Source organism: Salmo salar, unplaced genomic scaffold (genome assembly GCF_965601325.2).
Source record: "Salmo salar unplaced genomic scaffold, fSalSal1 ptg000117l, whole genome shotgun sequence".
NCBI lineage: Eukaryota > Metazoa > Chordata > Actinopteri > Salmoniformes > Salmonidae > Salmo > Salmo salar.
In genome coordinates this window covers 1,218,290-1,290,378 of record NW_027675317.1, presented here as the reverse complement: position 1 = coordinate 1,290,378, position 72,089 = coordinate 1,218,290, and the positions used below count along the sequence as shown (strand labels likewise).

Below are 72,089 nucleotides of genomic sequence, written 5' to 3'. Positions count from 1 at the left end.
TAATAATAAAAAATTAAAAAATTAAAAAAACCCTCTCTCCCTAGTTTCTGTCCACCATCTTTGATCCAGTTCAGTTCTGTGTAGGGATACCCCTCTCTCCTAGTATTTCTGTCCTCCATCTTTGATCCAGTTCAGTTCTGTGTAGGGATACCCCTCTCTCCTAGTATTTCTGTCCTCCATCTTTGATCCAGTTCAGTTCTGTGTAGGGATACCCCTCTCTCCTAGTATTTCTGTCCACCATCTTTGATCCAGTTCAGTTCTGTGTAGGGGTACCCCTCTCTCCTAGTATTTCTGTCCACCATCTTTGATCCAGTTCAGTTCTGTGTAGGGGTACCCCTCTCTCCTAGTATTTCTGTCCTCCATCTTTGATCCAGTTCAGTTCTGTGTAGGGATACCCCTCTCTCCTAGTATTTCTGTCCTCCATCTTTGATCCAGTTCAGTTCTGTGTAGGGATACCCCTCTCTCCTAGTATTTCTGTCCACCATCTTTGATCCAGTTCAGTTCTGTGTAGGGGTACCCCTCTCTCCTAGTATTTCTGTCCACCATCTTTGATCCAGTTCAGTTCTGTGTAGGGGTACCCCTCTCTCCTAGTATTTCTGTCCACCATCTTTGATCCAGTTCAGTTCTGTGTAGGGGTACCCCTCTCTCCTAGTATTTCTGTCCACCATCTTTGATCCAGTTCAGTTCTGTGTAGGGGTACCCCTCTCTCCTAGTATTTCTGTCCGCCATCTTTGATCCAGTTCATTTCTGTGTACATTTTACATTTTAGTCATTTAGCAGACGCTCTTATCCAGAGCGACTTACAGTAGTGAATGCATACATTTCATACATTTTTTATTAATTTTTTCTGTGCTGGCCCCCCGTGGGAATCAACCCACAACCCTGGTGTTGCAAACACCATGCTCTACCAACTGAGATACAGGGAAGGCCAAGTCAGGGGGGTACCCCTCTCTCCTAGTATTTCTGTCCTCCATCTTAGATCCAGTTCAGTTCTGTGTAGGGGTACCCCTCTCTCCTAGTATTTCTGTCCGCCATCTTAGATCCAGTTCAGTTCTGTGTAGGGGTACCCCTCTCTCCTAGTATTTCTGTCCGCCATCTTTGATCCAGTTCAGTTCTGTGTAGGGGTACCCCTCTCTCCTAGTATTGCTGAAGAAAGTCTAACAGTCACTAGTGCAGCAGCAGCCTCCCCTGGTCCTAGTGTCGACCCGGTAAGATGTTTAAGATGCGATGGAACGGTTGACGACAAAATATAAATCACAGAAAAAATATATTGACTGATATTGATTTATTTAGGGGGGGGGGGGGCTAATGAATATTTTAGGACCAGCAATGTTCCTTATTCCTACCCTTTAACTTTTTGTCTGACAAAATTAACATTTTACTCAACTGCGTTACCCACTCCAGTCAGCAGATGGCGGTCTGGGAATTTCAGGCGATGCTGTTGGTGTGACGTATAATGTAGTGGACGGAACGCTTCTTTCAACAGCAACAACAGTTAGTCAGACACCACGGTAGCTTGCTAGACAAAATAGCCGAACCGATAAAGCTCTTTAGACGCGTTAGTGTATATTAGCCACTGTGTTTTAAACCCACTTCTGTCGTCTAGTTACTTATCCGGTTTAATTTCATATTTACGGTGTTGTTGTTATTATTCAGCTAGCGGGCTGGTTAAGTTAGCATTAGCCTAGCTAGCTAACATCTCCGACCATGCGGTCACTGAGCTACTCTCCTGCTAATGAAGAGGACATCACAGTAAAACAAGAAGTAGAGGGTGAGGCCGTTACTGTGAAAGAAGAAAAAGACGCGTTCAGAGTGAAAGAGGAGGAGGATGTTACAGTAAAAGAAGAGGAGGATGCAGTTTATGGAGTGAAAGAGGAAGAGGGGGAGATGACTGTTACATCGATAGAGGAGGAAACTGGACATCTGGGCCCGGTTTCCCAAACGCATCTTAAGGCGTCCAATGGTTCTAACGGTGAACTTAGCCATAAGATGGTTTTGAGAAACCGTTCCCTGATTAACACTAGTAAGTACTGTCTTAAATACAGAGGCACAAACTCTGCAGTTGTTGAACTTATGTGTGGTGTTAAAGCGGAAATATTCAACAGCTACATCCATATTTAGACTTTTTAAAATTATTTATTTATAACCATTGATTCTTGAAGAATATAACACATGCCTCATGAGCTTAGTTCAACTGTTGTACCCCATCAGAACCCCCAAAGAAACTTTTTTTACTCCAATGTTTAGAAACAATGTAATCAAACACTGTATAGCCTCAACATGGTTAAAACTATAATGTTGACATCATGGATGGTCAGTCCTTGCATCCATAGGTCTGTCTATGAATTTGAGAGTAGTTACATTTCTCCAACCCCATAATCATCTTATAACCAAAACAGTGGTGGAATTACAGCTTTGTTATTGTATGAACTGCAGATTGGTTGATTGATTGTGTGGCTTTTTTAAAGGGGCAACCTAGTTTTAAAACAGAAACAAAATGGCTGCCCAGAGGCTTGGTTTGGTAAACAGCTGAGGGATGGGGAAAGGAGAAATGTAACCACTCTCAAATTCATAGGGACCTCGTCAAGAAGTTCAGACATCTTGGCGTAACAGTTATAAGGTGTTGGCTTGACAGTCACTGGACCCAGGTTTGAGTTCAGCTCAGGGCCTCCCCCTGAATTCACTACACTATGAATACAAGGACTGGCCATCCATGAGGTCATAATGATAGTTTAACCAGGTTTCTAGGCTATATAGTATATTCTAGAATTCATCCATGATGTTATAATGATAGTTTACCCTGTTTGGGATAGGGGGCAGTATTTTCACGTCCGGATAAAAAACGTACCCGATTTAATCTGGTTACTACTCCTGCCCAGAAACTAGAATATGCATATAATTAGTAGATTTGGATAGAAAACACTCTAAAGTTTCTAAAACTGTTTGAATGGTGTCTGTGAGTATAACAGAACTCATATGGCAGGCAAAAACCTGAGAAGATTCCATACAGGAAGGCCCTGTCTGATAATTTGTTGTCCTTCTGCATCTCTATCGACATTACAGCATCTGTGCTGTAACGTGACACTTTCTAAGGCTTCCATTTGCTCTCTAAAGCCACCAGAAAGTGGAATGGGGTGTCTGCTGTCTCTGGGCAAAGTACAGCAGCTCTGTTTGTGATCAGTCAGCCTGGGGACAGTGAGACTGAGATGCGCGTTCACGAGAATTCAATTTTTTTTTCTTTCAGCCTTTGAATGAATACAACGTTGCCCGGTTGTAATATTATCGCTATTTTACGAGAAAAGTAGCATAAAAATAGATTTTAAACAGCGTTTGATATGTCACAAAAACCAAAACCACAGCTAAATGCAGTACTAACCTTTGATAATCTTCATCAGATGACACTCCTAGGACATTATGTTATACAATACATGCATGTTTTGTTCAATCAAGTTCATATTTATATCAAAAACCAGCTTTTTACATTAGCATGTAAAAAGCCCATAGAGGTTAACCTCTATGGGCTAGGTGGGACGCTTGCGTCCCACCTACGTAACAGCCACTGGCAGCCTGTGGCGCGATTTTCAAAACGTTAAAAATCCTATTACTTCAATTTCTCAAACATATGACTATTTTACAGCTATTTAAAGACAAGACTCTCGTTAATCTAACCACACTGTCCGATTTCAAAAAGGCTTTACAATGAAAGCAAAACATTAGATTATGTCAGCAGAGTACCAAGCCAGAAATAATCAGACACCCATTTTTCAAGCCAGCATATAATGTCACCAAAACCCAGAAGACAGCTAAATGCAGCACTCACCTTTGATGATCTTCATCAGATGACAACCCTAGGACAATATGTTATACAATACATGCATGTTTTGTTCAATCAAGTTAATATTTATATCAAAAACCAGCTTTTTACATTAGCATGTGACGTTCAGAACTAGCATACCCCCCGCAAACTTCCGGGGAATTCGCTAACATTTTACTAAATTACTCACGATAAACGTTCACAAAAAGCATAACAATTATTTTAAGAATTATAGATACAGACCTCCTCTATGCACTCGATATGTCCGATTTTAAAATAGCTTTTTGGTGAAAGCACATTTTGCAATATTCTAAGTACATAGCCCAGGCATCACGGGCTCGCTATTTAGACACCCGGCAAGTTTAGCACTCACCATAATCATATTTACTATTATAAAAGTTTGATTACCTTTTGTTGTCTTCGTCAGAATGCACACCCAGGACTGCTACTTCAATAACAAATGTTGGTTTGGTCCAAAATAATCCATCGTTATATCCGAATAGCGGCGTTTTGTTCGTGCGTTCCAGACACTATCCGAAATAGTAAAGAAGTGTCGCGCGCATGGCGCAATTCGTGACAATAAAATTCTAAATATTCCATTACCGTACTTCGAAGCATGTCAACCGCTGTTTAAAATCAATTTTTACGACATTTTTCTCGTAGAAAAGCGATAATATTCCGACAGGGAATCTCCTTTTCGGCAAACAGAGGAAAAAATCCCAAAGGCGGGGGCGGTCGGGTCACGCGCCTAAGCCCAGTGTCCCTTGATCGGCCACTTGAGAAAGGCGATAATGTGTTTCAGCCTGGGGCTGGAATGACGACATTCTGTTTTTTCCCGGGCTCTGAGCGCCTATGGACGACGTGGGAAGTGTCACGTTAGAGCAGAGATCCTTAGTAAATGATAGAGATGGAAAAGAAGTTCAAGAAATGGTCAGACAGGCCACTTCCTGTAAAGGAATCTCTCAGGTTTTGACCTGAAGCTAGTGAGTTTTAGGAAGACGAGTGTTCTAGAAGCTAGTGAGTTTTAGGAAGACGAGTGTTCTAGAAGCTAGTGAGTTTTAGGAAGACGAGTGTTCTAGAAGCTAGTGAGTTTTAGGATTCTATAGACAGAAAAAGGAGAAAAAAATAGTACGATTGTATATTCTTATTTTTAATTGTTGAAAGCCAGTAGACACCATGTTTATATTGGTGAAGGTGAAGCATTGTAGTTGATTATGTGAAATGGAAGTTGTTTTCTTTTGGTGGTGAGCAAACTTTTCTCAGATACTGTTGCCCTCTTACATTCTGCATAGAAATTATCCCCAGCATCCTATCTGAATGTTTGGCTGTTCCTTTTCAGTTGAAAGATGGTGCAACAACAATAGAAACCAGAAAACGTATGTTTGTTTCCTTGTATTTTCTTCTACCAGATCTATTGTGTTATATTCTCCTACATTCAATTCACATTTCCACAAACTTCAGAGTGTTTCCTTTCAAATGAAACCAAGAAAATGCATATCCTTGCTACTGGGCCTGAGCTACAGACAGTTAGATTTGGGTATGTCTTCAGGCGGAAATTAAGAGAAGTGGGGGGGTAGCCCTAACAGGTTTAAGACTCATTTCCACAGTCACACAACTCTCATATCACAGTCACACAATGCTATTCCCAAACCTACCTAATCAATTAGTTGTTTTTCAACAATATTTTAACCTGCAGGAATATTTTCACATTTCTATCTAATGGTTTGTTCCTAGGATAATGCAACTCATACATTTACATCTTTCAATACTTCTAAAATGGTGTCCAGGTTTAAAAAAATTACAGGTGCACCGTACTATCTTATACTATACCATAAATGGTCTTAACTAGTAAACACAGATTCTAGTTTTCATCCAGTTCATAGATAGCTGACAGCCTCAGAGCCTACTGACTGGGCCCTGTTTACACCTCCACACAGGAATACACACTCAGAGCCTACTGACTGGGCCCTGTTTACACCTCCACACAGGAATACACACTCAGAGCCTCCTGACTGGGCCCTGTTTACACCTCCACACAGGAATACACACTCAGAGCCTCCTGACTGGGCCCTGTTTACACCTCCACACAGGAATACACACTCAGAGCCTACTGACTGGGCCCTGTTTACACCTCCACACAGGAATACACACTCAGAGCCTCCTGACTGGGCCCTGTTTACACCTCCACACAGGAATACACACTCAGAGCCTACTGACTGGGCCCTGTTTACACCTCCACACAGGAATACACACTCAGAGCCTTCTGACTGGGCCCTGTTTACACCTCCACACAGGAACACACACTCAGAGCCTCCTGACTGGGCCCTGTTTACACCTCCACACAGGAATACACACTCAGAGCCTACGAGGACTTTCTAAAAACTCCTCTTTGCGTGTTTCACTCACCTCTTTCTTTTTAAACTACGTTCAAGATGTGGTATATAAATATACTATACTGATGGTATCCACTATATATACTATACTGATGGTATCCACTATATATACTATACTGATGGTATCCACTATATATACTATACTGATGGTATCCACTATATATACTATACTGATGGTATCCACTATATATACTATACTGATGGTATCTGCTATATATACTATACTGATGGTATCCGCTATATATACTATACTGATGGTATCCACTATATATACTATACTGATGGTATCCACTATATATACTATACTGATGGTATCCACTATATATACTATACTGATGGTATCCACTATATATACTATACTGATGGTATCCACTATATATACTATACTGATGGTATCCACTATATATACTATACTGATGGTATCCACTATATATACTATACTGATGGTATCCACTATATATACTATACTGATGGTATCCACTATATATACTATACTGATGGTATCCACTATATATACTATACTGATGGTATCCACTATATATACTATACTGATGGTATCCACTATATATACTATACTGATGGTATCCACTATATATACTATACTGATGGTATCCACTATATATACTATACTGATGGTATCCACTCGGTTCGCTGCCTCTCAGATCAAAGGTGGGTCCATTTGCTCCGTTCCCGAAGTTTGGTCTCCCTGAGATCTCAAGTTAGAGGGATCCCTGGTGCACCATTTACCCAGGTCATCAGGAGCCAGGTCATTTACCCAGGTCGTCAGGTCATTTACCCAGGTCATCAGGAGCCAGGTCATTTACCCAGGTCATCAGGAGCCAGGTCATTTACCCAGGTCGTCAGGAGTCAGGTCATTTATCCAGGTCATCAGGAGCGGTCACCAAGTCTAGATTCACATCCCCGTCGTCAACTGTTGTTAATTTCTTTAATATCAAATGAGGAGACAAACTTATCATAGAAGTCAGAGTTAATCTTAAACTAAATCTTTATTCACTTATTAATAAGGGAGCAGGTCAATACAACACGCAAATATAGGGTGAATCAATTGAGTGTTCTACGATAATGATGGCTGGTCGACGAATCACCACCAGATGATTCGTTGAGAGATGAATCACCCCCAGATGATTCGTTGAGAGATGAATCACCACCAGATGATTCATTGAGAGATGAATCACCCCCAGATGATTCGTTGAGAGATGAACCACCCCCAGATGATTCGTTGAGAGATGAATCACCCCCAGATGATTCGTTGAGAGATGAATCACCACCAGATGATTCATTGAGAGATGAATCAACCCCAGATGATTCGTTGAGAGATGAATCACCCCCAGATGATTCGTTGAGAGCCATGAGACAAAAGTACAAAGGTCTTTTACAGCCAAGATGCACCCCTTTTAACCTACATGACCAACAACAGATGTATAGAACGGGTCACAAGGTTAAGATCTGTATGAAAGATACTTATAATTCTCAGCAGAGAGTATCTGCTGTAAAAACAGTACTCTTTGTGTAGAGACCAGGGTCTGGCCCTGGGGTCATCTCTCCCTGGTACCATATAGAACAGAAACATTAACTCATGTTCTGGAATGCAGTCTCTTTAGGTTTTATCACCCAAAAGACATTGTAAATCTCCTGTCAGTGTTTTCTCCCAGAGGCCCATCCTCAGTAGAACACACAGACACAATAGTTCTAAGAACCCTCTATTCTGTTGCATAAAACAACCATTTGATGCAATAAAAGTATTATAAACATAATCTTGCAGTTTTGCTCTCAGTGTCCACTGAAAGTTGACTAGTAACAACAACTGGGACCTAAAAGACACCCACCATGAGACCCACTAAATCTGCCCAAGAAGAGGAAAACGAAAGAAAAACCCACACCAAACTTAAAGACAGGAAGTAAACCAAAAAGGTGGAGCAACTAAAGGTGTTGACTCTCCACATGTATCAAGACAACTGGAGCACTGGGCCAGACACTCTTAAATAGAACCTGGACCAGCTCAGGTGAAACACCTTCCCACTAACGAGATGGACAAGCCAGCACAGGTGTAACACATACTGACTAACGAGGTGACACCAATCAGTGCGTCCTACGTGCTAACGAGCTAGACGGGCTAACGAGCTAGACGTGCTAACGAGCTAGACGTGCTAACGAGCTAGACGGGCTAACGAGCTAGACGTGCTAACGAGCTAGACGGGCTAAAGTCCAACCTTAAAACATAAATGGAAAAACCAAAGACTAACACCTTAATAGAATGCTCACCACCAACAGAAAACAACTTCCATTTCACATTATAATCAACTACAATGCTTCACCTTCACCAATATAAACATGGTGTCTACTGGCTGTCAACAATTAAAAAATAGAAAAAAATATAAATGTATAAAATTAGCTTCTGACTGTCGTCCTAAAACTCACTAGCTTCTAGAACTCTAGTCTTTCTAAAACTCACTAGCTTCTAGAACTCTCGTCCACTTGGAGCCCAAACAAAACTCATCTCCAAATCGGAAAAACATGCAGTCAAAATAAGATCCATAGCAACTCACTGGCTAAATGCAAAACACAATTTTCTTTGACTGCCCACCTTGAGACAATCAGAAACCAAGTTGTCCTCGCCATGGACACAAGCACCAAAAACACTGTTGTTTTGACAAGTAGCAATAAACTACTGATATTGATTAGGGGGGAAATCAGGTTGTACGTGCTGTTGAAACTTGACAACAAAATACAAACACATGGAAATGGGAGATATCTTTCACCTCACTGGTTAAAGGACAACCTGCAGAAGACAGTCAGCTACATTTTGGAGTGATTAATTTAAATTTAGGGGTCACTGAACAAAGGAACACAACACTTATTTTTCATAACTCATCGGTATCATGTTGAAATCATTTGGGTGAGAGGAGGGAGAGAGGAGGTTGCACATTCTGTTAAAACTAACACCTCAAAAACCACACGGAATCTGGGAATAATGTGTACATCAGTGGTTAGAAGACAATTTGTAGAAAACAGCTAGCTACATTTTGAAGTGTTGCATTTTGATTCCAGTGGGTCACCAATGTGGTAAGTGTAACACAGCTCTTTTTTTGTTAGTCACTTTTTGTTAAATCACATAAATAGTAACTCTTCCATTTCAGAGCCTGGATTTTCCCCCTGAGGCTAATATCCATATCATGTTGAAATCAATAGAACAGGGGACAAACGTTTAGGGTTCTACATTGTGACATCATTAAAATACTCCTACTACAATGTTTAAACATTCTACATTGTGACATTATTTCATTGATATCATGAAACAACTCCATGTATTTTCTGATGTTTGATCAGAGATCTTTTATCAGAGTATCTCTTGTCACATTGACCACAGCTATAAGGTTTCTCTCCTGTGTGTGTTCTCTTGTGTTGAGTCAGATGTCCAGATTGACCAAAACTCTTCCCACATTTACCACACCTATAAGGTTTCTCTCCTGTGTGTGTTCTCTGGTGCAATGTCAGATGTCCAGATTGACCAAAACTCTTCCAACATTTACCACAGCTATAAGGTTTCTCTACTGTGTGTATTCTCTGGTGTACTGTCAGATTATCAGATGTAGTAAAACTCTTCCCACATTGATCACAGCTATAAGGTTTCTCTCCTGTGTGTCTTCTCTGGTGTACAGTCAGAATGCTTGATGTAGTGAAACTCTTCCCACATTGATCACAGCTATAAGATTTCTCTCCTGTGTGTATTCTCTGGTGTACTGTCAGATGATCAGATGTAGTAAAACTCTTCCCACATTGATCACAGCTAAAAGGTTTCTCTCCAGTGTGTGTTCTCTGGTGTAAAGTCAGTTCTCCAGATTGACCAAAACTCTTCCCACATTGACCACATATATAAGGTTTCTCTCCTGTGTGTATTCTCTGGTGTAAAGTCAGTTCTCCAGATTGACCAAAACTCTTCCCACATTGATCACAGCTATAAGATTTCTCTCCTGTGTGTCTTCTCTGGTGTACAGTCAGAATGCTTGATGTAGTGAAACTCTTCCCACATTGATCACAGCTAAAAGGTTTCTCTCCTGTGTGTATTCTCTGGTGTAAAGTCAGTTCTCCAGATTGACCAAAACTCTTCCCACATTGACCACATATATAAGGTTTCTCTCCTGTGTGTCTTCTCTGGTGTACAGTCAAAATGCTTGATGTAGTGAAACTCTTCCCACATTGATCACAGCTATAAGGTTTCTCTCCTGTGTGTATTCTCTGGTGTACTGTCAGATGATTAGATGAAGTCAAACTCTTCCCACATTGATCACAGCTAAAAGGTTTCTCTCCAGTGTGTGTTCTCTGGTGTAAAATCAGCTTTCCAGACTGACCAAAACTCTTCCCACATTGATTACAGCTATAAGATTTCTCTCCTGTGTGGATTCTCTGATGCATTTTAATGCCTGATGGGGAGGTGAATCTCTTCCCACAGTCAGAGCAGCAGTGAGTTCTCTTCCCTGTGGATCTCTGCGGGTGTTTATTGAGGTGTTCTGATCTGGAGAGACTCTTCTCTGCCTCGTCAGCATCATGAGGTTGTTGAGGCTCCCCAGAGGATCCACGATAGTTAAGTATCTCTCCTGTGTGAACAACAAAGTCAGACAGATGATTAAAAGGCCCACAACAGCGGTAATCCACTGTAAAAGGTGATGCCAACAGCGGAGCCATGATGTTATACAACAATTGACATCTGTAATGAATGTTAAAATTATTTAACAATTGTCTTAAAATGAGCAAGAAGAGTCATATTTTGTCTTGTTTTCACATTCGTAGTGACATTGATGATTGTAGGCTAGAAATAAGATATTCATGTTGTTGAAACTCTAAGCAGTGTGCCAGACAACTTTTGTTTTCCAATATAGGCCCCTTTCTGTGTTTGCTAAAATTGCGGCACGAGGGCAATTTGATTGCGGAAACTCCTCCCTGCTAATGAGGAAACCGGTAGTTATGGATGTACTATATCTACCTGGAGCAAAAATAGTGAGCAAAGATTTTAGTTTTTCACAATGTATTCTGAATGTGAATGGTGGAAAACTCAGGGGATTAAGGAGTAGTGTATCTATAATTCTTTAAATAATTGTTATATATTTTGTCAAGGTTTATGATGAGTATTTCTGTAATATGTATGCTCATTGTGCTCATTTACCGGAAGTTTTGGAGGCAAAATATTTCTGAACATTACGCGCCAATGTAAAATGGGGTTTTTGGATATAAATATGAACTTGATCGAACAAAACATACATGTATTGTGTAACATGATGTCCTAGGAGTGTCATCTGATGAAGATCGTCAAAGGTTAGTGCTTCATTTTAGCTGTATTTCTGGTTTTTGTGACGCCTCTCCTTGCTAGGAAAATGGCTGTGTAGCTTTTCTTGTTAAGGTGGTGTCCTAACACAATCTAATGTTTTGCTTTCGCCGTAAAGCCTTTTTGAAATCGGACACTGTGGTTGGATTAAGGAGAATCTTATCTTTACAATGGTGTATAATACTTGTATGTGTGAGAAATTTTAATTATGAGATTTTTGTAGTTTTGAATTTGGCACCCTGGCTGTTGTCAAATCGAATCCCGGTAACGGGATCCGAGCGGGAAGGGGTCCTCAAGAGGTTAATTAACCTGTTAGGGCTAGGGGGCACTATTTTCACGACCGGGTGAAAATAATGTACCCGATTTAATCTGGTTACTACTCTTGCCCAGAAACTAGAATATGCATAGTATATTTGGATAGAAAACACTCTAGTTTCTAAAACTGTTTGAATGGTGTCTGTGAGTATAACATAACTCATATGGCAGGCCAAAACCTGAGAAGATTCCATACAGGAAGTGGCCTGTCTGACAATTTCTGGTGCTTCTTTTGCCTATCTATCGAAAATACTGTATCTCTGCTGTAACGTGACAATTTCTAAGGTTCCCATAGGCTCTCTGAAGACGCCAGAAAGTGGAATGGGATCTCTGCTGTCTCTGGGCAGGGTCCAGCAGCTCTGTTTGTGAGTGGTCAGCCTAGTGGCTCAGAGCCTGGAGATGCGCAGCCACGAGAGTACTCCATGTTTTTCTTCACCAGTTTGAATGAATACAATATCGTCCGGTTGGAATATTATCGCTATTTTACGAGGAAAATTGCATAAAAATTGATTTTAAATAGCGTTAGACATGCTTCTAAGTACGGTAAAGGAACATTTCAATTTTTTTTGTCGCGAAATGCTCCCGCGCGTCACCCTTCGGATAGTTACCTGAACGCACGAACAAAACAGAGCTATTTGAATATAACTATGGATTATTTGGGACCAAAACAACATTTGTTGTTGAAGTAGAAGTCCTGGGAGTGCATTCTGACGAAGAACAGCAAAGGTAATCCAATTTTTCTAATAGTAATTCTGAGTTTAGCCGTGATGGCCGAGCTATGTACTCAGAATATTGCAAAATGTGCTTTTGCCGAAAAGCTATTATAAAATCTGACACCGCGATTGCATAAAGGAGTTCTGTATCTATAATTCTTAAAATAATTGTTATGTATTTTGTCAAGGTTTATGAGTAATTTAGTAAATTCACCGGAAGTTTTCGGTGTGTATGCTAGTTCTGAACATCACATGCTAATGTAAAAAGCTGTTTTTTGATATAAATATGAACTTGATTGAACAAAACATGCATGTATTGTATAACAATGTCCTAGGAGTGTCATCTGATGAAGATCATCAAAGGTTAGTGCTGCATTTAGCTGTGGTTTTGTTTTTTTGTGATATATATGCTTGCTTTGAAAATGGCCGTGTGATTATTTCTGGCTGGGTACTCTCCTAACATAAGCAAAACATTAGATTTCTCTGTAAAGCCTTTTTGAAATCGAACAATGTGGTTGGATTAACGAGAGTCTTATCTTTCAAATGGTGTAAAATAGCCATATGTTTGAGAAAATTGAATTGTGGTATTGTAGTTGGTTTTGTATTTCGCGCGGTGCGATGCCATTGGCAGTCGGCTAGGGGTTCTGCAGGCGGAACGGGGTTCCGCTAGTGGAATGTCTGTCCATAAGAGGTTAATGAATAAATAAAAAATAAAATGAATAATGTTAATGAATAAATAAAAAAGTGTTTTATGACAAACCGTATTTTACAAATCCGTCAAGGCACCAACTTTGAGAAGGGTTTAAACAAAGGTTTCAAAACAATTCATGAATGTAACTGAATCTAGGTATGTTTCACCAACACTTTATAAGTGTTAAGCCAAGATGTCTTAACTTCTTGACGAGGTTGCTAGGTGTTGGGTTACGGTTGCTACAATAGCTTTCTCTATGAATTTAAGAGTGGTTACATTTCTCCTTCCCCCATCCATCAACTGTTTACCAAACCAAGTCACTGGGCAGCCATTTTGTTTCTGTTTTAAAACTAGGTCCCCCTTTAAAAAAGCCACACAATCAATCAACCAATCTGCAGTCCAAACAATAACAAAGCTGTAATTCCACCACTGTTTTGGTAATAAGATGATGATGGGTCTGGAGAAATGTAACTACTTTCAAATTCATAGACAGACCTATGGATGCAAGGACTGACCATCCATAATATCAACATTAAAGTTTTAACCATGTTGAGGCTATACAGTGTTGATTTACATTTCTAAACATTGGAGTAAAAAAAAGCTTATTTGGGGTTCTGATGGGGTACAACAGTTGAACTAAGCTCATGAGGCATGAGTTATATTCTTCAAGAATCAATGGCTATAAATAAATCATTTAAAAGTCCAAATATAGATGTAGCTATTGCAGATTTCCGCTTTAACACCACACATCAGTTCAACAACTGCAGAGTTTGTGCCTCTGTATTTAAGACAGTACTTACTAGTGTTAATCAGGGAACGGTTTCTCAAAACCATCTTATGGCTAAATTCATCATTAGAACCATTGGACGCCTTAAGATGCGTTTGGGAAACCGGGCCCAGATGTCCAGTTTCCTCCTCTATCGATGTAACAGTCATCTCCCCCTCTTCCTCTTTCACTCCATAAACTGCATCCTCCTCTTCTTTTACTGTAACATCCTCCTCCTCTTTCACTCTGAACGCGTCTTTTTCTTCTTTCACCCTCTACTTCTTGTTTTACTGTGATGTCATCTTCTTTAGCAGGAGGAGAGTAGCTCAGTGACCGCATGGTTGGGAATGTTAGCTAGCTAGGCTAATGCTAACTTAACCAGCCTGCTAGCTGAATAATAACAACAACACCGTAAATATGAAATTAAATCGGATAACTAACTAGACGACAGAAGAGGGTTTAAAACACAGTGGCTAATATACACTAACGCATCTAAAGAGCTTTATTGTTCGGCTATTTTGTCTAGCAAGCTAACGTGGTGTCTGACTAACTGTTGCTGCTGTTGAAAGAAGAGTTCCGTCCACTACATTATACGTCACACCAACAGCATCGCGTTAAATTCCCAGACCGCCATCTGCTGACTGGAGTGGGTAACGCAGTTGAGTAAAATGTATATTTTGTCAGACAAAAAGTTAAAGGGTAGGAATAAGGGACATCGCTGGTCCTAAAATATTCATTAGCCCCCCCTAAATAAATCAATATCAATCAATATATTTTTTCTGTGATTTTTTTTTTTCGTCAACCGTTCCATCGCATCTTAAACTCCTAGGACAGGGGGAGGCTGCTGCTGCACCAGTGACTGTTAGACTTTCTTCAGAAATACTAGGAGAGAGGGGTACCCCTACACAGAACTCAACTGGATCAAAGATGGAGGACAGAAATACTAGGAGAGAGGCGTAACCCTACACAGAACTGAACTGGATCAAAGATGGAGGACAGAAATACTAGGAGAGAGGGGTACCCCTACACAGAACTGAACTGGATCAAAGATGGAGGACAGAAATACTAGGAGAGAGGGGTACCCCTACACAGAACTGAACTGGATCAAAGATGGCGGACAGAAATACTAGGAGAGAGGGGTACCCCTACACAGAACTGAACTGGATCAAAGATGGCGGACAGAAATACTAGGAGAGAGGGGTACCCCTACACAGAACTGAACTGGATCAAAGATGGCGGACAGAAATACTAGGAGAGAGGGGTACCCCTACACAGAACTGAACTGGATCAAAGATGGCGGACAGAAATACTAGGAGAGAGGGGTACCCCTACACAGAACTGAACTGGATCAAAGATGGCGGACAGAAACACTAGGAGAGAGGGGTACCCCTACACAGAACTGAACTGGATCAAAGATGGCGGACACAAATACTAGGATGGAAGCAAATGTAAGGGATTATAACGTCATAACGAATCATGCAAAAACATGTACATTTGACAGAAATGTTAGTTAATGTAGAGACAAACGATTATGCTTTTTCTTATCTTAAAGTTTATTTACGAAAATCGCGATTTAGCAAGCTAGCTGACTAGCTAACATTAGCCAGCTAGCTGAATAGCTAACATTAGCCAGCTAGCTGACTAGCTAACATTAGCCAGCTAGCTGACTAGCTAACATTAGCCAGCTAACGGACTAGCTAACATTAACCAGCTAGCTGACTAGCTAACATTAGCCAGCTAGCTGACTGGCTAACATTAACAAGCTAGCTGACTAGCTAACAATAACCAGCTAGCTGACTAGCTAACATTAGCCAGCTAACGGACTAGCTAACATTAAACAGCTAGCTGACTAGCTAACATTAACCAGCTAGCTGACTAGCTAACATTAACCAGCTAGCTGACTAGCTAACATTAGCCAGCTAGCTGACTAGCTAACATTAACCAGCTAGCTGACTAGCTAACAATAACCAGCTAGCTGACTAGCTAACATTAACCAACTAGCTGACTAGCTAACATTAGCCAGCTAGCTGACTAGCTAACATTAACCAACTAGCTGACTAGCTAACATTAACCAACTAGCTGACTAGCTAACATTAGCCAACTAGCTGACTAGCTAACATTACCCAGCTAGCTAACATCAGCCAGCTAGCTGACTAGCTAACATTAGCCAGCTAGCTGACTAGCATTATGGGTGTTGTGACATGAGTATGTAATTGTCATTCTGGTTGTTTTTGGGACTCCTGAAACAACCTGCAATCCAGGCTGTCGTTTTGTGAAACAGTGAATGTATAGAATCTAGTTAGCTGAAGAATTTACTGAAAATTGAATGTACAATTGTGTTAGCTTGCCTTGCTGATATTTGCCATGCAGATAGATGAAATAACGTAGCTAGCTATGTTCTTGCTTATTGTGCAGTGGATGATTAAAATACCTGTATGCCTATGGATGTGTAGCTAGCTATCTAGCCGATCTGTGTATGGACCCAAACGTTTGGTATACATATTAGTTCAGAACCTATGAACCTCAGCTATCATAGCCAGTTGTATCAACTTCAAAACAGCCTGAATGACATTAATGAAGCCTATGGATTGAGTAGAATATAATATAACTTTGTGCCAAGGATGCAAGTCGTATATACATGTAGTTATTACCATGCATGAGATCCCCACATTGTAGCCTGTACATTTAATATATTCACTGATCATGTACTCTACCTTGGCAAATAAAGGTGCAGTTTAGGTATGAATGTCTTTGAGATTATTTTTCAGTCATATCCAATACCAGGAGTATCAAATTCCAGTCTTTGAATGACGCTGTGTCTGCATGTATGGATTACAATTATACACTTCAACAGTGTTTACCAATCTTGGTCCTGGGACATCAATGGTTACACATTGTAACTAATAGACTAGAAACAGGATTTAACTAGTTAATTCAAATATACAGAAATATAATGTTAAAAAACAGTACACTACACTTCCTATGCATCATGTAAATACTCTAACACTGGTTCATCTCAACATCTAATGCTCTTCATCTGCATTGATCTGATAAACACAGGATAGGTGGAGTATTTCATCACATTACACTTCATTTCAACCAGTAGAGAATGTGAAACACTTTATTGAATAAGCTCATTATCCAAGTCTTATGAATACAAGTTCAATCTGTACTTCAATGCACATCTGTTGTGCATTATAAAAACAGAGGAAGAAAGAGGAGGTGGTGAGAGAGGTGTAAAAGACAGAAAGGGAAAGAGGTAAGCACATAGGAGCAGGGAAGGCAGCACATGATTAATGAATCACAGTGCTACATAAATATTCTCTCAGTTCATCACAATTACATAATAGTATCTCTCGTCGACCCAAAGGTTCTTAAAAGCAGGTGAGGTGGCGATGATGGGACTGGGGGTTGGCCTCCTCTCACATCAAAACATATCTGCAGACGAGAGACAGATGGAGAGAGAGAGCATGTTTAAACCTTGTGTTTATATTTTTTATTCTAACATTGTTAGTCATCAATCAGGAGGTGAAATAAAAAACTGACCTGGGATCATTAACTCTGTGACTACTGCATCTCTATCTGTATTTCAATGTAAAGCATCTCTTTAATAATACTTCCTGTTGACCTGACCAAGTGACCTCTCACCTCTGATCATGCTGTGCCCTCTATGTAGCCAGTTCAGATGCAGGAGGGGTTCACCGACACAGCTGATATAACCTAGAGGATTTAGGGAGAAGAGGAGAGAGGGATGAAGTGAAGGAGAGAGACTGTTATTGAGAAAATAAGGTAGTTAAAGCGACAGTGTTCAACAGGAATCTGTGTGTGGCCTCACCTGGTGTCCACACCACACTAAGTGGCTGCGGAGTACTTTATGCTGAAAAACATGAACGGACACATGAGGACAAACAATATAGTGTTTGTTATAGAAATAATGAAGTGTCTTACTATTCTCCATGGTTGGCCCTCTTGCCTATTCTTTGAAGGTGGAAGGAGCCACAGTTATACACCTGAACCTGCTTACTGCACAACACAATCCATCAATCAGATTGATACATGTGTGTGTAGGTGTGGGTTATAGGGTGTCTAATTGTTCTACATTTTTTCAATATGGGTGATTTAAAATAGCCTGTTTTGTTTTTGCACAGACATCACACCCTTACCTAAACAGCACCCTCACCTGAGAAGTAGAAATCAAAGGGAGAGAAACTGAATTGAATAACTGCAGTTGACATAGCTCAGTAAATGGAAGAATACTCTTATTGCAATGTGAATGGCTCTTAAAAGAGCCTTTGGTTGTGCATAGTGACGTCTATGGTGTTGCCAGGGAACAGCACCCTCTTTGAAGAAGTAGGAGGTGAAGATCTCCTGCACACGGATTGCCTCTCTTGCTGCGTTGTTGGACCCCATCCTTGAAACATCCTGCAGAGCAGCAGACTCCTCCTCTGGCACACGGCGGCGAGCTGCAGATCCCCTCCTGGTCCTCGTGTCCATCCTCATGAAGTTACGCAGGACACAGGTAGCCTTCACACACCTGAATTCCTCCAGGAGGCAGTCCCAGATGACCCTGGTCACCCAACCTTGCAGTGCCCTACACGGTAACTGTAGGCAATCGTTTTGAAGGAATCTCCAGTTACAAGGTATCTGTAGGAATATGGAAGACAATGTAATTATTAGACTGTTACATCACCAGGTCATTGTGGATTACTAAAGTATAATATCCCTGATAACAAATCATGATAACATTGGATTGATAGATGCATGGGCACACATATGTACATGTGTAGCATGTGACAATAACAGGATCATATCAAGGATGGCATCACAAATGAATACATAAATACCACTTGAAGCTTGATAATGAGTTTGAATCATTTGAATCAGCTGTGCAGTGTGAAGGCAAAAACAAAAATGTGCCCCTCTTTGAGTCCCCAGGACTGAGAACCACTGCTCTTCATTGGGACCTCTTCATATGTAGACTGGCTTTCATAGAGCTCTTTATCTGAGGACAGAAAACCTCACAAGAAACAGACTTCATTATAGTCAAATTACACCACACGGAATATTATGTTACTATTATCTCCGTCCTCACTTCTAGGGACAGGAACTACACAAAAGTACCTGCCCTATCCAGAATAGCCTCCTCTCTCACTGACAGTTGGGGCTGCTATCCTTTCACCCTCCTCCATGGCTGTTAGCTAGCTACCTACAAATGCATGTGGAGTTTGTTTTTTACAGTGATAAATAGATAGCTGGTCAGATGTGAAGGAGGAGGTTGATCATCAGGAGTCAGATGTGAAGGAGGAGGTTGATCATCAGGAGTCAGATGTGAAGGAGGAGGTTGATCATCAGCAGTCAGATGTGAAGGAGGAGGTTGATCGTCAGGAGTCAGATGTGAAGGAGGAGGTTGATCATCAGGAGTCAGATGTGAAGGAGGAGGTTGATCATCAGTGAACCTCTAGGATTGTGGCTGAGCTGGCGTTTACACTTCCAGCTTGGTCATATATTTTGATACATTGAATGTTGATATTGTGAACCTATGTTATATATTTGTACCTCCTGTTTCAGGAAGTGATGTCACTAAGTACTGCCCCTATATATACAGTGCAGTCGGAAAGTATTCAGACCCCTTCACTTTTTCCACATTTTGCTCCGTTATTCGAAAATGAATTAAATCAATATTTTACCCTCAATCTACACACAATACCCCATAATGACATCACAATAGCCCATAATGACATCACAATAGCCCATAATGACATCACAATACCCCAGAATGACATCACAATACCCCATAATGACAAAGCAAAAACAGGTTTTTATAAATGTTTCAAATGTAACAAAAACATCAACTGAAATATCACATTTACATACAGTACCAGTCAAAAGTTTATACACATCTACTCATTCAATGGTTTTTCTTTATTTTTACTATTCTGTACATTGTAGAGTATTAGTGAAGACATCAAAACTATGAAATAACACATATGGAATCATGTAGTAAGCAAAAAAGGATTAAACAAATCAAAATGTATTTTATATTTGAGATATTTTAAAGCAGTCACCCTTTGCCTTGATGACAGCTTTGCACACTCTTGGCATTCTCTCAACCAGCTTCATGAGGTGGTCACCTGGAATTCATTTCAATTAACAGGTGTTAAATGTTAATTTGTGGAATTTCTTTCCATCTTAATGCATTTGAGCCAATCAGTTGTGTTGTGACAAGGTATGGGTTGCTCTCATGAGGACCGCCACAGGAAAGGAAGACCCAGAGTTCCCTCTGCTGCAGAAGATACGTTCATTAGAGTTAACTGCACCTCAGATTGCAGCCCAAATAAATGCTTCACAGAGTTCAAGTAACAGACACATCTCAACATCAACTGTTCAGAGGAGACTGTGTGTTCAGAGACTTCATGAATCAGGCCTTCATGGTTGAATTGCTGCATGCAACAAACACTGTTTACAAAAGCTTTGTTAAAGAACAAGAAGGCCCGCACACTGTTTACAAATGTATTGTTACACCATGTAGGAGCAGTATAGACCTAGTCTGTTCATTATATACATCTACATGATGTATTGTTACACCATGTAGCAGCAGTATAGACCTAGTCTGTTCATTATATACATCTACATGATGTATTGTTCCACCATGTAGGAGCAGTATAGACCTAGTCTGTTCATTATATACATCTACATGATGTATTGTTAGTCCATGTAGGAGCAGTATAGACCTAGTCTGTTCATTATATACATCTACATGATGTATTGTTACACCATGTAGGAGCAGTATAGACCTAGTCTGTTCATTATATACATCTACATGATGTATTGTTACACCATGTAGCAGCAGTATAGACCTAGTCTGTTCATTATATACATCTACATGATGTATTGTTACACCATGTAGGAGCAGTATAGACCTAGTCTGTTCATTATATACATCTACATGATGTATTGTTACACCATGTAGGAGCAGTATAGACCTAGTCTGTTCATTATATACATCTACATGATGTATTGTTACACCATGTAGGAGCAGTATAGACCTAGTCTGTTCATTATATACATCTACATGATGTATTGTTACACCATGTAGGAGCAGTATAGACCTAGTCTGTTCATTATATACATCTACATGATGTATTGTTACACCATGTAGGAGCAGTATAGACCTAGTCTGTTCATTATATACATCTACATGATGTATTGTTACACCATGTAGGAGCAGTATAGACCTAGGTCTGTTCATTATATATATCTACATGATGTATTGTTACACCACGTAGGAGCAGTATAGACCTAGTCTGTTCATTATATATATCTACATGATGTATTGTTACACCATGTAGGAGCAGTATAGACCTAGTCTGTTCATTATATACATCTGCATGATGTATTGTTACACCTTGTAGGAGCAGTATAGACCTAGAATGTTAATTATATACATCTACATGATGTATTGTTACACCAAAAAATAAAGGGAAATTATATTATTTTATACTAATACAATTGCTCAGAGAAAGAGATTTAGTTTAACATGTAATTCTCAAAATGTAGGGGTCTGAATTATTGCCACCCATGTTTTCAATACTCCAGCACCCTCCCCTTGGGAGGATAACGACACTGAAATGTTTTATGAGATTAGAGAACACATTGGGTGGGACCTTAGACCATTCCTCCATACAGAATCTCTCCAGGTCTTTGTTTAATTTAGTCTGTCTTATGGACTGCCCTGTTCAATTCAAACCACAGGTTTTCAATGGAGTTCAAGTCCGAAGACTGAGATGGCCATTGAAAATGTTGATTTTGTGCCCAATTGACCATTTCTTTGTGGATGTTGATGTGTCTTGCTGTAAGTTCCACTTATGGCCAAGTTTCAGCCTCCTAGCAGAGAGGTAACCAGGTTTTGGGCTAAAATATCCTGGTAGTGGGTAAAGTTAATTTATTTATTTCATACAGTAATTTTAGCTCATCTTTATCAAGGGTATCAATAACTAGGTGCTTATTTTGATATCTAGTTATTTGACCGAATCAGAAATACAGATGTGGAGTAGATGTAGAGTTTGTTTTAAATTCTCAGAAAAAATCTGAACTAATCAAACAACACTTGTTGCTCTTTATACGTGTTGATATAATATTCATATTTAATGGAGAGGAAAAAAACGTTTCCCTAAACTGCTTTATAATATTATAATTCAATGAAGAATAAAAATAGTTTTCCCTCCTCAACTGCGTTTCCTCCATCCAGACAGCAGATGGCGATATGTGTCTTTCAGGCGATGTTTCTAGTGTGACGTATAATCTAGTGGACGGAACGCTTCTTCAACAACTGCAGCCACCTCGGTAGCTCGCTAGGCGACAAAGTCTGAACATTCAAGCTGTTTGGACAATTTCGTGGTTTAATTGCCACTGTGATTTAAACATACTTATGTGGAAACAACTAGCTACCCCATTTCATTTAATATTTACGTTGTAAGTCAACTAGCTGGCTGGTTAAGTTAGCACTAGCCTAGCTAGCTAACATCCCCGACCATGCGCTCACTAAGTTACTCTCCTCCTGCTAAAGAAGAGGTCTGTTGGACGGAGAAAGAAGCTCTCGTGAAAGAGGAGGAGGAGGCTGTTACAATACAAAAACAAGTAGAGGGTGAGGCTGTTACCGTGAAAGAAGAAGAAGAGAAAGACGTTTCAGTGAAAGAAGAGGAGGATATTACTGTGAAAGAAGAGGAGGAAGATGCAGTTTTTGGAGTGGAGGATGAAGTGAAAGAAGATGAAGACGTTTTTGGAATGAAGGATGAAGAGGGGGAGATTACTGTCACATTAGAGGAGGACGAAGAAGAGAAGACTGGAGAACTGATTAACACCAGTAAATACAGTGAGTACTATCTAATAAAACAGGGACATTGATCTGATTAACACCAGTAAAAACAGTGAGTAATATCTAATAAAACAGGGACATTGATCTGATTAACACCAGTAAATACAGTGAGTACTATCTTATAAAACAGGGACATTGATCTGATTAACACCAGTAAATACAGTGAGTACTATCTAATAAAACAGGGACATTGATCTGATTAACACCAGTAAATACAGTGAGTACTATCTAATAAAACAGGGACATTGATCTTTTATTTTATTTATTTTTTATTTCACCTTTATTTAACCAGTCTGTTGGGTCCATACTGTGTTGATTAACATTTGGTTCTGGTCCCTGAGTAGAGGGTCAGGAAACCCTGTTCTGATGGGTCTGTTGGGTCCATACTGTGTTGATTAACGTTGGGTTCTGGTCCCTGAGTAGAGGGTCAGGAAACCCTGTTCTGATGGGTCTGTTGGGTCCATACTGTGTTGATTAACGTTGGGTTCTGGTCCCTGAGTAGAGGGTCAGGAAACCCTGTTCTGATGGGTCTGTTGGGTCCATACTGTGTTGATTAACGTTGGGTTCTGGTCCCTGAGTAGAGGGTCAGGAAACCCTGTTCTGATGGGTCTGTTGGGTCCATACTGTGTTGATTAACATTGGGTTCGTTCGACATGGCGGCCGACTTTTTTATTTTTTAAAGTTGAGTCAACTGACTGATCACCTTGCATCGTGTGTATAACTGCTCGATATTATTTGTACATCAGTCAGTCGCAATTTACCCATGGTACATCAGTTTTGATGCTCTCAAACACGGCCATTCATCCAGACATAAATCTATTGTTGTAGAACATCTGACATGTAGAAGAAGGAATCCCATCCGAAGGCTGTATTTATCAAGCGTCTCAGTAGGAAGGCTGGTCTCAGATCAGTTTTAGATGGACAGGTGGGATCTGTTCCTAGGTCAGAGCTCCTACTCTTATCAACCGTCTCAGTAGGAAGGCTGGTCTCAGATCAGTTTTAGATGGACAGGTGGGATCTGTTCCTAGGTCAGAGCTCCTACTCTTATCAAGCGTCTCAGTAGGAAGGCTGGTCTCAGATCAGTTTTAGATGGACAGGTGGGATCTGTTCCTAGGTCAGAGCTCCTACTCTTATCAAGCGTCTCAGTAGGAAGGCTGGTCTCAGATCAGTTTTAGATGGACAGGTGGGATCTGTTCCTAGGTCAGAGCTCCTACTCTGATGAGACATTATATTTATTTCACCTTTATTTAACCAGGTAGGCTAGTTGAGAACAAGTCCTTTATTAAACCAGGTAGGCTAGTTGAGAACAAGTCCTTTAATTAACCAGGTTGGCTAGTTGAGAACAAGTCCTTTAATTAGCCAGGTAGGCTAGTTGAAAACAAGTCCTTTAATTAACCAGGTAGGCTAGTTGAGAACAAGTCATTTATTTAACCAGGTAGACTAGTTGAGAACAAGTTCTCATTTACAATTGCGACCTGGCCAAGATAAAGCAAAGCAGTTCGACAACATACAACAACACAGAGTTACACATGGAGTAAAACAAACATACAGTAGAAAAATAAGTCTATATACAATGTGAGCAAATGAGGTGAGATAAGGGAGGTAAGGCAACAAATGCCATGGTGGTGAAGTAAATACAATATAGCAAGTAAAACACTGGAATGGTAGATTTGTAGTGGAAGAAAGTGCAAAGTAGAAATAGAAATAATGGGGTGCAAAGGAGCAAAATAAATAAATTAATACAGTAGGGGAAGCGGTAGTTGTTTGGGCTAAATTATAGATGGGCTATGTACAGGTGCAGTGATCTGTGAGCTGCTCTAACAGCTGGTGCTTAACCTGTTGGGGATAGGGGGCAGTATTTGCACGGCCGGATAAAAAACGTACCCGATTTAATCTGGTTACTACTCCTGCCTAGTAACTAGAATATGCATATAATTGTTTGATTTGGATAGAAAACACCCTAAAGTTTCTAAAACTGTTTGAATGGTGTCTGTGAGTATAACAGAACTCATTTGGCAGGCCAAAACCTGAGAAGATTCTGTACAGGAAGTACCCTGTCTGATCATTTCTTGGCCTTCTTGATCATCTCTATCCAAAACAGGGGATCTCTGCTGTTACGTGACACTTCCTACGGCTCCCATAGGCACTCAGAAGGCGGCAAAAAGCTGAATGGTGGCATTGCAGGCCCTGGCTGAAAAACATTAGCGCATTTTGATAGTGGTCGATCAGAGAACAGAGACTGGAGGCGCGTGCACGAGGCGACCCCATGTTTTTATTATTTCGTCTTTGAACGAAAACAACGACTCCCGGTCGGAATATTATCGCTTTTTTACGAGAAAAATAGCATAAAAATTGATTTTAAACAGCGGTTGACATGCTTCGAAGTACGGTAATGGAATATTTAGAATTTTTTTGTCACGAAACGCGTCGGGCGTGTAACCCTTCGTCACCCTTGGATAGTGTCTTGAACGCACGAACAAAACGCCGCTATTTGGATATAACTATGGATTATTTTGAACCAAACCAACATTTGTTATTGAAGTAGAAGTCCTGGGAGTGCATTCTGACGAAGAACAGCAAAGGTAATCACATTTTTCTAATAGTAAATCTGAGTTTGGTGAGGGCCAAACTTGGTGGGTGTCAAAATAGCTAGCCCGTGACGGCGAGCTATCTACTCAGAATATTGCAAAATGTGCATTTGCCGAAAAGCTATTTTAAAATCGGACATAGCGATTGCATAAAGGAGTTTTGTATCTATAATTCTTAAAATAATTGTTATGTTTTTTGTGAACGTTTATCGTGAGTAATTTAGTAAATTCACCGGAAGTTTGCGGTGGGTATGCTAGTTCTGAACGTCACATGCTAATATAAAAAGCTGGTTTTTGATATAAATATGAACTTGATTGAACAAAACATGCATGTATTGTATAACATAATGTCCTAGGAGTGTCACCTGATGAAGATCATCAAAGGTTAGTGCTGCATTTAGCTGTGGTTTGGGTTCATGTGACATTATATGCTAGCTTGAAAAATGGGTGTCTAATTATTTCTGGCTGGGTACTCTGCTGACATAATCTAATGTTTTGCTTTCTTTGTAAAGCCTTTTTGAAATCGGACAGTGTGGTTAGATTAACGAGAGTCTTGTCTTTAAATTGGTGTAAAATAGTCATATGTTTGAGAAATTGAAGTAATAGCATTTCTAAGGTATTTGAATAACGCGCCACGGGATTCCACTGGCTGTTGAGTAGGTGGGATGATTTCGTCCCACATACCCTAGAGAGGTTAACGGGATTGGTTGGACAACAACCAGTGAGATAGCACGGCGCGAAATTCCCCCCAAAAATTTCTCAAAATTTAAATTCAAGTATTATACGGCATTTTAAAGATACTCTACTCGTTAATCCAACCACATTGTCCGATTTCAAAAAGGCTTTACGGTGAAAGCAAAACATTAGATTATTGTAGGATAGCACCTTAGCAACAAAAAAAGCCATTTTCCAAAGACGGATAGCCATCACAAAACCAGATATACAGCTAAAATTAAGCACTAACCTTTGACAATCTTCATCAGATGACACTCCTAGGACATCATGTTACACAATACATGCATTTTTTGTTCGATCAAGTTCATATTTATATCCAAAAACCCAATTTTTACATTGGTGCATGACGTTCAGAAAATGTTTTCTCCCCATAACTATCGGTGAATGGGCACATTAATTTACAGAAGAACTCATAAACGTTGACAAAATGTATAACAATTTTGTGGTAGTGCTTTGCTGCAGGAGGGACTGGTGCACTTCACAAAATAGATGGCATCATGAGGGAGGAAAATCATGTGGATATATTGAAGCAACATCTCAAGACATCAGTCAGGAAGTTAAATCTTGGTCACAAATGGGTCTTCCAAATGGACAATGACCCCAAGCATACTTCCAAAGTTGAGGCAAAATGGCTTAAGGACAACAAAGTCAAGGTATTGGAGTGACCATCACAAAGTCCTGACCTCAACCCTATAGAAAATTTGTGGGCAGAACTGAAAAAGTGTGTGCGAGCTATAAGGCCTACATCCTGACTCAGTTACACCAGCTCTGTCAGGAGGAATGGGCCAAAATTCACCCAACTTATTGTGGGAAGCTTGTGGAAGGCTACCCAAAACGTTTGACCCAAGTTAAACAATTTAAAGGCAATGCTACCAAATACTAATTGAATGTATTTCCTACTTCTCACCCACTGGGAATGTGATGAAAGAAATAAAACCTGAAATAAATAATTCTCTACTATTATTCTGACATTACACATTCTTAAAATAAAGTGGTGAACCTAACTGAGCTAAGACAGGGAATATTTACTAGGATTAAATGTCAGGAATTGTGAAAGATGTAGTTTAAATGTATTTGGCTAAGGTTTATGAAAACTTCCGACTTCAAATGTATATTGCAATATATTTCAATCTCTTTTTCCATTTTTAAATTAAATATTACTTCTGGCAACCCGCCTCACCCAATGTGATACGGATCTGCTATTTTTTTAGACCTTATAGCTAGAACCTCCATCAGAAGCTAGCCATCAGAAGCTAACCAGCTAATTAGCTACTAGCTATTTAGTCCTTGTTAGCCACTGCTAGCGGACCATTACACCGGATAATCGCAGCTAGCTAGCTGCTACCGAGTGGCCCAGCCCATCTCCCGGCCTGCTCAGTGGACTCTATGATCACTCGGCTACACAGCTGATGCCTCCTGGACTCTTCACTAACACAACTAGAAGCCACTACATCACCGGATTCCTGCCGTAAGCTCTGGACCTTTGCACCGGAGTGGCTATAGTGGCTAACACCCTTGTCCCGAAGCTAGCACCAGTTAGCCTTGAGCCAGGTGCATCTCCCGGCTAGCAAACAAAATTTCTCCAGCTACAATTCCTCTTTTGCCAATTGGCCTGGACCCTTTGTTGACATGGAGCCCCGACGATCCATCACGACTGGTCTGCCGACGTAATTCCGTCCGATGTGCCCTCAACTGGCCTTTGCCAGACGTCGGTGACGCCCTTGTCCCGAAGCTAGCACCAGTTAGCCTCAAGCCAGGCGCGTCTCCCGGCTAGCATAGTAACGACTACCTAACGGCTTCCCTGGTTCATATATTGCTGTTCACTGGACCCTATGATCACTTGGCTACATAGCTGATCCCTGCTGGACTGTTCATTAATCACGGTACTCTGTTTTGTTTATCTGTCGGCCCCAGCCTCGAACTCAGGCCCTGTGTGTAGTTAACTGACCCTCTCTGCCCATTCATCGACACTTTACCTGTTGTTGTTGTCTTAGCTGATTAACTGTTGTCTTACCCGTTGTTGTCTTAGCTAGCTATCCCAATCAACACCTGTGATTGCTTTATGCCTCGCTTTGTCTCTCTAATGTCAATATGCCTTGTATACTGTTGTTTAGGGTAGTTATCATTGTTTTATTTTACTGCGGAGCCCCTAGTCCCACTCAACATGCCTCAGAGAGCTCTTTTGTCCGACCTCCCACACATGCGGTGACCTCACCTAGCATAACTGGTGCCTCCAGAGATGCAACCTCTCTTATCATCACTCAACGCCTAGGTTTACCTCCACTGTACCCGCACCCTACCATACCCCTGTCTGTACATTATGCCTTGAATCTATCCTACCACACCCAGAATTCTGCTCCTTTTATTCTCTGTTCACAACGCATTAGACGACCAGTTCAGATAGCCTTTAGCCGTACCCTCATCCTACTCCTCTGTTCCTCGGGTGATGTAGAGGTTAACCCAGGCCCTGTGTGTCCCCAGGCGCTCTCATTTGTTGACTTCTGTAACCGTAGAAGCCTTGTTTTCATGCATGTTAACATCAGAAGCCTCCTCCCTAAGTTTGTTTTACTCACTGCTTTAGCACACTCCACCAACCTTGATGTCTTTGCCGTGTCTGAATCCTGGCTTTGGAAGGCCACCAAAAATTCTGAAATTTCCATCCCCAGCTACAACATTTTCCGTCAAGATAGAACTGCCAAAGGGGGAGGAGTTGCAATCTACTGCAGAGATGGCCTGCAGAGTTCTATCATACTTTCCAGGTCTATGCCCAAACAGTTCGAGCTTCTAATTAAAAAAATTAGCTCCCAGCTGTACCCAGCTGTACCCTGGACACCATATGTGAATTGATTGCCCCCCATCTATCTTCAGCATTCGTTCTGTTAGGTGACCTAAACTGGCATATCCTTAACACCCCTGGCCATCCTACAATCCAAGCTAGATGCCCTCAATCTCACACAGATAATCAAAGAACCTACCAGGTACAACCCTAAATCCATAAACATGGGCACCCTCATAGATATTATCCTGACGAACTTGCCCTCCAAATACACCTCTGCTGTTTTCAGTCAGGATCTCAGCGATTACTGCCTCATTGGCTGCATCCGTTATGGGTTTGCAGTCAAACGACCACCCCTCATCACTGTCAAACGCTCCCTAAAACACTTCTGCAAGCAGGCCTTCCTAATCAACCTGGCCCTGGTCTCCTGGAAGGATATTGACCTCATCCCGTCAGTAGAGGATGCCTGCTTGTTCTTTAATTATAATTTCCTCACCACCTTAAATAAGCATGCCCCTTTCAAAAAATGTAGAACTAAGAACAGATATAGCCCTTGGTTCACTCCAGACCTGACTGCCACTCGACCAGCACAAAAACATCCTGTGGCGTACTGCACTAACAGCTCCCCACCCCCCGCAGCTACTTCCCCAAGCTTCTCCTTCACCGAAATTCAGATAGCTGATGTTCTGAAAGAGTTGCAAAACTTGGACCCGTACAAATCAGCTGGGCTTGATAATCTGGACCCTCTCTTTCTAAAATTATCCGCCGCCATTGTGGCAACCCCTATTACTAGTCTTTTCAACCTCTCTTTCGTATCGTCCGAGATTCCTAAAGATTGGAACGCTTCCGCGGTCATCCCCCTCTTCAAAGGGGGTGACACTCTAGACCCAAACTGTTACTGACCTATATCCATCCTGCCCTGCCTTTCTAAAGTCTTCGAAAGTCAAGTTAACCTCTTACATCTAGACGTTCCGCTAGCGGAACACCTGCTCTAATATCCAATGATGGGCGTGGCGCGAAATACAAATTCCTCTAAAATCCGAAAACTTCCATTTTTCAAACATATGACTATTTTACACCTTTTTAAAGACAAGACTCTCGTTAATCTAACCACACTGTCCGATTTCAAAAAGGCTTTACAGCGAAAGCAAAACATTAGATTATGTCAGCAGAGTACCCAGCCAGAAATAATCAGACACCCATTTTTCAAGCTAGCATATAATGTCACAAAAACCCAGAAGACAGCTAAATGCAGCACTAACCTTTGATGATCTTCATCAGATGACACACCTAGGACATTATGTTATACAATACATGCATGTTTTGTTCAATCAAGTTCATATTTATATCAAAAAACAGCTTTTTACATTAGCATGTGACGTTCAGAACTAGCAAACTAGCAAACTTCCGGGGAATTTACTAACAATTTACTAAATTACTCACAATAAACGTTCACAAAAAGCATTACAATTATTTTAAGAATTATAGATACAGAACTCCTCTATGCACTCGATATGTCCGATTTTAAAATAGCTTTTTGGTGAAAGCACATTTTGCAATATTCTAAGTACATAGCCCGGCCATCACAGGGCTAGCTATTTAGACACCCGGCAAGTTTAGCCTTCACCAAAATCAGATTTACTATAATAAAAATGGTCTTACCTTTCCTGTTCTTCGTCAGAATGCACTCCCAGGACTTCTACTTCAATAACAAATGTTGGTTTGGTCCCAAATAATCCATCGTTATGTCCAACAGCGGTGTTTTGTTCTTGCGTTCTAGACACTATCCGAATGGTAAATCAGGGTCGTGCGCATGGCGCATTTCGTGACAAAAAAATTCTAAATATTCCATTACCGTACTTCGAAGCATGTCAACCGCTGTTTAAAATCAATTTTTATGCAATTTATCTCATAGAAAAGCGATAATATTCCGACCGGGAATCTGCGTGTCTGTAAACGGAGGGAAAAACAGAAAGGCGGGGGCGGCCAGTGCTCGAGCCTAAGCCCTTTGTCCTCTGATAGACCACTTAGCAAAAGCGCTCGTGTGTTTCAGCCAGGGTTTTGAATTACGTCATTCAGCTTTTTGCCGCCTTCTGAGAGACCATGTGAGCCGTAGGAAGTGTCACGTTAGAGCAGAGATCATTTGTAATGGATAGAGATGGCAAACAAGTTCAAGAAATGGTCAGACAGGGTACTTCCTGTACAGAATCTTCTCACGTTTTGGCCTGCCAAATGAGTTCTGTTATACTCACAGACACCATTCAAACAGTTTTAGAAACTTTGGAGTGTTTTCTATCCAAAGCTAATAATTATACGCATATTCTAGTTTCTGGGCAGGACTAATAATCAGATTAAATCGGGTACGTTTTTTATCCAGCCGTGAAAATACTGCCCCCTAGCCATAAGAGGTTAACAAACAGATCACTGACCATTTTGAATCCCATCGTACCTTCTCCGCTGTGCAATCCAGTTTCCGAGCTAGTCACAGGTGCACCTCAGCCACGCTCAAGGTACTAAATGATATCATAACCGCCATCGATAAAAGACAGTACTGTGCAGCCGTCTTCATCAACCTGGCCAAGGCTTTCGACTCTGTCAATCACCGTATTCTTATCGGCAGACTCAATAGCCTTGGTTTCTCAAATGACTGACTCCCCTGGTTCACCAGCTACTTCTCAGACAGAGTTCAGTGTGTCAAATCGGAGGGCCTGTTGTCCGGACCTCTGGCAGTCTCTATGGGAGTACCACAGGGTTCAATTCTCGGACCGACTCTTTTCTCTGTATATACCAATGATGTTGCTCTTGCTGCGGGTGATTCTTTGATCAACCTCTACGCAGAAGACACCATTCTGTTTACATCTGGCCCATTCTGTTTACACTGTGTTTGCAAACCTCCAAACGAGCTTCAATGCCATACAACACTCCTTCCATGGCCTCCAACTGCTCTTAAACGCTAGTAGAACTAAATGTATGCTCTTCAACCGATCGCTGCCTGCACCCGCCCATCCAGCATCACTACTCTGGACGTTTCTGACTTAGAATATGTGGACAACTATAAATACCTAGGTGTCTTGCTAGACTGTAAACTCTCCTTCCAGGCTAATATTAAGCATTTCCAATCCAAAATGTAATCTAGAATCGGCTTCCTATTTCGCAACAAAGCCTCTTTCACTCACGCTGCCAAACATACCCTCGTAAAACTGACTATCCTACCGATCCTTGACTTTGGCGATGTCATTTTCAAAATAGCCTCCAACACTCTACTCAGCAAACTGGATGCAGTCTATCACAGTGCCATCCGTTTTGTCACCAAAGCCCCATATACCACCCACCACTGGGACCTGTATGCTCTCGTCGGCTGGCCCTCGCTACATATTCGTCGCCAAACCCACTGGCTCCAGGTCATCTATAAGTCTTTGCTAGGCCGCCTTAACTCAGCTCACTGGTCACCATAGCAACACCCACCCATAGCACGCGCTCCAGCAGGTATATCTCACTGGTCATCCCCAAAGCCAACACCTACTTTGGACACATTTCTTTCCAGTTCTCTGCTGCCAATCACTGGAACGAATTGCAAAAATGTCTGAAGTTGGAGACTTATATCTCCCTCACTAACTTTAAGCATCAGCTATCTGAGCAGCTTACCGATCGCTGCAGCTGTACACAGCCCATCTGTAAATAGCCCATCCAACTGCCTACCTCATCCCCATGTTTTTATTTACTTTCTCTGCTCTTTTCCACCCCAGTATTTCTACTTGCACATCATCATCTGCACATCCATCACTTCAGTGTTAAATTGTAATTACTTCGCTACTATGGCCTATTTATTGCTTTTCCTCCGTACTCCAGATTTTTCTATTGTGTTATTGACTGTTCGTTTGTTTATCCCATGTGTAACTCTGTTGTGTTTTTGTCGCACTGCTTTGCTTTATCTTGGCCAGGTCGCAGTTGGAAATGAGAACTTGTTCTCGACTGGCCTACCTGGTTAAATAAAGGTGAAATAAAAAATAAAATCTTAACTTTATTGACAACACCCAAATGGATACTGTCATTAACACGGTTCTTCAATAATTACACACAATTCATAATACTGTAGCAAATATTATATTAAACAGGACATTCAAATGAGCCTTACAATTATAATCCAAAGTAGTGTGAAATGAACTCATCATCAACCTGGTAATGGAGGTTACTCCCCTGAATTTCCCCCATTCACATTCAGAATACATCGTGAAAAACTAAAATCTTTGCTCACCATTTTTGCTCCTGGCAGATATACTACATCCATAACTATCGGTTTCTTCATTAGCAGGGAGGAGTTTCTGCAATCAAATTGCCCTCGTGCTGCAATTTTAGCAAACACAGAAAGGGGCCTATATTGGAGACCAATTAGTCGTCTGGCACACTGCTTAGAGTTTCAACAACATGAATAACTTATTTCTAGCCTACAATCATCGATGTCACTACTAATGTGAAAAGAAGACAAAATATGACTATTCCTACTCATTTTAAGACAATTGTCAAATAATTTTAACATTCATTACAGACGTCAATTGTTGTACAACATCATGGCTCCACTGTTGGCATCACCTTTTACAGTGGATTACCGCTGTTGTGGGCCTTTAATCATCTGTCTGACTTTGTTGTTCACACAGGAGAGATACGGGACTATCGTGGATCCTCTGGGGAGCCTCAACAACATCATGATGCTGACAAGGCAGAGAAGAGTCTCTCCACATTAGAACACCTCAATAAACACCTGCAGACATCCACAGGGAAGATAACTCACTGCTGCTGTGGGAAGAGATTCACCTCATCAGGCATTAAAATTCATCAGAGAATCCACACAGGAGAGAAATCTTATAGCTGTGATCAATGTGGGAAGAGTTTTACTCAGTCAATCAGCCTGATATCACACCAGAGAACACACACAGGAGAGAAACCTTTTATCTGTGATCAATGTGGGAAGAGTTTTATTACATCTGGCTCAATGACTTTAAACCAGAGAACACACACAGGAGATAAATCTTATAGCTGTGATCAATGTGGGAAGAGTTATGTTTCATCTAGAGGTCTGACTGTACACCAGAGAACACACACAGGAGATAAACCTTATAGCTGTGGTCAATGTGGGAAGAGTTTTGGTCAATCTAGCTATCTGCCAGTGCACCAGAGAACACACACAGGAGATAAACCTTATTGCTGTGGTCAATGTGGGAAGAGTTTTGGTCAATCTAGCTATCTGCCAGTGCACCAGAGAACACACACAGGAGAGAAACCTTATAGCTGTGGTCAATGTGGGAAGAGTTTTACTACATCATTTACTACATACAGAAAATACATGAATGAATTGATGGAGTTGTTTCATGATATCAATGAATTACACCAACTCTTTTTGTGTTAGTCACTTTTTGTTAAATCTCATAAATAGTAACTCTTCCAATTCAGAGCCTGGATTCTCCCCCTGAGGCTAATATCCATATCATGTTGAAATCAATAGAACAGGGGACAAACGTTTAGGGTTCTACATTGTGACATCATTAAAATACTCCTTCTACAATGTTAAAACATTCTACATTGTGACATTAATTCATTGATATCATGAAACAACTCCTTCATGTATGTATTTTCTGATGTTTGATCAGAGGTCTTTTATCTGTGAATCTCTTGTCACACTGATCACAGCTATAAGATTTCTCTCCTGTGTGTGTTCTCTGGTGTTGAGTCAGAGTGCTAGATGTAGTAAAACTCTTCCCACAATGACCACAGCTATAAGGTTTCTCTCCTGTGTGTGTTCTCTGGTGTTGAGTCAGAGTGCTAGATGTAGTAAAACTCTTCCCACATTGACCACAGCTATAAGGTTTCTCTCCTGTGTGTGTTCTCTGGTGTAAAGTCAGATATCTAGATGTAGTAAAACTCTTCCCACATTGACCACAGCTATAAAGTTTCTCTCCTGTGTGTGTTCTCTGGTGTTGAGTCAGAGTGCTAGATGTAGTAAAACTCTTCCCACATTGACCACAGCTATAAGATTTCTATCCTGTGTGTGTTCTCTGGTGTAAAGTCAGATATCTAGATGTAGTAAAACTCTTCCCACATTGACCACAGCTATAAGGTTTCTCTCCTGTGTGTGTTCTCTGGTGTAGAGTCAGAGAGCCAGATCGACCAAAACTCTTCCCACATTGATCACACCTATAAGGTTTCTCTCCTGTGTGTATTCTCTGGTGTAGAGTCAGAGAACCAGATTGACTAAAACGCTTCCCACATTGATCACAGCTATAAGATTTCTCTCCTGTGTGTATTCTCTGGTGTAGAGTCAGACTGCGAGATGCAGCAAAACTCTTCCCACATTGATCACAGCTATAAGGCTTCTCTCCTGTGTGTATTCTCTGGTGTAGAGTCAGACTGCGAGATGCAGCAAAACTCTTCCCACATTGACCACAGCTATAAGGTTTCTCTCCTGTGTGTATTCTCTGGTGTGATACCAGATGGCCAGATTGACCAAAACACTTCCCACATTGATCACAGCTGTATGGTTTCTCTCCTGTGTGTATTCTCTGGTGTAGAGTCAGAGTGCCAAATGTAGTAAAACTCTTCCCACATTGATCACAGCTATAAGGTTTCTCTCCTGTGTGTATTCTCTGGTGTAGAGTCAGAGAGTCAGATCGACCAAAACTCTTCCCACATTGATCACACCTATAAGGTTTCTCTCCTGTGTGTATTCTCTGGTGTAGAGTCAGAGTGCCAAATGTAGTAAAACACTTCCCACATTGATCACAGCTATAAGGTTTCTCTCCTGTGTGTATTCTCTGGTGTAGAGTCAGAGAGTCAGATCGACCAAAACTCTTCCCACATTGACCACAGCTATAAGGTCTCTCTCCTGTGTGTGTTCTCTGATGAATTTTAATGCCTGATGAGGTGAATCTCTTCCCACAGTCAGAGCAGCAGTGAGTTCTCTTCCCTGTGGATGTCTGCAGGTGTTTCTTGAGGTGTTCTGATCTGGAGAGACTCTTCTCTGCCTCTTCAGCATCATGAGGTTGTTGAGGCTCCCCAGAGGATCCACAATAGTCCCGTATCTCTCCTGTGTGAACAACAAAGTCAGACAGATGGTTAAAGGCCCACAACAGCAGAAATCCACTGTAAAAGGTGATGCCAACAGCGGAGCCATGATGTTGGACAACAATTGACGTCTGTAATGAATGTTAAAATTATTTGATATTTGCCTTAAAATGAGCAAGAATAGTCATATTTTGTCTTGTTTTCACATTCGTAGTAACATCAATGATTGTAGGCTAGAAATAAGTTATTCATGTTGTTGAAACTCTAAGCAGTGTGCCAGACGACTTTTGGTCTCCAATATAGGCCCCTTTCTGTGTTTGCTAAAATTGCGGCACGAGGGCAATTTGATTGCAGAAACTCCTCCCTGCTAATGAGGAAACCACTAGTTATGGATGTACTATATCTGCCTGGAGCAAAAATGGTGAGCAAAGATTTTAGTTTTTCACAATGTATTCTGAATGTGAATGGGGGAAACTCAGGGGAGTAACCTCCATTTCCAGGTTGCTTATGAATGCATTTCACACTACCTTGGATTAAAATTGTAAGGATATTTGAATGTCCTGTTTAATATAATGCTTGCTAAAGCATTAAGAATTATGTGTAATTATTGAAGAACCGCGTTAATGACAGTATCCATTTGGGTGTTGTCAATAAAGTTAAGATTTTATTTATTTATTTAACCAGGTAGGCCAGTTGAGAACAAGTTCTCATTTACAACTGTGACCTGGCCAAGATAAAGCAAAGCAGTGCGACAAAAAAACAACAGAGTTACACGTTGGATAAACAAACGTACAGTCAATAACACAATAGAAAAATCTACATACAATGTGTGCAAATGGAGTACGGAGGCAAGGCAATAAATAGACCATAGTAGTGAAGTAATTACAATTTAGCAAATTAACACTGGAGAGATAGATGTGCAGATGATGATGTGCAAGTAGAAATACTGGTGTGCAAAAGAGCAGAAAAAGTAAATAAAAACATGGGGATGAGGTAGGCAGTTGGATGGGCTATTTACAGATGGGCTGTGTACAGCTGCAGCGATCGGTAAGCTGCTCAGATAGCTGATGCTTGAAGTTAGTGAGGGGGATATAAGTCTCCAACTTCAGCGATTTTTGCAATTCGTTCCAGTCACTGGCAGCAGAGAACTGGAAGGAAATGCAGCCAAAGTAGGTGTTGGCTTTGGGGATGACCAGTGAGATATACCTCCTGGAGCGCATGCTATGGGTGGGTGTTGCTATGGTGACCAGTGAGCTGAGTGAAGTCGGCCTAGCAAAGACTTATAGATGACCTGGAGCCAGTGGGTTTGGTGACGAATATGTATACCAGGTCGATTAGAAAGGCCTGCTCGCAGAAGTGTTCTAGGGAGCATTTGACAGTGATGAGGGGTGGCCGTTTGACCGCAAACCCATAACGGATGCAAGCGATGAGGCAGTAATCGCTGAGATCCTGATTGAAAACAGCAGAGGTGTATTTGGAGGGCAAGTTGGTCAGGATAATATCTATGAGGGTACCCATGTTTACAGATTTAGGGGTTGTACCTGGTGGGTTCCTTGATAATTTGTGTGAGATTGAGGGCATCTAGCTTGAATTGTAGGACGGCCGGGGTGTTAACCTCACTAGGGTAGGGGGCACTATTTTCACCTCTGGATGAAAAGCGTGCCAAAGTAAACTTGGTAGATTTGGATAGAAAACACTCTAAAGTTTCCAAAACTGTTAAAATAATGTCTGTGAGTATAACAGAACTGATATGACAGGCGAAAACCTGAGAAAAATACATCCAGGAAGTGGGATTTGTTGTTGTTGTAGTTTTCCATTGACTGCCTATACAGATTCCATTGACTTAGGTCTCAAATTGCACTTCCTATGGCTTCCACTAGATGTCAACAGTCTTTAGAAATAGTTTCAGGCTTGCATCCTGAAAAATGAGAGTGTAAGACCACTCTGAATGAGTGGACCATTCAGTATCTCAGAGATTTTTCATGCGCGAGACCGAGAGCGCACCTTTCTTGTTTACCTTTTATATTGACGACGTTATTGTCCGGTTGAAATGTTATATATTATTTAGGCTAAAAACAACCTGAGGATTGATTATAAACATCGTTTGACATGTTTCTACGAACTTTACTGATACTTTTCGGATTTTTCGTCTGGCTGTTGTGATTGCCTTTGAGCCTGTGGATTACTGAACAAAACGCATGAACAAAACGGAGGTTTTTGGATATAAAGAGAGACTTTATCGAACAAAACAAACATTTATTGAGTAAATGGGAGTCTTGTGAGTTGCAACGATATGAAGATCATCAAAAGTAAGTGATTCATTTTATCGCTATTTCTGACTTGTGTAACTCCTCTACTTGGCTGGTAACTGTTTGTAATGATTTGTCTGCTGGGCGCTGTTCTCAGATAATCGCATGGTATGCTTTCACGGTAAAGCCTTTTTGAAAATCTGACACCGTGGTTTGATTAACAAGAAGTGAATCTTTAAACCGATGTATAACACTTGTATGTTTTATGAATTCTTATAATGAGTATTTCTGTTTTTGAATTTGGTGCTCTGCAATTTCACTGGATGTTGGCCATGTGGGACGGTAGCGTCCCACACCCCCTAGAGAGGTTAAGCATATCCCAGTTTAGGTCACCTAACAGAACAAACTCTGAAGATAGATGGGGGCCAATCAATTCACATATGGTGTCCAGGGCACAGCTGGGGGCTGAGGGGGGTCTGTAACAGGCGGCAACAGTGAGAGACTTATTTCTGGAGAGATTCATTTTTTTAATTAAAAGCTCGAACTGTTTGGGCTTAGACCTGGAAAGTATGATAGAACTTTGCAGGCCATCTCTGCAGTAGATTGCAACTCCTCCCCCTTTGGCAGTTCTATCTTGACGGAAAATGTTGTAGTTGGGGATGGAAATTTTTGGTGACCTTCCAAAGCCAGGATTCAGACACGGCAAGGACATCAAGGTTGGCGGAGTGTGCTAAAGCAGTGAGTAAAACAAACTTAGGGAGGAGGCTTCTGATGTTAACATGCATGAAACCAAGGCTTTTACGGTTACAGAAGTCAACAAATGAGAGCGCCTGGGGACACACAGGGCCTGGGATAACCTCTACATCACCAGAGGAGTAGGGTGAGGGTACGGCAAAAGGCTTTCAGAACTGGTCGGCTCCCTCTAGTCAGGTTATAGTGATGACTGGCTCCCTCTAGTCAGGTTATAGTGATGACTGGCTCCCTCCCTCTAGTCAGGTTATAGTGATGACTGGCTCCCTCCAGTCAGGTTATAGTGATGACTGGCTCCCTCCAGTCAGGTTATAGTGATGACTGGCTCCCTCCCTCTAGTCAGGTTATAGTGATGACTGGCTCCCTCCAGTCAGGTTATAGTGATGACTGGCTCCCTCCAGTCAGGTTATAGTGATTTTGGGGCTCCCGAGTGGCGCAGCGGACACTGCATCTCAGTGCTTGAGGCTTCACTACAGACACCCTGGTTCAAATCCAGGCTGTATCACAACCGGCCGTGATTGGGAGTTCCATAGGGCGGCGCACAATTGGCCCAGCGTTGTCCGGGGTAGGCAGTCATTGTAAATAAGAATTTGTTCTTAACTGACTTGTCTAGTTAAATAAAGGTTACATTTAAATACATTTAAAAAATAGAGTTTCATGACAAACCATTTTTTACAAATCCGGCAAGGCACCAATTTTGAGAAGGGTTTAAAACAAAGGTTTCAAACCAATTCATGAATGTAATTGAATCTAGGTATGTCTTGCCTTTAATGTAATGGCATGAAAAACAATTGTCTGAATATTATACAATGACTTATCAACAGCTCTAATAATTTGCCTCCACAGGAAATCTACACTGGCAGTTATAGAATATACTATATATCCTAGAAACCTGGTTAAACTATCATTATGACATCATGGATGAATTCTAGAATATACTATATATCCTAGAAACCTGGTTAAACTATCATTATGACATCATGGATGAATTCTAGAATATACTATATAGCCTAGAAACCTGGTTAAACTATCATTATGACATCATGGATGAATTCTAGAATATACTATATATCCTAGAAACCTGGTTAAACTATAATTATGACATCCTGGATAAATAAATTTGAGTGGTTACACTCCTCCTTCCCCCATCCCTCAGCTGTTTACCAAACCAAGCCTCTGGGCAGCCATTTTGTTACTGTTGAAAAAACCCACACAACCCAGCAATCTGCCGTTCATACAACAACAAAACTGTAATTCCACCACTGTTGGTTATAAGATGATTATGGGGTTGGAGAAATGTAACTACTTTCAAATTCATAGACAGACCTATGGATGCAAGGACTGACCATCCATGATATCAACATTATAGTTTTAACTATGTTGAGGCTATACAGTGTTGGTTTACATTTCTAAACATTGGAGTAAAAAAAAGCTTATTTGGGGTTCTGATGGGGTACAACAGTTGAACTAAGCTCATGAGGCATGTGTTATATTCTTCAAGAATCAATGGTTATACATAAATAATTTTAAACGTCTAAATATGGATGTAGCTGTTGAATATTTCCGCTTTAACACCACACATCAGTTCAACAACTGCAGAGTTTGTGCCTCTGTATTGAAGACAGTACTTACTAGTGTTAATCAGGGAACGGTTTCTCAAAACCATCTTATGGCTAAGTTCACCGTTAGAACCATTGGACGTCTTAAGATGCGTTTGGGAAACCGGGCCCAGATGTCCAGTTTCCTCCTTTATCGATGTAACAGTCATCTCCCCCTCTTCCTCTTTCACTCCATAAACTGCATCCTCCTCTTCTTTTACTGTAACATCCTCCTCCTCTTTCACTCTGAACGCGTATTTTTCTTCTTTCACAGTAACGGCCTCACCCTCTACTTCTTGTTTTACTGTGATGTCCTCATCTTCTTTAGCAGCAGGAGAGTAGCTCAGTGACCGCATGGTCGGAGATGTTAGCTAGCTAGGCTAATGCTAACTTAACCAGCCCGCTAGCTGAATAATAACAACAACACCGTAAATATGAAATTAAATCGGATAACTAACTAGACGACAGAAGTGGGTTTAAAACACAGTGGCTAATATACACTAAAGCGTCTAATGAGCTTTATTGGTTCGGCTATTTTGTCTAGCGAGCTACCGAGGTGGCTGATTATCTGTTGCTACTGTTGAAAGAAGCGTTCCGTCCACTACATTATACGTCACACCAACAGCATTACCTTAAATTCCCACACCGCCATCTGCTGACTGGAGTGGGTAACGCAGTTGAGTAAAATGTTTATTTAATTTTCAGACAAAAGTTAAAGGGTAGGAATCCGGGACGTCGATAGGCCTAAATATTCATTAGCCTAAATATTCATTAGGGACATCGCTGGTACTAAAATATTAATTAGCCCCCCTTAAATAAATCAATATCAGTCAATATATTTTTTCTGTGATTTATTTTTTTCGTCAACCGTTCCATCGCATCTTAAACTTTTTAAGGGGCCGCACTAGGACCGGGGGAGGCTGCTGCTGCACTAGTGACTGTTAGACTTTCTTCAGTAAAGATGGTGGACAGAAACACTAGGAGAGAGGGGTACCCCTACACAGAACTGAACTGGATCAAAGATGGCGGACAGAAATACTAGGAGAGAGGGGTACCCCTACACAGAACTGAACTGGATCAAAGATGGCGGACAGAAATACTAGGAGAGAGGGGTACCCCTACACAGAACTGAACTGGATCAAAGATGGCGGACAGAAATACTAGGAGAGAGGGGTACCCCTACACAGAACTGAACTGGATCAAAGATGGCGGACAGAAATACTAGGAGAGAGGGGTACCCCTACACAGAACTGAACTGGATCAAAGATGGCGGACAGAAATACTAGGAGAGAGGGGTACCCCTACACAGAACTGAACTGGGTCAAAGATGGCAGACAGAAATACTAGGATGGAAGCAAATGTAAGGGATTATAACGTCATAACGAATCATGCAGAAACATGTACAGTTGACAGAAATGTTAGTTAATGTAGAGACAAACGATTATGCTTTTTTTTTATCATAAAGTTCATTTACGAAAATCGCGATTTAGCAAGCTAGCTGACTAGCTAACATTAGCCAACTAGCTGACTAGCTAACATTAGCCAGCTTGCTGACTAGCTAACATTAGCTAACATTAGCCAGCTAGCTGACTAGCTAACATTAGCCAGCTAGCTGACTAGCTAACATTAACCAGCTAGCTGACTAGCTAACAATAGCTAGCTAGCTAACATTAGCCAGCTAGCTGACTAGCTAACTTTAGCCAGCTAGCTGACTAGCTAACATTAGCCAGCTAGCTGACTAGCTAACATTAGCCAGCTAGCTGGCTAGCTTTATGGGTGTTGTGACATGAGTATGAAATTGTCATTCTGGTTGATTTAGGGACTCCTGAAACAACCAGCAAACCAGGCTGTCGTTTTGTGAAACAGTGGATGTATATAATCTAGCTAGCTGAAGAATTTACTGAAAATTGAATGTACAATTGTGTTAACTTGCCTTGCTGATATTTGCCATGCAGATAGATGAAATAACGTAGCTAGCTATGTTCTTGCTTATTGTGCAGTGGATGATTAAAATACCTGTATGCCTATGGATGTGTAGCTAGCTATCTAGCCGATCTGTGTATGGACCCAAACGTTTGGTATACATATTAGTTCAGAACCTATGAACCTCAGCTATCATAGCCAGTTGTATCAACTTCAAAACAGCCTGAATGACATTAATGAAGCCTATGGATTGAGTAGAATATAATATCATGTTGTACCAAGGATGCAAGTCGTATATACTTGTAGTTATTACCATGCATGAGATCCCCACATTGTAGCCTGTACATTTAACATATTCACTGATGATGTACTCTACCTTGGCAAATAAAGGTGCAGTTTAGGTATGAATGTCTTTGAGATTATTTTTCAGTCATATCCAATACCAGGAGTATCAAATTCCAGTCTTTGAATGACGCTGTGTCTGCATGTATGTATTACAATTATACACTTCAACAGTGTTTACCAATCTTGGTCCTGGGACATCAATGGTTACACTTTGTAACTAATAGACTAGAAACAGGATTTAACTAGTTAATTCATATATACAGAAATATAATGTTAAAAAACAGAACACTACACTTCCTATGCATCATGTAAATACTCTAACACTGGTTCATCTCAACATCTAATGCTCTTCATCTGCATTGATCTGATAAACACAGGATAGGTGGAGTATTTCATCACATTACACTTCATTTCAACCAGTAGAGAATGTGAAATGCTTTATTGAAAAGCTCATTATCCAAGTGTTATAAATACAAGTTTAATCTGTACTTCAATGCACATCTGTTGTGCATTATAAAAACAGAGGAAGAAAGAGGAGGTGGTGAGAGAGGTGTAAAAGACAGAAAGGGAAAGAGGTAAGCACATAGGAGCAGGGAAGGCAGCACATGATTAATGAATCACAGTGCTACATAAATATTCTCTCAGTTCATCACAATTACATAGTGTCTCTCGTCGGCCCAAAGGTTCTTAAAAGCAGGTGAGGTGGTGATGATGGGACTGGGGGTTGGCATCCTCTCACATCAAAACATACCTGCAGACGAGAGACAGATGGAGAGAGAGAGCATGTTTAAACCTTGTGTTTTTATTTTTTATTCTAACATTGTTAGTCATCAATCAGGAGGTGAAATGTAAAACTGACCTTGGATCATTAACTCTGGGACTACTGCATCTCTATCTGTATTTCAATGTAAAGCATCTCTTTAATAATACTTCCTGTATAATATAAACTGACCTGGGATCATTAACTCTGGGACTACTGCATCTCTGTCTGTATTTCAATGTAAAGCATCTCTTTAATAATACTTCCTGTATAATATAAACTGACCTGGGATCATTCACTCTGGGACTACTGCATCTCTGTCTGTATTTCAATGTAAAGCATCTCTTTAATAATACTTCCTGTTGACCTGACCAAGTGACCTCTCACCTCTGATCATGCTGTGCCCTCTATGTAGCCAGTTCAGATGCAGGAGGGGTTCGTCGACACAGCTGATATAACCTAGAGGATTTAGGGAGAAGAGGAGAGAGGGATGAAGTGAAGGAGAGAGACTGTTATTGAGAAAATAAGGTAGTTAAAGCGACAGTGTTCAACAGGAATCTGTGTGTGGCCTCACCTGGTGTCCACACCACACTAAGTGGCTGCAGAGTACTTTATGCTGAAAAACATGAATGGACACATGAGGACAAACAATATAGCGTAGTTATAGAAATAATGAAGTGTCTTACTATTCTCCATGGTTGGCCCTCTTGCCTATTCTTTGAAGGTGGAAGGAGCCACAGTTATACACCTGAGCCTGTTTACTGCACAACACAATCCATCAATCAGATTGATTCATGAGTGTGTAGGTGTGGGTTATAGGGTGTCTAATTGTTCTACATTTTTTCAATATGGGTGATTTAAAATAGCCTGTTTTGTTTTTGCACAGACATCACACCCTTACCTAAACAGCACCCTCACCTGAGAAGTAGAAATCAAAGGGAGAGAAACTGTGAATTGAATAACTGCAGTTGACATAGCTAAGTAAATGGAAGAATACTCTTATTGCAATGTGAATGGCTCTTAAAAGAGCTTTTGGTTGTGCATAGTGACGTCTATGGTGTTGTCAGGGAACAGCACCCTCTTTGAAGAAGTAGGAGGTGAAGATCTCCTGCACACGGATTGCCTCTCTTGCTGCGTTGTTGGACCCCATCCTTGAAACATCCTGCAGAGCAGCAGACTCCTCCTCTGGCACACGGTGGCGAGCTGCAGATCCCCTCCTTGTCCTCGTGTCCATCCTCATGAAGTTACGCAGGACACAGGTAGCCTTCACACACCTGAATTCCTCCAGGAGGCAGTCCCAGATGACCCTGGTCACCCAACCTTGCAGTGCCCTACACGGTAACTGTAGGCAATCGTTTTGAAGGAATCTCCAGTTACAAGGTATCTGTAGGAATATGGAAGACAATGTAATTTCTAGACTGTTACATCACCAGGTCATTGTGGATTACTGAAGTATAATATCCCTGATAACAAATCATGATAACATTGGATTGATAGATGCATGGGCACACATATGTACATGTGTAGCATGTGACAATAACAGGATCATATCAAGGATGGCATCACAAATGAATACATAAATATCACTTGAAGCTTGATGATGAGTTGATCATTTGAATCAGCTGTGCAGTGTGAAGGCAAAAACAAAAATGTGCCCCCCTTTGAGTCCCCAGGACTGAGAACCACTGCTCTTCATTGGGACCTCTTCATATGTAGACTGGCTTTCATAGAGCTCTTTATCTGAGGACAGAAAACCTCACAAGAAACAGACTTCATTATAGTCAAATTACACCACACTGAATATTATGTTACTATTATCTCCGTCCTCACTTCTAGGGACAGGAACTACACAAAAGTACCTGCCCTATCCAGAATAGCCTCCTCTCTCACTGACAGCTGGGGCTGCTATCCTTTCACCCTCCTCCATGGCTGTTAGCTAGCTACCTACAAATGCATGTGGAGTTTGTTTTTTACAGTGATAAATAGATAGCTAGCTAATATGAAGTTAGGTAGCTGGTGATATTTAATTATATCTATACAGAATGTGATATTTAATTATATCTAGCTATCTATCTATACAGTATGTGTAGTTGTCTAGATAGATAGCTAGCTCATTTAGCAGCTCATCTGAGTTAGCCTGCACTGTAGCTAGTTAGCTAATAATACATTGTTGTTTTTTTTACATTTTCATAATCTATTTACTTACTTACTTGAATAGGTTCTCCCAGCCATGTGGACAATTGGAAACAGGGCAGCAAAGTTTGTTTGTCATCAGATAGTTTTAGAGGATATTACTATTGAACTACAGAAAAACAACTGTCTTTTGTGGCTCTCTCCAGGTAACCAGGACAATAAATCAGAGGAGTGACTGGGGGAGAGGTCTCCACACTCACACAATCCCCCACAGGTCTACTGTGAAACCTCACACCTTCACAATAGTGTTTGAGTCTATTACTCCAGAAAGTACACATGATTGGTCGCCCCCAGGTCCAGACAGTACCACCTGGAAAACTATCCATGTCCAATTTGAATACATGTGAGGCAGCTCCCAATGGGACCAATCAGATTATACTCAGTCCTATAGCGTGTATCCACCTATAACCTACACTGATAAACTACAATTGCATAGCTGTTACTGTGTAACTGCAATGTTGTTTTGACAGCTAAGCTAAAGTTATGTAATAACATAGTAACAAATGTACACTAAATGTAAAATGTTAACATTATGACTTTATATTCTCAAAATAAATATATTACATTTTGTAAAAGGAGGAATGTAATCGTAAAGCCACATAGCACTATTGGAGTGTACTCCACCTCCTGTTTTATAGATGTCATGCTGGCCTGACGAGGTACACATTGTGACACCTGATTGAAGGAGGAAAAATATTAGTTTTCAGAAGTGTTTCAATAGTTCTCAATAGCAAATTGCCAACTATTAAAACAAACACAAAAACATTTGCATATTTTTTTCACAAGAAGTATCAGAATAGAATAGCCAGTTTAATTTAGATAAGAGGACGTTAGATTTATAATTACCCATTTGTCTATGTCAGCGGACATCCCTGGCCAATAAAATATTTTTGAGATTGCATCTCTAGTTTTTTGCTTGCATGAAACTCAACAAAGATGTTGTTGGCCTCCTCAGCAGCACAGACGACCTTTGTCCAGAAGGCACGGGAGGTGTCTTTGTACCTGCTGTACTATAGCTGTAATGGGTCCTATGTGTAGCTGGTGTAGAGAGTCAGGCGCAGGACAGCAGATATGAGTAATCAATGTACTTTTACTCAAAATGTCAAAAATACAAAGTAAAAAATACACGCACACCATGACAGACCGAAAAAACAATAAACAATCACTCACAAAAACCCCATGGGGAAACAGAGGGTTAAATAATGAACCAGTAATTGTGGGAGAGAAATCAGGTGTGTAAAATAAAGACAAAACAAATGGAAAATGAAAAGTGGATCGACGGTGGCTAGACGGCCGGTGACGTCTGTATATATTTTGATAAAGGTTAGATTCTATGAAACTATGACATTTAGATAAATCTCTCAGCCGTTTGGATTTGATAGTCAGCTATTTAGTCATATGCACAGGTGAGCGTAAACGATGCGTTATTAATCCCAATGTTAAATTAAATGATGTTTTAGGTTGAACACTAGTAGATCTGACGTCACAAAAACGTTTTGCCAACTACAAATTAACACAACAACATCGAATTGACACGAGATTTGCTATTAAAAGGCTGATCTCTGAGGAAGATTGGGTGTAAACGACTCAACTCGGCCTTGTGTCATAACAGTTTCAAATTGCTATAAGACGATATAATAAATATTATAGTCATGGCGGTAGATAAGACAACGGGTTGATAGTTTTAGACCAATTAATAACGGAACAATCCACAGATAAAGTGGACTTGTAAATCTCGCCTTCAACAACAAAATCAATGGCCTTTTTCAGAAAAAAATGTTTTTTTCCCCTCCTTGGTCAAGCCCACGGGACAGCCACCATTGCTTTTGTAATTGACAAAGTTACTATCGGTTGCAGGATCCATTCTTCTGAAAACATCCGTTTTCCAAATGAAATCAATCAACTGTGTTGTAATAATCTGCGACGTTGTGACATTTCTGCCAGTTGTGTAATTTGGATAACCTTGCCTAATGTCAGTCATCAATGAAGCTTCTTGTTGTTGCTTTACTGAAAGGTCAAATGAGAAGTATGGCGTAGTGTAGGTAGGCCTGACGTCTTCCATGATATGTTGTGACACTTCAAAAAATAAAAATACTCTACAGTATAAACGCCATTAACAGTAAAACGAAGCACTCTTTCACAAAAAAGAGGCTTCAGCAACCCACAGAAAGACGCCCACGTTTATATATTGTTTTGGAAAACACATGGTGACGTGTAAATACAAACTTATCATTACAATCTTTATCATCTGTGATGCTGATAATATACAGTGTGTTTTCCATAGCAGTGGAGCCATATCACCTTATAGTCAGAAGAACAATGAGTGTGTCTGGATGTGGAATACGTTGGATCTTGGACTAGCCACAGTGATGGAAAATAAATCACTTCATTCTGTCTTTATTGTATATCATGATATCTGTGAGGCAAGACAATACCATATGTTATGATTAAAAAGACAAACCAAACCTGTTGTGTCATTTGAGGTTAACTAAATGTAGAAATAAGGACAGGGGAGAATAAAGAGGATCAGGGGAGAATAAAGAGGATCAGGGGAGAATAAAGAGGACAGGGGAGAATAATGAGGACCAGGGGAGAATAAAGAGGATCAGGGGAGAATAAAGAGGATCAGGGGAGAATAAAGAGGATCAGGGGAGAATAAAGAGGACAGGGGAGAATAAAGAGGATCAGGGGAGAATAAAGAGGATCAGGGGAGAATAAAGAGGATCAGGGGAGAATAAAGAGGATCAGGGGAGAATAAAGAGGATCAGGGGAGAATAAAGAGGATCAGGGGAGAATAAAGAGGATCAGGGGAGAATAAAGAGGATCAGGGGAGAATAAAGAGGATCAGGGGAGAATAAAGAGGATCAGGGGAGAATAAAGAGGACCAGGGGAGAATAAAGAGGACCAGGGGAGAATAAAGAGGATCAGGGGAGAATAAAGAGGATCAGGGGAGAATAAAGAGGATCAGGGGAGAATAAAGAGGATCAGGGGAGAATAGAGGATCAGGGGAGAATAAAGAGGACAGGGGAGAATAAAGAGGATCAGGGGAGAATAAAGAGGACAGGGGAGAATAAAGAGGATCAGGGGAGAATAAAGAGGATCAGGGGAGAATAAAGAGGATCAGGGGAGAATAAAGAGGATCAGGGGAGAATAAAGAGGACAGTGATTATGGATATGCACTCATGTTGACTTATATATTTGAACGTTCTTTTTCGCCCAGAGTACACATTTTAGATTTATTATTGTTATTATTATTGTTATTATTACTACTGTACCTACATTCTTAAAAACTAAGACAGAAAAAGTGTACTTTTTGTTGTCGTAGGAAGAGCCATAAGAGGGAAAAGCAGGATGGGATGGGGGTTTGGGGGATGGGTAGAGAGAACAATAGAGGGCTCTGAAACTATTATTTCTGAAATAACCACTTCCTAATGTGACTAGAGTCTAATACTTCCTGTGGCAGATCAGAGGGCATGATAGCTCACCAAAAATGATTCTGAAGTGTGCCAGGCCTTGCAGTCCCAAGATAGAATTCCAACAGGCCCTTCCCTGTGGCTCAGTTGGTAGAGCATGGTGTTTGCTACGCCAGCATGGTGTGTGCAACGCCAGGGTTGTGGGTTCGATTCCCACGGGGGGCCAGTACGAAAAAAATAAAATTACAATTTTTTTTGGAAATGTATGCATTCACTACTGTAAGTCGCTCTGGATAAGAGTGTCTGCTAAATGACTAAAATGTAAAATAGCCTTGCTGAAATCCCCCCCCCCCCCCCTTTTAATTTTGTGGCTAGAGTCAAATACTTTCTATAGCACAAACTTCACATCAGGATAGGCAACCGAAATGAATCATTAATAGACTAATACACTTGAAACACATAGCCAAACCGAAAACTGCAGACATTACTAGTGCCTCCCCACGATCAAACCGTCATGAAAAATAAAATGAAACGCAGCCTGATGTGATCAGAAACTTCAACTAGCAAGTCGCAGCAATGAAGAATTCGGCACAACACCGAAGCCAAAATAAAAAATACATTTTACTCAACTGCGTTACCCACTCCAGTCAGCAGATGGCGGAAGAAGAATTGAGTGCGTGCGCGTTCACGCGAAGGGGGGCCAAAAAGGCTTCTCAACAGCTTTTACCCCCAAGCCATAAGTCTCCCGAACAGGTAATCAAATGGCTACCCGGAGTATTTGCATTGTGCCGCCCCCCCCCCCAACCCCTCTTTTACGCTGCTGCTACTCTCTGTTTATCATATATGTATGTCACTTTAACTACACATTCATGTATATACTACCTCAATTAGCCCGACTAACCGGTGCCTGTATATAGCCTCCCTACTGTTATAGCCTCGCTACTGTTATAGCCTCTCTACTGTTTATAGCCTCTCTACTGTTTATAGCCTCTCTACTGTTATAGCCTCTCTACTGTTATAGCCTCTCTACTGTTATAGTCTCTCTACTGTATACAGCCTCTCTACTGTATACAACCTCTCTACTGTTATAGCCTCTCTACTGTTATAGCCTCTCTACTGTATATAGCCTCTCTACTGTATATAGCCTCTCTACTGTATATAGCCTCTCTACTGTTATAGCCTCTCTACTGTATATAGCCTCTCTACTGTATATAGCCTCTTTACTGTTATAGCCTCTCTACTGTTATAGCCTCTCTACTGTATATAGCCTCTCTACTGTTTATAGCCTCGCTACTGTATATAGCCTCTCTACTGTATATAGCCTCTTTACTGTTATAGCCTCTCTACTGTTATAGCCTCTCTACTGTATATAGCCTCTCTACTGTATATAGCCTCTCTACTGTATATAGCCTCTCTACTGTTATAGCCTCTCTACTGTATATAGCCTCTCTACTGTTATAGCCTCTCTACTGTATATAGTCTCTCGACTGTATATAGCCTCTCTACTGTATATAGCCTCTCTACTGTTATTTTTCACTGTCTTTTTACTGTTGTTTTTATTTCTTTACTTATCTATTGTTCACCCAATAGCTATTTTTTACTTAAAAAATTGCACTGTTGGTTAGAGCCTGTAAGTAAGCATTTCACTGTAAGGTCTACACCTGTTGTATTCGGCTCACGTGACAAATAAACTTTGATTTGAATGTATTAGACAATGTAAACACACTAATAGACCAGGAGGAATAATACCCATTTTATGCAGGAATGTAACAACATAATTACATCGTTACACTAGCATAAAAACTCGGTAGTACAGAGTAGATACTTCATATAACTTGCGAAATATTGCATTGTGGGTAGTTTAGGAGGTATCCCAAAATAAATGAATAAATTGTTAATAACACAAAAACATAACTGTTTGTACTTATAGGTAACCAGATCGTGAATACGACTAGCTTACTAAGTCTTTAACGACACTTTATTGTTACACTGGCGAGTAAAAACTCATGCTTCCTACACTTTAACTTTTTGTCTGACAATAAAATAATCATTTTACTCAACTGCGTTACCCACTCCAGTCAGCAGATGGCGGTCTGGGAATTTAAGGTAATGCTGTTGGTGTGACGTATAATGTAGTGGACGGAACGCTTCTTTCAACAGTAGCTAAAGTTACTCAGCCACCTCGGTAGCTTGCTAGACAAAATAGCCGAACAATAAAGCTCTTTAGACGCTTTAGTGTGTATTAGGCACTGTGTTTTAAACCCACTACTGTCGTCTAGTTAGTTATCCGATTTACGGTGTTGTTATTATTATTCAGCTAGCTGGCTGGTTAAGTTAGCATTAGCCTAGCTAGCTAACATTCCCGACCATGAGTTCACTAAGCTACTCTCCTCCTGCTAAAGAAGAGGTCTGCTGGACGGAGAAAGATGGTCTGTGGCTTAACGTTGTCGTGAAAGAGGAGGAAGAGGATGTCACAATACAAAAACAAGTAGAGGGTGTTACAGTGAAAGAAGAAGAGAAGGACGCGTTCAGAGTGAAAAGAGAGGAAGAAGAAGAGGAGGAAACTGGATATCTGGGCCCGGTTTCCCAAACGCATCTTAAAGCGTCCAATGGTTCTAACGGTGAACTTAGCCATAAGATGGTTTTGAGAAACCGTTCCCTGATTAACACTAGTAAGTACTGTCTTAAATACAGAGGCACAAACTGCAGTTGTTGAACTGATGTGTGGTGTTAAAGGGGAAATCTGCAAAAGCTACATCTATATTTGGACTTTTAAATTATTTATTTATAGCCATTGATTCTTGAAGAATATAACACATGCCTCATGAGCTTAGTTCAACTGTTGGGTCCATCAACCAGGGTCCATCAGAACCCCAAATAAGCTTAATTTTACTCCAATGTTTAGAAACAATGTAAACCAACACTGTATAGCCTCAACATGGTTAAAACTATCATGTTTATCATGGATAGTCAGTCCTTGCATCCATCGGTCTGTCTATGAATTTGAGACTAGTTACATTTCTCCATCATCTTATTACCAAAAGTGTTTGAACTGCAGATTGGTTGGTTGATTGATGTGTGGGTTTTTTAAACAGCAACAAAATGGCTGCCCAGAGGCTTGGTTTGGTAAACAGCTGAGGGATGGGGGAAGAAGTGTAACCACTCTCAAATTCATAGAGAAGCTATTGTAGCAACCGTAACCAAACACCTAGCGACCTCGTCAAGAAGTTAAGACATCTTGACGTAACAGTTATAAAGTGTTGGCGAAACATACCTAGATTCAATTATATTAATTAATTGTTTTGCACACACCAGCATGGTGTGTGCAACACCAGGGTTGTGGGTTCGATTCCCACGGGGGGCCAGTACAAAAAAAAAATGCATGAAATGGAATGTATGCATTCACTACTGTAAGTCGCTCTGGATGAGAGCGTCTGCTAAATGACAAAAATGTAAAATGTAACTCCAAAAAGTTATGGGACACTGTAAAGTCCATGGAGAATAAGAGCACCTCCTCCCAGCTGCCCACTGCTCTGAGGCTAGGAAACACTGTCACCACCGATAACTCCACGATAATCGAGAATTTCAAGAAGCATTTCTCTACAGCTGGCCATGCTTTCCTCCTGGTTACCCCGGCCAACAGCTCCGCAGCTACTTGCCCAAGCCTCCCCAGCTTCTCCTTCACCCAAATCCAGATAGCTGATGTTCTGAAAGAGCTGCAAAACCTGGACCCGTACAAATCAGCTGGGCTAGACAACCTGGACCCCTACAAATCAGCTGGACTAGACAACCTGGACCCCTACAAATCAGCTGGGCTAGACAACCTGGACCCCTACAAATCAGCTGGACTAGACAACCTGGACCCCTACAAATCAGCTGGACTAGACAACCTGGACCCGTACAAATCAGCTGGACTAGACAATCTGGACCCTCTCTTTCTAAAATTATTTGCCGCCATTGTGGCAACCCTTATTACTAGTCTGTTCAACCTCTCTTTCGTATCGTCTGAGATTCCTAAAGATTGGAAAGCTGCTGCGGTCATCCCCCTCTTCAAAGGGGGTGACACTCTAGACCCAAACTGTTACAGACCTATATCCATCCTACCCTGCATCTCTAACGTCTTCGAAAGCCAAGTTAACAAACAGATCACTGACCATTTTGAATCCCACCGTACCTTCTCCGCTGTGCAATCCGGTTTCCGAGCTGGTCACGGGTGCACCTCATCCATGCTCAATGTACTAAACAATATCATAACCGCCATCGATAAAAGACATTACTGTACAGCCCTCTTCTTCGACCTGGCCAAGGCTTTCGACTCTGTCAATCACCGTATTCTTATCGGCAGACTCATCAGCTGATAAGAACAACCGATCAATCAACAACCGATCGCTGCCTGCACCTGCCCGCCCATCAAGCATCACTACTCTGGACAGTTCTGACTTAGAATATGTGGACAGCTACAATACCTAGGTGTCTGGTTAGACTATAAAATCTCCTTCCAGACTAATATTAAAATATTAAGCATCTCCAATCCAAAATGAAATCTAGAACCGGCTTCCTATTTCGCAACATAGCATCCTTCAGTCACGCTGCCAAACATACCCTCGTAAAACTGACTATCCTACCGATCCTTAACTTCGGCGATGTCATTTACAAAATAGCCTCCATCACTCTACTCAGCAAACTGGATGCAGTCTATCACAGTGCCATCCGTTTTGTCACTAAAGCCCCATATACCACCCACCACTGCGACCTGTATGCTCTTGTCGGCTGGCCCTCGCTACATATTCGTCGCCAAACCCACTGGCTCCAGGTCATCTATAAGTCTTTGCTAGGTAAAGCTCCACCTTATCTCAGCTCACTGGTCACCATAGCAACCCCCACCCATAGCACGCACTCCAGCAGGTATATCTCACTGGTCATCCCCAAAGCCAACACCTCCTTTGGCTGCCTTTCCTTCCAGTTCTCTGCTGCAAATGATTGGAACGAATTGCAACAATCGCTGAAGTTGGAGACTTATATCTCCCAAGGAAGTTATGGGCCAATTTGTTACAAACCCTCATTGTCAGGCTGATGGAAAAGCCAAAGAGCATTTTACTGGTTGAAGTGTTTTTTAAGTATAAATCAGTTGATATGCGACAATAACACAAACATATTAAGCAGGTGATTCAAATGAGCCTGACAATTATAATCCAAAATAGTGTGAAATGAACTCATAAGCAACCTGGTAATGGATGTTACTCCCCTGAGTTTTCCCCCATTCACATTCAGAATACATTGTGAAAAACTAAAATCTTTTCTCACCATTTTTGCCCCAGGCAGATATAGTACATCCATAAATATCGGTTTCCTAATTAGTGGGGAGGAGTTTCTACAACCAAATTGCATGTGCATCGCCCTCATGCCGCAATTTTAGCAAACACAGAAAGGGGCCTATATTGGAGACCAAAAGTCGTCTGGCACACTGCTTAGAGTTTCAACAACATGAATAACTTATTTCTAGCCTACAATCATCTATGTTACTACTAATGTGAAAACAAGACAAAATATGACTTTTCTTGCTCATTTTAAGGCAAATGTCAAATAATTGTAACATTCATTACAGATGTCAATTGTTGTCCAACATCATGGCTCCGCTGTTGGCATCACCTTTTACAGTGGATTTCCGCTGTTGTGGGCCTTTAACCATCTGTCTGACTTTGTTGTTCACACAGGAGAGATACTTCACTATCGTGGATCCTCTGGGGAGCCTCAACAACCTCATGATGCTGACAAGGCAAAGAAGAGTCTCTCCAGATCAGAACACCTCAAGAAAAACCTGCAGAGATCCACAGGGAAGAGAACTCACTGCTGCTCTGACTGTGGGAAGAGACTCACCTCATCAGGCATTAAAATTCATCAGAGAATCCACACAGGAGAGAAACCTTATAGCTGTGATCAATGTGGGAAGAGTTTTGGTCAATCTGGAAAACTGAGAGTACACCAGAGAATACACACTGGAGAGAAACCTTTTAGCTGTGATCAATGTGGGAAGAGTTTCACTACATCAAGCATTCTGACTGTACACCAGAGAACACACACAGGAGAGAAACCTTATAGCTGTGGTTAATGTGGGAAGAATTTTACTACATCTGGCCATCTGACTTCACACCAGAGAATACACACAGGAGAGAAATCTTATAGCTGTGGTCAATTTGGGAAGAGGTTTGCTGCATCTAGCACTCTGACTCTACACCAGAGAACACACACAGGAGAGAAATCTTATAGCTGTGATCAATGTTGGATGTGTTTTGGTCAATCTGGACATCTGACTCGACACCAGAGAACACACACAGGAGAGAAACCTTATAGCTGTGATCAATGTGGGAAGAGTTTCACTACATCAAGCATTCTGACTGTACACCAGAGAACACACACAGGAGAGAAACCTTATAGCTGTGATCAATGTTGGATGTGTTTTGGTCAATCTGGCTCTCTAACTCTACACCAGAGAACACATACAGGAGAGAAACCTTATATCTGTGGTCAATGTGGGAAGAATTTTACTACATCTGGCCATCTGACTTCACACCAGAGAATACACACAGGAGAGAAATCTTATAGCTGTGGTCAATGTGGGAAGAGGTTTGCTGCATCTAGCACTCTGACTCTACACCAGAGAACACACACAGGAGAGAAACCTTATAGCTGTGGTCAATGTGGGAAGAGTTTTGGTCAATCTTGCCATCTGACTCAACACCAGACAACACACACAGGAGAGAAATCGTATAACTGTGATCAATGTTGGAAGAGTTTTGCTCGATCTGGAGAGCTGACAGCACACCAGAGAACACACACAGGAGAGAAACCTCATAGCTGTAATCAATGTGGGAAGAGATACTCTGATAAAAGATCTCTGATTAAACATCAGAAAATTCATGAAGGAGTTGTTACATGATATCTGTGAAATAAAATGTAGAATGTTTAAACATTGTAGTAGGAGTATTTTAATGATGTCACAATGTAGAATGTTTAAACATTGTAGAAGGAGTATTTTAATGATGTCACAATGTAGAACCCTAAACGTTTGCCCCCTGTTCTATTGATTTCAGCATGATATGGATATTAGCCTCAGGGGGAAAATCCAGGCTCTGAAATGGAAGAGTTACTATTTATGAGTTTTAACAAAAAGTGACTAACAAAAAGAGTTGTTACACTTACCATGTTGGTGACCCACTGGAATCAAAATGCAACACTTCAAAATGTATTTGGCTGTTTTCTACCAGTTGTCCTCTAACCAGGGATGTACACATTATTCCCAGATTCCATGTGGTTTTTGAGCTGCTAGTTTTAACAGGACGTGCAACCTCATCTCCCTCCTCTCGCACAATTGATTTCAACATGATATTAATGAGTGATGACAAATAAGTGTTGTGTTCCTTTGTTTAGTGACCCCTACATTTAAATGCATCACTCCAAAATGTAGCTGACTGTCTTCTGCAGGTTGTCCTCTAACCAGTGAGGTAGAATATATCTCCCATTTCCATGTGTTTATTTTAGTTGTTAGTTTCAACATCATGTACAACCTGATTTCCCCCTAATCGATATCAGTGATTTATTCCTACTTGTCAAAACAACAGCGTTTCTGGTGCTTGTACAGTTTTATAAGGTGCTTGTTTTAAATAATACAAGTAATATGATTATTGTGGCAGATGTTTGTGTATGTATTACATTTTATGTTTTCAATTTATCACAAACTGTTTCTGCATTTGGACTATTGATTTGGACACGTTTAAACTGTGACATTGGGGGATATCTCACCTAGCAAAATGTCGTTGAAAATAAGACTATGCCCGACATACAATATAAGTTGAAAAGAAAACAATTTAATTTCAACATACTTACAGCCTATACACATAGTCGCAGTACAATAATCAATTATATGAACAATCCTACATCACTCCAGGATTTATTTACAACATTCATGTGCTAAATGTCTTTATTCCACTACTGAAGAAGCAGGACTCAAACATTCAGCCTGACAAAATATACATTTTATGCCTCACCATTAAGTGAATTATTGCTAATACATATTAACAAAGGGGTGTACATTTGGGTTTTATATTTCATGTTTAATATTCATGTAAGATTTAGTAATCATAATTATTTATGCAACCAACTGACAATTTTTGGTACAATTATATTGACATTGCTGCCCTGCTTTTAGAATATCAGGGTTCATTCTCAGATGTGCCAAACCAAATGTACTAGAGCATGACATTGGGGACTGGGCCCCGATCCAACAACATGCCTATCTAGTGAACCCTGAAAAGAGAGAGAAGCTCTGCAGTGAGGTGGAAAGTTACTACGGATATTAAGGAGCTAGTTCTAGAAGCTAGTGAGTTTTAGGAAGACGAGAGTTCTAGAAGCTAGTGAGTTTTAGGAAGAAGTGAGTTCTAGAAGCTAGTGAGTTTTAGGAAGACGAGAGTTCTAGAAGCTAGTGAGTTTTAGGAAGATGAGAGTTCTAGAAGCTAGTGAGTTTTAGGAAGAAGAGAGTTCTAGAAGCTAGTGAGTTTTAGGAAGACGAGAGTTCTAGAAGCTAGTGAGTTTTAGGAAGACGAGAGTTCTAGAAGCTAGTGAGTTTTAGGAAGACGAGAGTTCTAGAAGCTAGTGGGATTTAGGATTCTATAGAAAGAAAAAGGAGAAACAAATAATCCTATTGTATATTATTATTTAGAAATACGTGTTTTTTTCTTGTTTTTAATTGTTGACAGCCAGTAGACACCATGTTTATATTCTAGAAGGTGAAGCATTGTAGTTGGTTATAATGAGAAATGGAAGTTGTTTTCTGTTGGTGGTGAGCAAACTTGTCCATCAAAAATATAGGATATATTTGTTGTCTTAAGGGATAAGGTGTTACAGGCTTTGGTTTTTCCATTAATGTTTTGAGGTTGGACTTTAGCTCGTTAGCACGTCTAGCTCGTTAGCACGTCTAGCTCGTTAGCACGTCTAGCTCGTTAGCACGTCTAGCTCGTTAGCCCGTCTAGCTCCGTCAGCCCGTCTAGCTCGTTAGCACGTCTAGCTCGTTAGCCCGTCTAGCCCGTTAGCCCGTCTAGCTCGTTAGCGCGTCTAGCTCGTTAGCACGTAGGACGCACTGATTGGTGTCACCTCGTTAGTCAGTATGTGTTACACCTGTGTTGGCTTGTCCATGTCTATCAGAGCCCCTCCTAAAACCCCACCTGTTTAGTTGTGGTTGTTGTCAGTGACTTTGTTAGTTCCCTCTTCTTTTTAAGTCACATTTTAGATTTTTCTTTGTGGGGAACGTAACAGCAAACAATGTAGTAAAACAAGCTGGTATTTTTTATTGTATGTTGCATCCAATTAATATTTTAATCAATGGCATTTCCTTAAAATGCTCATTAGTTTTTTATCCTCAGTATTTGTTTTTTCCTGTGAAGACATTGCGTTGCATCATGTCTGAAATATACTGTATAATTAAAGCTTGATTTTGCTGATTTGCTTTGAACATATTGTAATACAAATGACTGACCAATCAAGACTCTTGCCAAACCAATGATCTAATGTGTTAAAGCAACACATTTCTTGGTCCATAGTTTTTCCAGCCTGCTGAAGGCGTGGTGGAGCGGTAAACACCACCCCCGGCTCTACCAGGGGCTTGAGGTGGTCTCCCACAGCTCTGCTTATGTCATGTTCTGTGGCCTTGCTGTTCCATTTCTGACTGCCCCTGCAACACAGAAACACATTTAGTTATATTATATAAAACACTCAAAGTAATGGATATGGAGCATCTATGGCCTCAGTTACACCTGGCACCTAAATGCGACTTCTGTCATCCGATCACTCCAAGCTGCATTAGGTTCAGATCTACCAGGATGGGCCTTTGACATAGTCTGGACGCAGTCAGACCACTGAATATGCATAAGCAATGTAAAGAGATGGGGTGAATGAGTGGGGAAAATACATTCTACACAAATTACCTTCATAATAAATCAAATCTTATTGGTCACATACAGGTGTTCAGCAGATGTTATTGCGGGTGTAGTGAAATGCTTGTCCTAGTTCCCACAGTGCAGCAATATCTAACAATTAATATCTAACAATTTCACAACAAATACCTAATACACACAAATCTAAGTAATGGAATAAGAATATATAAATATATGGACGAGCAATGTCAGAGCTGCATAGACAGATACAGTAGAATAGGATAGAATACATAGACAGATACAGTAGAATAGAATACAGTATATACATATGAGATGAGTAATACATAGACAGATACAGTAGAATAGTATAGAATACAGTATATACATATGAGATGAGTAATACATAGACTAAGATACAGTAGAATAGTGTAGAATACAGTATATACATATGAGATGAGTAATGCCAGATATGTAAACATTATTAAAGTGACTAATGATTTCAAGTCTGTGTTTGTAGGCAGCAGCCTCTGTGTTAGTGATGCTATTTAACAGTCTGATGGCCTTGAGATTGAAAAACAGCTTCTGTCTCTCGGTCCCTGCTTTGATGCACCTGTACTGACCTCGCCTTCTGGATGATAGCAGGCTGAACAGGCAGTGGCTCGGGTAATAACAAAGAACAAATGTGTGTGTCTGAGGGGAAATTAACTTTCATACAGCCAAAAGGGGTGAGAAATTACACCAATATGAGTGGACAATTTGAACTAATGTTAATAAACATGGATGATGGAACATATTCCCTTTGCTGACGTGATGGCTATTTAAACCTCTCTAGGGTACGTGGGACGGTAGCCTCCCACCTGGCCAACATCCAGTGAAGTGCAGGGCACCAAATTCAAACTACAGAATTGTAAATATTTAACATTCTTGAAAATACACATGCAATATGTCAAATTTAAGCTTGACTTCTTGTTAATCCAGCCACGGTGTCATATTTCAAAAAAGGCTTTACGGTGAAAGCAAACCATGCGATTATCTGAGGACAGCACCCCATCAAACAAACACAGACAATCATATTTCAGACCGCCCGGCGCGACACAAAACTCAGAAACAACGATATAATTCATGCCTTACCTTTGAAGATCTTCTTTTGTTTGCACTCCAATTTGTCACATAAGCATCACAAATGGTCCTTTTGTTCGACTAATTCCGTCGTTATATCTCCAAAATGTCCATTTATTTGGCGCGTTTGATCCAGAAAAACACCGGTTCCAACTCGCCCAACATGACTACAAAATATTTAATAAGTTACCTGTAATCTTTCTGCAGTGATACTCCATCACATCTGGTTTGCACTTAGTGTGACTATCATTTGTTTTTCAACAGGACAATGACCCAACACACCTCCAGGCTGTGTAAGGGCTATTTGACCAAGAAGGACAGCGATATGTAGCATCAGATGACCTGGCCTCCACAATCACCCGACCTCAACCCAATTGAGATGGTTTGGGATGAGTTGGACCGCAGAGAAGGAAAAGAAGGAAAAGCAGCCAACAAGTGCTCAGCATATGTTGGAACTCCTTCAAGGTTGTTGGAAAAGCATTCCTGATGAATTCCTCATGAAGCAGGTTGAGAGAATGCCAATAGTGTTATTGTTGTCACTATTATTGTACAATGTAGAAAATAGTAAAAAAAAAATATGTAAAAAATGGAATAAGTGTGTCCAAAATGTTAGTCCAACTAGTCTCCCACTGTTTAACCAGAATAACATGAGTTGTGTCCTTCAGACTGTTAGTCCATAATAAACTTGTCTCCCACTGTTTAACCAGAATAACATAAATTGTGTCCTTCAGACTGTTAGTCTATAATCAACTAGTCTCTCACTGTTCCCACTGCTGATATTCACAGAGAATAATTACAAGGATCATATTTCACAATCATTCCCACTGCTGATATTCACAGAGAGTAATTACAAGGATCATATTTCACAATCATTACCACTGCTGATATTCACAGAGAATAATTACAAGGATCATATTTCACAATCATTCCCACTGCTGATATTCACAGAGAATAATTACAAGGATCATATTTCACAATCATTACCACTGCTGATATTCACAGAGAATAATTACAAGGATCATATTTCACAATCATTACCACTGCTGATATTCAAGGAGAATAATTACAAGGATCATATTTCACAATCATTCCCACTGCTGATATTCACAGAGAATAATTACAAGGATCATATTTCACAATCATTACCACTGCTGATATTCACAGAGAATAATTACAAGGATCATATTTCACAATCATTCCCACTGCTGATATTCACAGAGAATAATTACAAGGATCATATTTCACAATCATTACCACTGCTGATATTCACAGAGAATAATTACAAGGATCATATTTCACAATCATTCCCACTGCTGATATTCACAGAGAATAATTACAAGGATCATATTTCTCAGTTGCATTGACCTGCAGACATCAGACACCACCTCTCCCTTATGCACATGTGACTGAAATGGAACCAATCACAAAAATCCCTGACACAGCTTTGATGGCCCAATAAAAACGAAACTGCACGTTTCTGCCAGCCAATGGGATAATTCCAGTGCAGTACATGTGTAGAGGGGTAATTCCAATTCAGGAAGTTCCTACCGTTTAACTTTTTGTCTGAACATTATAATATACATTTTACTCAACTGCGTTACCCACTCCAGTCAGCAGATGGCGGTGTGGGAATTTAAGGTAATGCTGTTGGTGTGACGTAAAATCTAGTGGACGGAACGCTTCGTTCAACAGCAACAACAGTTAGTCAGCCACCTCGGTAGCTTGCTAGACAAAATAGCCGAACCAATAAAGCTCTTTAGATGCTTTAGGGGATATTAGCCACTGTGTTTTAAACCCACTACTGTCGTCTAGTTAGTTATCCGATTTAATTTCATATTTACGGTGTTGTTGTTATTATTCAGCTAGCGGGCTGGTTAAGTTAGCATTAGCCTAGCTAGCTAACATCTCCGACCATGCGGTCACTGAGCTACTCTCCTGCTAAAGAAGAGGCCTGCTGGACGGAGAAAGAAGCTCTTGTGAAAGAGGAGGAGAAAGATGTTACAATACAAAAACAAGTGGAGGGTGAGGCTGTTACAGTGAAAGAAGAATTGAAAGACGTTGCAGTAAAAGAAGAGGAAGATGCGTTCAGAGTGAAGGAGGAGGATGTTACTGTGAAAGAAGAGGAGGAAGATGCAGTTTATGGAGTGGAAGAGGGGGAGGGGGAGATGACTGTCACATCGAAAAAGGAAGAAGAGGAGGAAACTGTATATCTGGGCCCGGTTTCCCAAAGGCATGTTAAGGCATCCAATGGTTTTAACAATGAACGGGCCCTGATTAACACTAGTAAGTACTGTCTTAAATACAGAGTCACAAACTCTGCAGTTGTTGAACTGATGTGTGGTGTTAAAGGGGAAATCTGCAATTGCTACATCCATATTGTGACTTTATAATTATTAATTTATAGCCATTGATTCTTGAAGAATATACCACATGCCTCATGAGCTTAGTTCAACTGTTGTACCCCATCAGAACCCCCAAAGAAACTTTTTTTACTCCAATGTTTAGAAACAATGTAATCAACACTGTATACCCTCAACATGGTTAAAACTATAATGTTGACATCATGGATGGTCAGTCCTTGCATCCATAGGTCAGTCTATGAATTTGAGAGTAGTTACATTTCTCCAACCCCATAATCATCTTATAACCAAAACAGTGGTGGAATGACAGCTTTGTTGTTGTATGAACTGCAGATTGGTTGATTGATTGTGTGGCTTTTTTAAAGGGGCAACCTAGTTTTAAAACAGAAACAAAATGGCTGCCCAGAGACTTGGTTTGGTGAACAGCTGAGGGATGGGGGAAGGAGAAATGTAACCACTCTCAAATTCATAGGGACCTCGTCAAGAAGTTCAGACATCTTGGCGTAACAGTTATAAGGTGTTGGCTTGACAGTCACTGGACCCAGGTTTGAGTTCAGCTCAGGGCCTCCCCCTGAATTCACTACACTATGAATACAAGGACTGGCCATCCAGGATGTCATAATGATAGTTTAACCAGGTTTCTAGGATATATAGTATATTCTAGAATTCATCCATGATGTTATAATGATAGTTTACCCTGTTTGGGATAGGGGGCAGTATTTTCACGTCCGGATAAAAAACGTACCCGATTTAATCTGGTTACTACTCCTGCCCAGAAACTAGAATATGCATATAATTAGTAGATTTGGATAGAAAACACTCTAAAGTTTCTAAAACTGTTTGAATGGTGTCTGTGAGTATAACAGAACTCATATGGCAGGCAAAAACCTGAGAAGATTCCATACAGGAAGGCCCTGTCTGATAATTTGTTGTCCTTCTGCATCTCTATCGACATTACAGCATCTGTGCTGTAACGTGACACTTTCTAAGGCTTCCATTTGCTCTCTAAAGCCACCAGAAAGTGGAATGGGGTGTCTGCTGTCTCTGGGCAAAGTACAGCAGCTCTGTTTGTGATCAGTCAGCCTGGGGACAGTGAGACTGAGATGCGCGTTCACGAGAATTCAATTTTTTTTTCTTTCAGCCTTTGAATGAATACAACGTTGCCCGGTTGTAATATTATCGCTATTTTACGAGAAAAGTAGCATAAAAATAGATTTTAAACAGCGTTTGATATGTCACAAAAACCAAAACCACAGCTAAATGCAGTACTAACCTTTGATAATCTTCATCAGATGACACTCCTAGGACATTATGTTATACAATACATGCATGTTTTGTTCAATCAAGTTCATATTTATATCAAAAACCAGCTTTTTACATTAGCATGTAAAAAGCCCATAGAGGTTAACCTCTATGGGCTAGGTGGGACGAATTCGTCCCACCTACGTAACAGCCACTGGCAGCCTGTGGCGCGATTTTCAAAACGTAAAAAATCCTATTACTTCAATTTCTCAAACATATGACTATTTTACAGCTATTTAAAGACAAGACTCTCGTTAATCTAACCACACTGTCCGATTTCAAAAAGGCTTTACAACGAAAGCAAAACATTAGATTATGTCAGCAGAGTACCAAGCCAGAAATAATCAGACACCCATTTTTCAAGCTAGCATATAATGTCACCAAAACCCAGAAGACAGCTAAATGCAGCACTCACCTTTGATGATCTTCATCAGATGACAACCCTAGGACAATATGTTATACAATACATGCATGTTTTGTTCAATCAAGTTCATATTTATATCAAAAACCAGCTTTTTACATTAGCATGTGACGTTCAGAACTAGCATACCCCCCGCAAACTTCCGGGGAATTCGCTAACATTTTACTAAATTACTCACGATAAACGTTCACAAAAAGCATAACAATTATTTTAAGAATTATAGATACAGACCTCCTCTATGCACTCGATATGTCCGATTTTAAAATAGCTTTTTGGTGAAAGCACATTTTGCAATATTCTAAGTACATAGCCCAGGCATCACGGGCTCGCTATTTAGACACCCGGCAAGTTTAGCACTCACCATAATCATATTTACTATTATAAAAGTTTGATTACCTTTTGTTGTCTTCGTCAGAATGCACACCCAGGACTGCTACTTCAATAACAAATGTTGGTTTGGTCCAAAATAATCCATCGTTATATCCGAATAGCGGCGTTTTGTTTGTGCGTTCCAGACACTATCCGAAATAGTAAAGAAGTGTCGCGCGCATGGCGCAATTCGTGACAATAAAATTCTAAATATTCCATTACCGTACTTCGAAGCATGTCAACCGCTGTTTAAAATCAATTTTTACGACATTTTTCTCGTAGAAAAGCGATAATATTCCGACAGGGAATCTCCTTTTCGGCAAACAGAGGAAAAAATCCCAAAGGCGGGGGCGGTCGGGTCACGCGCCTAAGCCCAGTGTCCCTTGATCGGCCACTTGAGAAAGGCGATAATGTGTTTCAGCCTGGGGCTGGAATGACGACATTCTGTTTTTTCCCGGGCTCTGAGCGCCTATGGACGACGTGGGAAGTGTCACGTTAGAGCAGAGATCCTTAGTAAATGATAGAGATGGAAAAGAAGTTCAAGAAATGGTCAGACAGGCCACTTCCTGTAAAGGAATCTCTCAGGTTTTGACCTGCCATTTGAGTTCTGTTATACTCACAGACACCATTCAAACAGTTTTAGAAAATGTAGGGTGTTTTCTATCCATATGTAATAAGTATATGCATATTCTAGTTACTGGGTAGGAGTGGTAACCAGATTAAATCGGGTATGTTTTTTATCCAGCCGTGTCAATACTGCCCCCTAGCCCTAACAGGTTAACTTCGGCGATGTCATTTTCAAAATAGCCTCCAACACTCTACTCAGCAAACTGGATGCAGTCTATCACAGTGCCATCCGTTTTGTCACCAATGCCCCATATACCACCCACCACTGCGACCTGTACGCTCTCGTCGGCTGGCCCTCGCTACATATTCGTCGCCAAACCCACTGGCTCCAGGTCATCTATAAGTCTTTGCTATGTAAAGCTCCGCCTTAACTCAGCTCACTGGTCACCATAGCAACACCCACCCATAGCACACGCTCCAGGAGGTATATCTCACTGGTCATCCCCAAAGCCAACACCTACTTTGGCCGCATTTCCTTCCAGTTCTCTGCTGCCAATGACTGGAACGAATTGCAAAAATCGCTGAAGTTGGAGACATATATCTCCCTCACTAACTTTAAGCATCAGCTATCTGAGCAGCTTACCGATCGCTGCAGCTGTACACAGCCCATCTGTAAATAGCCCATCCAACTGCCTACCTCATCCCCATGTTTTTATTTACTTTTTTGCTCTTTTGCACCCCAGTATTTCTACTTGCACATCATCATCTGCACATCTATCTCTCCAGTGTTAATTTGCTAAATTGTAATTACTTCACTACTATGGCCTATTTATTGCCTTACCTCCGTACTCCATTTGCACACACTATATATAGATTTTTCTATTCTGTTATTGACTGTTCGTTTGTTTATCCAACGTGTAACTCTGTTGTTTTTGTCACACTGCTTTGCTTTATCTTGGCCAGGTTGCAGTTGTAAATGAGAACTTGTTCTCAACTAGCCTACCTGGTTAAATAAAGGTGAAATACATATATTTTTTTTTTTAATCTTAGCTTTATTGACAACACTCAAATGGATACTGTCATTAACGCAGTTCTTCAATAATTACACATAATACTTAATACTGTAGATGTTTAGTTACAGTCACATGATCAACTATCAGAAGATCCAGGAAATACTTTTCTGAATGACAGTCAAATTACAAACATCACGACATGCAACAACAACCAAAGTGCTTCTTCATTCATTACTCTGGTAAAGACAGTTATGCCGTGCTCCACGTTGGATCCAACATCCCTAACAAATTGATGTTTATAAAGTGTTATTGTCTGCTTGATTTACTGTAGGGTCTCGTTAGTCCGTTTGGAAACGGAGATACTTAGCTCATAATGTGTAGAGAACTGTTCCTTGATGGATAGGCTATTGTTCAACACACAGAGCTATTTTCCTATATTTGTTGTTAGGTGTAGTTATGGGTCCTACAGTAGGTCTATGTTATTGTTAGGTGAAGTTATGGGTCCTACAGTAGGTCTATGTTATTGTTAGGTGAAGTTATGGGTCCTACAGTAGGTCTATGTTGTTGTTAGGTGAAGTTATGGGTCCTACAGTAGGTCTATGTTATTGTTAGGTGAAGTTATGGGTCCTACAGTAGGTCTATGTTGTTGTTAGGTGAAGTTATGGGCCAATTTGGCAAACAGTGTACAAACCCTCATTGTCAGGCTGATGGAAAAGCCAAAGAGCATTTTACTGGTTGAAGTGTTTTTTAAGTACAAAGCGGTTGATTTGCGACGACGACACAAACATATTAAGCAGGAGATTCAAGCGAGCCTGACAATTATAATCCAAAGTAGTGTGAAATGAACTCATTAGCAACCTGGTAATGGAGGTTACTCCCCTGAGCAAAAATCTTTTCTCACCAGCAAACATAGAAAAGGGCCTCCAATCTTAGATGTTACTACTAATGTGAAAACAAGACAAAATATGACTATTGTTGCTCATTTTAAGACAAATGTCAAGTAATCATTACATTCATTACAGATGTCAATTGTTGTACAACATCATGGCTACGCTGTTGGCATGACCTTTTACAGTGGATTTCTGCTGTTGTGGGCCTTTAACCATCTGTATGACTTTGTCATTCACACAGGAGAGAGACGGGACTATCGTGGATCCTCTGGGGAGCCTCAACAACCTCATGATGCTGATGAGGCAGAGAAGAGTCTCTCCAGATCAGAACTCCTCAAGAAACACCAGCAGAGACCCACAGGGAAGATAATTAACCTCTCTGACTGTGGGAAGAGATTCACCTCATCAGGCATTAAAATTCATCGGAGAAGCCACACAGTAGAGAAAGCTTATTGCTGTACTCAATGTGGGAAGAGTTTTGATACATCTAGCCATCTTATTGTACACCAAAGAACACACACAGGAGAGAAACCATATAGCTGTGATGAATGTGGGAAGAGTTTTACTCAGCTAGGCAACCTGATAACACACCAGAGAACACACACAGGAGAGAAACCATATAGCTGTGATGAATGTGGGAAGAGTTTTACTCAGCTAGGCAACCTGATAACACACCAGAGAATACACACAGGAGAGAAACCTTTTAGCTGTGATCAATGTGGGAAGAGTTTTACTCATCGAAGCAGCCTGATATCACACCAGAGAATACACACAGGAGAGAAACTTTCTAGCTGTGATGAATGTGGGAAGAGTTTTACTCATTCAACCAGCCTGAAATTCCACCAGAGAACACGCACAGGAGAGAAACCTTTTAGCTGTGATCAATGTGGGAAGAGTTTTACTCATCGAAGCAGCCTGATATCACACCAGAGAATACACACAGGAGAGAAACTTTCCAGCTGTGATGAATGTGGGAAGAGTTTTACTTGCTTGCGCAATCTGACTCTTCACCAGAGAACACACACAGGAGAGAAATCCTATAGCTGTACTCGATGTGGGAAGTTTTTTTAAAAATCTAACCATCTGACGATACACCAAAGAAGACACACAGGAGAGAAACCCTATAGCTGTACTCAATGTGGGAAGAGTTTTGTTCAATCTGGAGAACTGAAGATGCACCAGAGAAGACACACAGGAGAGAAACCTTATAGCTGTACTCGATGTGGCAAGAGTTTTGTTCAATCTGGCGAACTGAAGATACACCAGAGAACACACACAGGAGAGAAACCTTATAGCTGTGATCAGTGTGACAAGAGATACTCCGATAAAAGACATCTGATCAAACATCAGAAAATACATGAAGGAGTTGTTTCATGATATCAATGAATTAATGTCACAATGTAGAATGTTTTAACATTGTAGAAGGAGTATTTTAATGATGTCACAATGTAGAACCCTAAACGTTTGTCCCCTGTTCTATTGATTTCAACATGATATGGATATTAGCCTCAGGGGGAAAATCCAGGCTCTGAAATGGAAGAGTTACTATTTATGTGATTTAACAAAAAGTGACTAACACAAAAAGAGTTGTGTTACACTTACCACGTTGGTGACGCACTTCAATCAAAATGTATCTGGCTGTTTTCTACAAATTGTCCTCTAACCAGGGATGTACACATTATTCCCAGATTCTGTGTGGTTTTTGAGCTGTTAGTTTTAACAGGACGTGCAACCTCATCTCCCTCCTCTCGCACAAATGATTTCAACATGATATCGATGAGTTATGACAAATAAGTGTTGTGTTCCTTTGTTTAGCGACCCCTAAATTTAAATGCATCACTCCAAAATGTAGCTGACTGTCTTCTGCAGGTTGTCCTCTAACCAGTGAGGTAAAATATATCTCCATTTCCATGTGTTTTTTGTTTTGTTGTGTTAGTTTCAAGAGCAGATTCAACCTGATTTCCCCCCAAATGGATATAAGATTTGTGTTTTGCATTTAGGCAGTGCATTGCCATGGATCAGAATTTATTTTGACTGCACGTTTTTCCGTATTGGAGATGAGTTTTGTTTGGGCTCGTTCCAAGGGGACGAGAGTTCTAGAAGCTAGTGAGTTTTAGGAAGAGGAGAGTTCTAGAAGCTAGTGAGTTTTAGGAAGACGAGAGTTCTAGAAGCTAGTGAGTTTTAGGAAGACGAGAGTTCTAGAAGCTAGTGAGTTTTAGGAAGACGAGAGTTCTAGAATCTAGTGAGTTTTAGGAAGAGGAGAGTTCTAGAAGCTAGTGGGATTTAGGAAGACGAGAGTTCTAGAAGCTAGTGAGTTTTAGGAAGACGAGAGTTCTAGAAGCTAGTGAGTTTTAGGAAGACGAGAGTTCTAGAAGCTAGTGGGATTTAGGATTCTATAGAAAGAAAAAGGAGAAACAAATAATACTATTGTATATTATTATTTAGAAATAAGGTTTTTTTTCTTGTTTTTAATTGTTGACATCCAGTAGACACCATGTTTATATTGGTGAAGGTGAAGCATTGTAGTTGATTATAATGTGAAATGGAAGTTGTTTTCTGTTGGTGGTGCTCAAACTTTTCCAACATAAATATAGGATATATTTGTTGTCTTAAAGGGGAAGGTGTTACAGGCTTTGGTTTTTCCATTTATGTTTTGAGGTTGGACTTTAGCACGTCTAGCTCGTTAGCACGTCTAGCTCGTTAGCACGTAGGACGCACTGATTGGTGTCACCTCGTTAGTCAGTATGTGTTACACCTGTGCTGGCTTGTCCATCTCGTTAGTGGGAAGGTGTTTCACCTGAGCTGGTCCAGGTTCTATTTAAGAGTGTCTGGCCCAGTGCTCCAGTTGTCTTGATACATGTGGAGAGTCAACACCTTTAGTTGCTCCACCTTTTTGGTTTGCTTCCTGTCTTTAAGTTTGGTGTGGGTTTTTCTTTTGTTTTCCTCTTCTTGGGCAGATTTAGTGGGTCTCATGGTGGGTGTCTTTTAGGTCCCAGTTGTTGTTACTAGTCAACTTCCAGTGGACACCCCCATAGTGTCTTTCAGAGCCCCTCCTAAAAAACAAGCTTATATTTTGGGTTGGATATTGCATCATATTGTTGATATTTTAATCAATGGCATTTCCTTACAATGCTCATTAGTCTTTCAGTTGTTATTATTGTTTTTTGTCCTCATATTTGTGTACTAAATATTTCTGATTATTTTCATAGTTTTTTCCTGTGAAGCCATTGTGTTGCATCCATGTCTGACATGTGCTGTATAAATAAAGCTTGATTTGATTTGAACATATTGTAAAACAAATTTACCCAATGACTGACCAATCAACAAACTCTTGGCCCACCTTAGTATGAAAAACTGTATCAATCCCACTTTTCCAGCCTGCTAAAGGCGTGGTGGAGTGGTAAACACCACCCCCGGCTCTACCAGGGGCTTGAGGTGGTCTCCCACAGCTCTGCTTATGTCATGTTCTGTGGCCTTGCTGTTCCATTTCTTGACTGCCCCTGCAACACAGAAACACATTTAGTTATATTATATAAAACACTCAAAGTAATGGATATGGAGCATCTATGGCCTCAGTTACACCTGGCACCTAAATGTGACTTCTGTCATCTGATCACTCCAAGCTGCATTAGGTTCAGATCTACCAGGATGGGCCTTTGACATCGTCTGGATGCAGTCAGGCCACTGATTATGCATAAGCAATGTAAAGAGATGGGGTGAATGAGTGGAAAAGTACATTTGACACAAATTACCTTCATAATATCAAAGAACAAATGTGTGTGCCTGAGGGGAAATTAACTTTCATACAGCCAACAGGGATGAGAAATTACACCAATATTAGTGGATAATTTGCACTAATGTAAATAAACATAGATGGAACATATTCCCTTTAGCTGACGTGATGAACCGCTAAGGGGACATAAATATATACCATCTAAACCATGTGTGACCTCTCACCTCTCTGGCTGTAGAAGTGTTCTTCCTAACCAGTCCCTCAACAGCTCTCTGACTGAGCTCTACCCTCACTGGGTCTTCAGAGGAGAGGAAGGCTGAGGAGGGATGGAAGGATGAATGGATCAGTCACTCAATAAAGTGTAGAGCTGCTGTCTGACAAAATCACTATTTTAGTAGTTCATTAAAGTAAATAAGGCTTTATGACTGCTGAATACCAACTATCAATCACTTAGATCATGTATTTTCAGGTAGAGATACATCCTTGGGACGTCCATAGCCCGTTGAAGTTGACATTTAAAATGGTTAAGGTAGGGGTTAAGGTTAGGGTTTAGGGTAGGGATGTCCCAAGGATCCCAGATAGCATTGACCATTGTGCATTCTTCTGTCTCTTTTACATAGCAGGTGATGGGTTCTGACTTCTGAACTTGAAAATATTAAATATCCTTATTATGTGAAATTGAATGAAACAATAATGTATGTTGATGCTAATATGATGTACAATATTCCATGATGTTTCTATATGATAACAATAGAGTAATATATTTAATATGATGTACAATATTCCATGATGTTTCTATATGATAACAATACAGTAATATATTTAATATGATGTACAATATTCCATGATGTTTCTATATGATAACAATAGAGTAATATATTTAATATGATGTATAATATTCCATGATGTTTCTATATGATAACAATAGAGTAATATATTTAATATGACAAATACTATTTTTTAATAGTTTCACTAATTCATTTTAATTAACTTAATCATTATGATTCAACATCAGTTCACCGTCTCACCTCATACTGTGTTGGAGCAGCAGCAGCTGACTGCCCAGTTCACCGTCTCACCTCATACTGTATTGGA

The 72,089-nt window shown here is 40.6% G+C and overlaps 3 protein-coding genes, 1 long non-coding RNA gene and 1 pseudogene across 4 annotated transcripts; 2 read left to right on the top strand and 3 right to left on the bottom strand.

Annotated features, from left to right (window-relative positions):
• Positions 1–8,035: 8,035 nt before the first annotated feature.
• LOC145866005 (uncharacterized) lies at positions 8,036–10,641 on the bottom strand. The gene has a single exon (XM_082970888.1). It carries the CDS (start codon positions 10,639–10,641, stop codon positions 9,517–9,519), a length of 1,125 nt encoding a protein of 374 aa, XP_082827014.1. The 3' UTR covers positions 8,036–9,516.
• Positions 10,642–34,069: 23,428 nt separating this feature from the next.
• Positions 34,070–41,541, bottom strand: LOC145866004 (uncharacterized). Its single transcript, XM_082970887.1, has 4 exons — positions 41,529–41,541; positions 35,197–36,085; positions 34,684–34,944; positions 34,070–34,085 (listed from the first exon to the last, which is right to left on the bottom strand). Exons 1-4 carry the CDS (start codon positions 41,539–41,541, stop codon positions 34,070–34,072), a joined length of 1,179 nt encoding a protein of 392 aa, XP_082827013.1.
• Positions 41,542–43,348: 1,807 nt separating this feature from the next.
• Positions 43,349–44,252, bottom strand: LOC145866037 (uncharacterized). Its single transcript, XR_014383127.1, has 2 exons — positions 44,076–44,252; positions 43,349–43,679 (listed from the first exon to the last, which is right to left on the bottom strand). It is a non-coding gene; the product is annotated as an uncharacterized LOC145866037 (long non-coding RNA).
• A 5,119-nt stretch (positions 44,253–49,371) lies between these two features.
• LOC145866002 (uncharacterized) lies at positions 49,372–58,108 on the top strand (annotated as a pseudogene).
• Positions 58,109–67,432: 9,324 nt separating this feature from the next.
• LOC145866001 (uncharacterized) lies at positions 67,433–68,544 on the top strand. Its single transcript, XM_082970886.1, has one exon. It carries the CDS (start codon positions 67,433–67,435, stop codon positions 68,330–68,332), a length of 900 nt encoding a protein of 299 aa, XP_082827012.1. The 3' UTR covers positions 68,333–68,544.
• Positions 68,545–72,089: the final 3,545 nt, after the last annotated feature.

What these genes read in the sequence shown, in the direction of transcription:
- LOC145866005 (XM_082970888.1), bottom strand. Translation starts at nt 10,641, where the DNA reads ATGCATCAGAGAATCCACACAGGAGAGAAATCTTATAGCTGTAATCAA.
- LOC145866004 (XM_082970887.1), bottom strand. An exon ending in ACAGGAGAGAAACCTTATAG is followed by an intron (nt 34,945 to 35,196) that starts GTGTGATCAATG and finishes GAAACTTTATAG; the next exon opens with CTGTGGTCAATGTGGGAAGA.
- LOC145866001 (XM_082970886.1), top strand. Translation starts at nt 67,433, where the DNA reads ATGACCTTTTACAGTGGATTTCTGCTGTTGTGGGCCTTTAACCATCTG.